The 72,089-nt window shown below is 38.9% G+C and overlaps 1 protein-coding gene across 1 annotated transcript; it reads right to left on the reverse strand.

The window, feature by feature from the left end:
• Positions 1-24,823: 24,823 nt before the first annotated feature.
• Positions 24,824-32,746, reverse strand: SOX11 (SRY-box transcription factor 11). The gene has a single exon (XM_021551124.4). It carries the CDS (start codon positions 32,547-32,549, stop codon positions 31,338-31,340), a length of 1,212 nt encoding a protein of 403 aa, XP_021406799.2. The 5' UTR covers positions 32,550-32,746; the 3' UTR covers positions 24,824-31,337.
• Between the last annotated feature and the right edge of the window lie 39,343 nt (positions 32,747-72,089).

A 72,089-nucleotide genomic window follows, 5' to 3' on the forward strand; every position in this document is an offset into this window, starting at 1 on the left:
TTGCCTTTGGTGCTGTAGTGGGTAGTACAAACCTTTAATTCTGTTGGTGGAAGAGCTCAGCTTAGGCTCCACTTGAGGCACTTGGAGGGAAGGCCCATGTGACATGAAAAATGCAGAAGAAATGCCTTTGGGGTTTGAATGATTACTGAAGAAAAAAGAATATTACCATCTTACCAAATTTCCTCCTCTTAGTATGCTCAGCTGCTAGTCAAAATGGAATATTCTGTAAAATATTTAAACTGCTTCCTTTCGGTTGAAGGAGTGAAGCTTAACTAATAATGCATTAATTAAGAGACAGGAATGGCATGACAATAACTTAAGGAAATAGCATGTATTTTTAGAAAAGGTCAGTATAACTAAGGCAATGGCATATCTTAGAGTTTAGGAAGATAAATTTATGCAAATATTGACTGTAATCTTTTTATAAACCATGAAGTATATATTAAGTTATTTTGCCTACAAATTTGTAAGCATTTTTTTCAAGCCAAGTCTCCCTAGTGTACTTTGACTGATAGGATTCCCTGCTTGTTCTACTTGCTCATGAAAAGTTAACAGTGCTAGTGCATAATGTTTATTTTTTAAAATAGAAGAGTATCAAGGAAGCAAAAGCTTTGGAAGGCTCTGAAGCTAGAAAAATAAATTACAGTGATACAAGAAATGTCATATATATATAAATACACACAGTATCAAAAAGAGGACTAATTATAGTACATTTCTTTTTCAGAACAGCAAATTATTCACCAGCTTCAATGTGATGTTGCAAAGGTACAAAAGATACATATGTATTACAAGTGCATCTGTGTGTTCATAGAGTGCAGGGTACAAAAGCTATTGCTTCAGACACCATCCAGATATGCAGTGGTGACATTGCCTTCTCCCAGAGGTAAATGCAACTCCCTTGTGAATGAGAGGAAGTCAGGACTGCCTAGCAAGTGCTCTGTCAGAGGCCGTCCAGTAAATGTGCCACTTTGAAGGTCACCTAAGCCTCTTTGCTCACTATATCTGTTTCATATTTGTATCTCTGCTATCTCTGCTGTCTGCTCAGATGGGTGGTTAACAGTCTGTGAGTCCTGGGAGTGAAGGCTTGCTGTAAAAAAAAGCCAAAAACAAACAAGTGTTAAAGGTACATTACTAATATGTGTTAGATATCAACAACTTATTTAGGAGTGAGTTCTGAGTCCATGTCCTCTGTGTTAGGAAATTGGTGTTCCTTCACAGCTGGAGCTAATACCTTTGGCAGAGCAGCAGCAAACTGAGTGGACATGAAATACTCAGGCACTCTTTCTGGTCATCTTTCTCCGGGACAAAAACCTGTTGAGAAGATAATGTGGCAAAGTCTACCCTGCTTCTCTCCCTGGTCCATAGGGAACATTGACATATCTTCCATGTCAACTGGGCAACCCTTCTGAAGATCTGATCCGAAATTTGTATTTGATCTCCATGATTATTCCATCTGATTTCTGAAAATAGTGGTCACACACAATATTAGTCAAGATGGGAGGAGAGAGGGGCTTTAACTGTCAAATGAAAACTTATATTTGAAACCGCTCAAAATTGTTTCTGCATTTTAAGCAACTCCATTTTACCTTGGTCATCCTTAGAATCAAAGCTGCTTTCCAGGAATTCTCTGCTTTACCAACAATGACATCCCACTTTTAATCAAATTCCAAGGTCAAAACTAAAGTAGAACCAAGCTTCAACAAGCATTAATTAAATATTATGAATTTATTTAAATTTGATATAGATCTACTAAATGAAATAGAAAAAAAATTCTCATTTCTGTTTTAGCAGTAGGAGAAAAACTAAGACAATATGGGATTTAGCAGTGTTCATTTGAGAGAATGAAATATATGCTCATTTCTCTGAGCTTTTATGCATTTTTCATTGCTCTGTTGGACTTTAATAGGGATTTTCTTTCCTTGCCACTTGTACTGGACAGTAATATGCAGCATATAACCTCATTCAGTAAGCCAATGATTCATTACAATTAAGATTTATTTTACAATTACATTAGATCAGATGATGAATTTTAGCTTCTTGTATATTTTCTTCATTTGGAATAGCTCTTCACTTCTTAGCTCTGCTATGCAGGAGGATTCCACAAAAACTGGTCTCCAGTTTCATGCAGATTAACCACAATGAAAGAGCCTCCCTGACAGGCACTGCCCCTCTACCCTATTCAGAAAGTCATTTTCTCTTTCTGTTGTAACACACCCATAGAGAGGGGTCTAAGCCACAATCATGAATTCAAACCCTCCCTAGTTTGGGGTGATCTTGGATCCAAACCAAGATTTGCAGCTGGGACCCATCTGTAGTTATAATACAATATCAAATAAGTCTGCAGTGGTGTAAATTGGCACAGATTCACAGACTTCAAAGGAAGCGTGCCAGTTTGCAGGAGCAGAGTATGGATAATCCTACGGCTGTGAAGAAAGCAATAAAAGGGCTTAGGGAAATCAAAGTAGATAGAATAATTATGAAAAATCCAGATCAAACTGAAAAAAAAAAAAGCCTTGAAAGTTAGAAATATAGTGTTATGCAGAGGTACATACAAGTTTGAGATACATTACAAGGATACTCAGCCTTGTCTGCCATTGTTTGTGTTACATTTTATGTCCTCAGGAAGCAAAGAACCCAACATTTGTCATACTGAACTTCTCACAAAATTACTGCTTTAACCATTATCTTTCTTTGAGTAAGACAAAAATGGTCCAAAGCTTTGAGAATCTATCAATAGTATTCCCTCTCCAGATAATAATTTATTCACTGTTTAATTCTCAGAGGTGGAATGCAGTCTGACCCACTCCTGACATAGGGCACCACAACACTCAGCAATTCTCATCCTTCAAGCAGTTTTGAAAATATTAACTAAATACCTAAAAAATTCTTATAAAGAAGATGGATTGTCATATCCACATTTTTGTAGTCACTGATCCTGAACAAGGTGAAATAACTTGAATGAATACAAAGCAACAAAAAGACTCCCATCAGGGATGGAACTCAGATGTTTTGTCTTACCTCTTCTGACATCACTCAAATATTATTTTCTTATTGGAAATGGAGATATTTAATTATTTGATCTTAACATCCTGCATTTAGATTTAGAACATTAAAAATATTTACCAGGATTTTATGATTCTTTTACACCAGAACTCAGTCTAAAAGGTCTAAAGGAGACTGTGCATAATTTTCACTCATGGTATTTTGACATATTGTCTCTCATGTGTTGTTTGAAAGGAATAGGCAGGCCACGGGTCTCTCATTTATCTCTTACAACATTCTTGCATAAAAGTACTTTATTTCTGCAGGAGTTCCTTAGTAAAATTCATTAATATAAATTAAGTTACTTCATTATAAACAAGCCACTGTATTTTAAACAGTCTTATTAAAGTCCTGTAAAACATTTTAATTGTATCTTAAATATTTTTTCATGTTTTGTGAATTTTAATTTCAATAGAAAATAAGGATAAATAAATAAATTTTTAAAAAACATAAAGGCCAGAGTCCTTTGGAGTCCCATTAAAACAGCAAGCAAGGGGCATAGAGTGCAAATATAAGAAGTAGCTATATTAAGTCTGACAGGTTCTTTTTTTCTCAAGTGTCTTTTTAGAGCTCTGTTGAAATGGAGCTCTCTTATTTCCTCAGTTAAATGCTGCCAGCTTGGTTCTTCCCATTACTTTTGTCTTGTAAATTCCATCTGGCTGCCATTCTCCTGCCTGGACCATTGCATGGGCTCTGCTGCACAGCAAAGTTCACATGCAGCAGGGACACCTCGAAAAAGACTCTTGCCTGCTGCTTCACAGCATCAGCCCCAAAGCACAGCTCCCACACATCATTTCTTTCAGGATGATACAGCCACCACATGAATGCAGCAGCATTTTGGAAATAAAACTGTGTGAACAGCAAGGTGCTTGTGCTCAGGTGCCTGCATGCTCGTGGCTGAGAGGAGGAGCTGTCTAGAGACTTATTTAGACTTGGATTAAGGTTTCACCCGATCACTGCACAGCAATATTTAGAAGACAATTGCCACCAGGAGGACACAGAGCTGTATGCTGGTAAGCATCAGTGAAAGCAGGCAAATAAACATTATGCACAACTCAATTATAACCTTTCCCTTGTCATAGAACTGCCAGTTGATCTAATTAAGCAGAGACAATGGAAATACAAAGCTGGCACCATAGACCTATGACAATATATACCATAGCCTATGTGTCATCTCCTCTGCCTTTATAAAGGCTTGATCTGAACCATAAAAGCCTTAAAAAGGACTAGTTTGGGCAAAAAGTAAGATAGCATTTTATGTTTCTTTAAATGTCAGTTTCCTTTGAATAAAATAAATTTTTAAAAAATCATAAATGATGCATTCCTATGCTATATATGATTCAAGAAAAATAAAAAAGCTTCTGTTGAACTATTGAACTGTGTCCCAAACACTCCTTGAAATATGGAGATTACTTCATCTGTTCACTCCTCTTAAGTATATCCATCTGGCAGCAAAGACAACCTCTGTGCACCTGCTCAAAACGTAGCCTTTTAGGTTACTCTTTGCATTCTACTTTCCTGGGTATGTGTCTGAGCAGTGTGCAATGCATGCATGGGCATGGAAAAGGGCTCCAGGCAGCAGCCCTGTGACATAAGTCTGCCCTCAACAAGTAAGAAAAATAAGCATTTCTTTATTTGTGGCTTAAAGCAAACTTTAAGGGCACAGCCCATGGGGGCAAGGCTAGCTAGAGAAAGGTGAAATGGGTTTCTTCCCTTGTTGTATACCATTCAGCAAGGGCTGGATACACACACACACACACACACACATACACAGAAAAAAAGGACTGTAGAGATTAATAACCCATAGCTGGAACGATTTTAGGTGCTAAATTTTAGGTTCTAAAAATTCTGGTTAGAAATACAGGCTCTTTAGATTTCCAAAAAGACTTGGATATCCACTTATTCCTTTATCTTCCATTAGAAGTGCAGACCCTTAAATTCTCATATAATTCTGCCTGCAAATATGTGAGCAAAGTACACACACCAGAGTAGAATCTATTCTAGAAGCAGAACTCTCACTATGCTCCATTGAGGCTGTTCCAGTGGGAGCATCCCCAGTTCTAAAGGTTGTCTAGGTGAATTTATTTGAATGATTCTTTGTAGCTGGGCCTCGGTGCAGTGATAAGCATGTAAGAAACTGTTAGGTGAAAGGGGTGGTTTGTGAGAACATGATCCTGCAGAAAATAGGACTGCCCAATTGAAGGAAATTAGTAATTCTGGAAGACTGCTGGATTCACTGAGATCATAATCACAAAATAATTCCAATCTTTTTGGTAAATTATGTAGTTAAAGAAGAAGTGGTGCAATATGAATGTTGTATTAAGGAAGAGAAAAGAGTGATGTGACTGCAGGACTTGTTAGCCACCCAACTGATAGGCAGGGCTTAAAAAAACAAGCATTGAGAAAGAAAGGAAAAAATTAAATTCTATATGGATACATAAAGATAAGTGATAGATAATTGCTAGATAAATAGCTATATACATTTAGATTGAAATATCTGCTAATTTGAGGTATGTATTCTGCCTTTGAAAAGACAACTTTCTTAGAAAACTCTTACATGTAACAGCTACTTCTTGATCTGGGTTAAGCATGTGACACTGTAATCTACTGTGTGATACTATGAGACTTTTTAGCTAAACTGGAGAAAATAGGGATCATAACAGGACAAGGGCATAAAAGAGGACTAGCCAACTTTTAGTGCTGAGATAAGAAATAAGCGTAGGGTATAAAGTATTTTACATCAGGGAGGTTCCTACTCCTCTTCCCAGGCATGGATTCTTAGTGCTGATGTAGTGTGCATTTTTTAATGCACTTGGTAAAAAAATATTTGGTGTGGTACTGATATGTCCTAGAGATACAGGGTTGGGAGGGAATATGACTCTAAAGGATGGCTGGGATGGAGCACACAGGAAGAGCTGCATGACGTTGTAGGCTGGAGTAATTGAAATTCAATACTGCAAAATGCAAGGTCATGCACTTACGGACTAATAACAAAAGCCTCTGCTACAGGCTAAGAGCTCATTTGTTAGAAATGACTGAGGAAGAGAAAAACCTGGGCATATTAACAAGTCACGGGATAACTATTAACTATTGAGGTAATGTACTTGCAAAAAACCAGTGCTGAGAGGAGCAGTATTTCTAGCGTGGATAAGGAAGCAGGTTCATGCAGTAGAAACCAGCTCCAGCTCAAAGACAGGGCCAATATTAAAAAAAAACAGTAGCACACATAACTTTAGGTTAAAATTCAAATATGTTTGAAATCAGTAGAGCAGTGAAGTGGTCAAACAGTTTCTGTCAGTAGCAGGATCTACTGAGATGGAAATTGACCAAATAATGAAAAAACTTATGTAATACGTATATATAAGGTCATTTGTAATATGAGGAACTAGACCTGATAGCCCAGCAAGCCTATTCCAGCTTTCAGCTCAGAAGGATTTCTTTATTCCTTTTTCTGCCCTCATGAGACCTGCAGTAGCTGGTTCCCTTCCTGTGCTCCCCAGAAGGGCTCACTGAGAAGCAGTGTTGGTGTACCATGATGTAGAGCTCCATGGCTCCGTGCCCAGCGCTCTCCCAGGACAAACCCACGAGTTGTCTCTGGTGGCTGTAGCCAGGAGGCTCAGTGCCACAGAGGCACAGACTCTGCTGTGACAGGGAGGGAAAGGTGCTAATGCAGGAGGAATCCTCTGCATGTGGGGTGCAGTTGGAAGAGATTTCCCCCGCAGCTGGAAAAAAAAATACTCTCTTTCACAAACTGCTTGCAAAGGTGTGAATCAGACCTGCTGGCTACTTTACATATATACATAGTTTCCAAGTAATTTATAGCATCAAAGTAATTATAACTGTATGTTAATAGGGTTTTGGTCCCTGACCAAATTATTTTCAGAACACTTTAGTGCTGCTTTCAGTTTCCATTCCTTCTTCATATTTACCACTATAGATATATATTTTCCTTTTACCACAAACAGCTAATTTGAAAAGTTGTTAGTATATAAGATTGGATATGCTGCTAAATATATTTATTTATTTGCAAAGCAATAAGTATTCATTGGATATAAGTATGCAGAAGTAATAGACTTGAATAACTAATGAATTTTCTTGCGATTAAATGTATAAAGAAGTACTGTTCAAAGTAGGAGACTTAAAATCATGATGTGAAGATTTACAAACACCAGCAAAATAAACGTGATTCCTCTGGTACAGGGGAAGGTTAGATGTTAGGCATTGTGAAACATGAATGTACTGACAAGCAGTTCAGCGGGAAGTTTGGTTTATATGTCTCCAAAGGCAGTTTGTTAGGAAGTGACAGGGAGGGATTAGTGAAAGGATATGAAATGTTTTAGCTGTAAGTCACTGGTTCAAATCCTCTCTAAGGCAGAAGTGAATAAGGACCTAAAGCAATGGAATTGATGGAGTTGGTGCTGTGGCTGATCTTAAAGTTATGTATGTGCTTAACAGCTTTGTTGGACAGAGGCTGGAAAGTCAATGTTATTTGCTGGTCCATGTGAAATAAGTTGATGTCCCTGATTCAATCCCACTAAGTCAGCACCAAAGGATTAAACAGCAATGAAGTGCTTTTGCACATCTGGTGCTTCTCCCACTGGAGCATGGCTGAGTGACAGGCAGGGGAAAGCCATACCTGCCTTGGGTAGAGAGGATTTTAGTCTCTAGAACTGTAAATCTGGCACCTGTCACAAGCACTAAAGCTCACATTACATAGGACAAACCTGGGCCTTTGTTTTTTCTTAAATGTTTTCACAGCTACATCTAATCAATATAGCTTTCTCTTTGTTCTAGGAAGAAGCAGTAATTAACTTTCTGTTTAACACAAGCACCCTCCCAAGCTGCCATAGAATTCTGAAGAAGATAAACAGTTGTGCCTAAACTAATCAGTGTCTTTTGCCAAACTCATACAATTATTGAGAGTACAAAAAAAAAAATAAAATCAATGCTTCATATCTTCATTTTATTACAGGGAAACGTTAAGGCAGTCACAGAAAATCCAGAGAGACCCTGGTCAAGCATTCATCAAGGTAACACTTTCAGGATTACATGGGTGGAAATAGGTACTCATTGTAGGATTAAACAGCAATGTCACAGTTTTGTGATTTGCCTCTGGAGAAGGAAAGGAGATCAAGAGCTTTTATCGTGTTCAGGTGTAAGCCACAGGAAATTAGGCTTGCTTTATAGACCATGATTTCCTGACTACACAAGCATAACAATAATTAGAAATCTTGCAGAGGAGATTATATACTGCAAATGCAGTTGTTTACCTTTAGGTTCCTATGGTGAGATGAGTTTTCCAATACCATTAGTTATACTGTATATTCCCATTAGCTGAAACAAGAAGAAAAATGTCTACAAATTATGAAACTTCTAAGCTGTATGGCTCATGAAGTCAAGTAGATGTCATAGGGCAATTAAAAAAAATAAATTACAATAGAGAAGATGACAAAATCATGAAGGAATGTAATTTTATGGCTATGACATTGGTATCTATCGGCATGTGATCCATGTATCTGTATGTCACTTCTACCTATATTTCATTTTCTGTAGCTTTTTGATTGAAAAGTTCATGCATATAAGAGCCAGTGTAACATCTCAAACTCCTGCTGTCCTTGGAAGACAAATCCAGAGAAATTTGAAAAAAACCCAAAAACACAACGTAAAGAAGATAAATATGCAAAATTATATTGGTTTATAAAAAGACTGGGTATATAATGGATTCTAAGGTGATGTTGTCTGACTTTGAAACAACTGAAAAGCTTTTTAATGACAAATAGAAATATTATTTAGAGGTGAAGACAATCTACCTTGAGATCTTGTGCTACTCATTCACAGATAAGTGAAGAGTAGAAATGCCAAAGACGCATTTCCTTTTTAAATGGAAGCTACCAAAAGTTTATTGATGACCATAATGTTCATTTGCTGTACCTACCACACATGGGTGTTATCAGATTTTTAACCACCATGTGATATTGTGTTTAGAAAATACAGAAAATCTCATTACTGCAACACATCATGTCCAACACACTTAAGACAGCCTGTCAGCTTCCCAAGTGTTGCATTGCAAGCTTGTTTTAGTTCAGCTGAGCCATTAGATTGTTTCAGAAACACATTCTGTATATTATTTAGACACATGCCAAGAGCAATAAGACACTTAAGCATAACTGACAGCTGCCTTATCATTCAATGAATGGCAAGGTGTATGTCAGAGACAGACAGTCTTCAACAAACAGAAGCCATTGTACACAGTAATGATAAGATTTCCAGAGAATAAATGGTACACTTGTATTAAAATTTCATCTGATTAATCAGTGAATTTGAATTGAGAAGGTAAGATCTAATAGCTTCCCTTTCTTTGATTAATATTGTGTTAGTTATTTATCAGGCCTTTGTTTGATATTTCACAATACAGATCTCATTGCTCACTATATTTTTCTTGGTTTTAATACTAATATATATATAAGATGGGATTAATTTCACCTTATTTAATGATGTAATATCTAGATATCCACTCCTGTCACCTCAGAGTTCATTATCTGTCTCTGGAGGACAATTCAAACTCTCTGCTTTAGGTACCATTTTCTCAGGTGAAGCAACCTGAATGATGCACTTTGCTAAAGTGAGATGACTGCTACCCATAGGGACAACCCTTTCATCCTTTAAGGGTGAAGATGAGATGACCTCTAGAAAAAGAACTCATTTAAACTCAGGCTTATAGAATAAGGATAAAATAAATACTGGTGCCTTCCAAACCACTGAGAATTTTAGTACCATCCTCACTGGAGCCAGAAGCTCACCCTGAGCCTTGGTATGAAAGGCCACCACACACTGCCATCTTCCTGTTAGCAACATCAGAGGTGAAGAGAACTGTGACTATTGTATCCATTACATTATCATGGAATCAAATTTTGGATCCCTTTTTTTGGCAACAAACAACAAGAATAAATATGGAATTTGGATTGCATGGTGGAATTAGCAGTGCTAAGGACTGAGACCCCCCCTGAGCCTAATTGCTTTCATGTGCAGTGCATCTACAGACAAAGATACATTACTGATATTTAAAACTACCCAGAAAAATATCCTGAACACTGCATTACTGGAAGACAATTGGAGAAAAGCACAAACTCTTACAATGGGAGTTAGTCAATGACATAAAATTCCATGCTGGATTTGATTTAGACGTCAGTTGTGGGGGGTGGTGGTATGGTGAAGAGTGAAAATTAAGCCTCATGAACTTATAATTGAGATATGTAAATTAATATGTCCTGTATGTTGAAATTACATTTTTAGTTTTCTTTTGATAGCTACAAAAGCAGTTTTGTGTGCTGCTCAAGTCATAAAATTATTTTCACATTGGTCAATACTGCAAGGTGAGAGGATCAGAATTACTCTGGTGTATGTACCTATTCCATCTGCTGGAAGGAGATCTCTTTCAGTAACAAGTTAAAAGAATTAATCTGATTTTAATCTAGGAATACTAAAATGATCTATGCAATATTGTCGTAGTGTAGATAGTAATCTTCAGGGGACTAACAGTAAGCAGCAGCCAGGTCAACTTTTTAACAGTTGCAAACAGATCCACAGTGGTACTTTCTTTGTGACTTGAATTCCCAGAGGAGATTTTCAACTGTCATGGGAACAAGGAGATATTGCACATTCAGGACTTGTTTTCCTGAGTAGCCTTGAGTGGAAGCTTCCAAAGTCGTATGAACAGGACCCTCTCGTTTTGGCTCTGCTCTATGGCATGCTCAGCACCTAGAAAAAGATATTTACTCTTATGTATATGGAAATCATTCCTTTATGAAGAAAATTGTACATCAGATTCATTTTGTGAAAATTAACGTGAAAATCTTAAAATTAGTATTTAAAAATTCTCTCTCTTTCACTTGTGTCAGGAGTTTTGTACCAGCAGTTCTGTGGCTTAGGAAAAAAAGCACAACCATTGTTACCAAGTTAGTTAACCTGAGGTCTAAAGCATAATCATTGTCCTACATGTGGTTAATTGATATTTGTTTAAATTATTTTAATGAATTTTTATTCAGGTACAGGATATCAAATTCTGAATAGATGAATTCTCAGCTAAGAGAGAAGGACAGGAAAGGAAGGAAAAAAGGAAGGAAAGGTTATCCTCTTGTCATCACTATTAGTAGGATTATTCACTAGACAAAATTTGGTATCTTATAATTTGTTTTATTCAGAAAGAGAAATAAATTATGAAGAAAATAACAGTTAAAAAAGCTGTACATAGTCTGTTTCCTCAAGCATGACAAATCTGAACACAAATTTCACCGTTCACAGCCATCATGGTTTTTAGACAGTTTTCTGCTTAAAAAACCTTATCCTACATCCTATCACTGCAAGCATGGCCCTAGAGCCACAGAACAGTCATGCTTCCAGCTGAGCCAACTCTCTTCCCTTCCTCTGTCTGGGCACTTCTCTTGGTTTCTCAAAATCCAAACACACCTATTCAGGTAAGGATGATCCTTGAGCCACCTTACATTTGTCTACAGATTGAACAGTGTTTTGTGTTTATGTTTTGTTGTTTGATATTTCTATTGCTTCAGCTTCCTTCTCCTTTAACAGAGGTTAATGACTTTTCAAAGTTATCTTTAATGAAAGGTAGTGGTTAAGCCTAATAGTTCCACTGAATTTTAATCAAAGTTATAAGAATGTTTTAAGACTTTCTGAAAGTAAGTTTAAAGTTTTACAGGGCTATTAAATGTTAACCTGGCCTTTGACAGTAATAGTGTGGTTTCATCAACTCACACTGAAAAGAATTAAGGAAGCTAGAGTGCAGAATGGACTTCCCATTCCCACTCCCATCCACCAGTACTCCATTTGGGTTTTAAATACTACATACATATTACTGTGAGATCACTGGAAACCACAGGGAATCCTACTAGCAATCTTACTGACCTCCATCACCTCTTCCCCTGCTCTAAAAAAAATTGGCAGCAAATGTTTCTCTGTCTTTCTGATAAGCTTGACAGGTTCATTACTGCTCTTTAGTTTGCTAAGGCTCAGAATAAAAGTAATCATATACAATTCTTAAGCAGACATTCAATTTCATTCATACCTCTTGATAGTACTGTGTTAACATACATACCATTGCACAAATATGCTAGCCGTTTTTAAACTTGAACAGTTGAAATTAAAACGACGAGAGATGTATTTGGACATGTTTTATGACAGTAGAGAATGCTCTCCTAGAATAGCTCTTTGTCAAATCCAGCTTTTAATAGAAGTGGTTGTAGAGCTCCCTTCATCTAGTAGGCTGACAGGTCTGGTGTTAAGTTTCATCCTGTCATGCTTACTTATAATCCTTGTGCCAAAATAAACCATTCCTTTCAGTCATGGTATTTCCGGTTCACAAATAATTATGATGTTACCATACCCATCTTAAGTCTCATTTGGTCAATTGAAAAACATACAGAATTCTTTCCCTCTTTCCTTGTAAAGCAACTTTCCCAGTGTCTTTTCCCTCTACATTATAGAATCCTGAATTATTTACAATTAATCAGTATTATTCCAATATTAATTTTCCCCCAGGTTTTACACAGTTTTTATTAATGCACTGAGGATTGTTTATATGAGGAAAATGTGTACAGTACAAACCATCACAGAAAAGAACTAAATTTTATCTTAGCTAAATAATTTATCCCAGAATACAGAGATAAGCCCTGTTTCTTGAGTAAGATACAAGAAAAATGTTTGTCTGCCCAAGTCAGCAATTCCCAGACTAGGTCACAGCTGTGAGCAATTAAGGTTAGTGGGTTCAGAAGCCCCACAGATATGTGGCAGTCAGTAGGGAGGGTGGTGGGTCAGGGAAAAAAAAAAAGGGTTTTAGGTTTGAGGTAACCTATGCCTACCTGCCTTCCAGAACTCCAAGGAGCACTGCCACTACTTCTGAAGGTCCTCAGTTCCCCATCAAACACCAGCCTGAGTTCAAAGAGCTGAGTCTGGTCCAGCTCATTTCTGGTATCTGTATTGCTTGGAGAACAGAAAGAATATGAGGATCACATCAATCTTCTTCAACTTCTCACATGCCTTCATCCATTCTTTTCCAACACTTTTCCTCAGACATTTCCTTTCCACTGAAGGACAGGTTACTGATTATTTAGGAGCAACCTACTTGGTGCCTGCTCTATCAGATTCAGAGAAGGGACAACAGGATAAATAAATGTGTGACACATGGGAAGGACATTAAGTCTCAGTGTGCCTCATTCTAGTTGTTTCTATGTATACAGAAAAAAATCTGCAGGGCATTTATATCACTTTTCATGATATCCCTTGGGGAACAAGCTCTGTTAACTATGTTAATTTTTTTGCCTGTATAATGGTTTTTCCAAGTCCTGCCCGAGCAAGTGGTAAGGTGCATTCTCTTTTATTTTTCTATCCTTATGATTCACATGAGCCCTGAAATCTATCAAAACCTGACTTGTTTTAATTTTCTTTGAAAATTAACAGGGATCATCTATAGGAAGGATCCTTTGACTTTGGAGAAATTGAGCTCCTGTCCCTGTATAGGGCTATCACAGCCTTACATGAGTTCACATAACCTGGATTTCTCTAGCAAGACCACATGTAGGGCAAACACGGAAAGGGCAAACTCCTTATCTTCATCCTTCTCCTTCTACCAGACTCTTTCTCCAAATGTTCTGATTCCTGACTGTACAGGAATGTTATTTTAGAACCACTAAAGCTTCTGTTTAGTTATTCATGCTTTAAAAATACTAGTACATTTTAAGTGGAATCAGGCTGGAGCAGGCTGAAGAAGAGTCAAAAACTCCAAGAATCTCTTTTGTCTTTCTTCAGCCCTTGTCTCCAGTTTTGCTACAATCCTAGCCTATGTCTTTGTTCTTCTCATGCTGACTCTTGCAACTTTGCTTTGTTGTTATACATGCATTTCATCTTGTATTTAAATAAATTATATTATTATCCTGACTTTTTATAATATAATAGTTCACTTCCTAGTCATATGTCAGATTCATGCTTCTTTTCACTACTTTTAAATTTACATGCAAGCCTGCCTCATATACATCCTTCTGTTCAGCTCTAGCTATGCATAAGAAGGAAAGAAAAACTGGCACATTTTAAGTGAAATTAAGAGCACCTGGAAAAGGCCAGATGAGAAGAATCAAATAATATAACAAATAATAGAACCACATATTTTTTTAAGTAAGAAAATACCTCTAAAATCATGGATGCCAACCATTACCAGGCACTGCCACATCTACCACCAAACCATGTCCCTAAGTGCCACATCCATAGTCTTTTTAATACTTCCAGGGATGGCGACTCCATCACTTCCCTGGGCAGCCTGTTCCAGGGCTTGACAACTCTTTTGATGAAGAAATTTTTCCTAATACCCAACCTAGATTTCCCATGGCACAACTTGAGGCCATTTCCTCTTCTACCACTTTTTACCTGCAGAAGGTGATCTCTACCTGGCTACAACCTCCTTTCAGGTGTCTCGAGCCTCCACTTCTCCACAGTAAATAATTCCAGCTTCCTCAGTCACCTCACGTGACTTGTGCTCCAGGTCCTTCACTGCCTCTGTGCCCATCTCTGGACTCACTCCAGCACCTCAATGCCTTTCTTGCAGTGAGTGGCTCAGAACTGGACACAGGACTCAAAGCATGGTCTCACCAGTGCTGGGTACAGGAGGATAATTCCTGCGCTGGTGCTGCTGACCACACCACTGCTGATTCAGGCCAGGATGCCACTGACCTTCTTGGCCACCTGAGCTCACACTGGCTTGTTTTCAGCTGCTGTCACCAGCACCCCCACCCAGATCCTTTTGCACCAGGCATCTTTCCGGGCACTCTGCCCCAGCCTGTCATTGCAAGGATTTGTTGGGAGCCAAAGGCAGGACTCGGCACTTGGCCTTGTTGAACTTGACACCACTGGCCTCAGCCCATTGATCCAGCCTGTCCACATCCCTCTGCAGAGCCTTCCTGGCCTCGGGCAGATCAATGCTTCTGTCCTGTGTGGTGTCACTTGGAACTCACTGAGGATGAACTCAATCCCCCTGTCCAGACGACTGATAAAGAAATTGGTATCTTCACAATCCAAAGGATGCCATTTCTTTGCCAGGGAGATCTGTGCTTCCCATGAGCATTGCCTAGCGCAACAGATATCAGTTAAACCTTGACAAGTATTTCAATTTAAACATTTCATTGTGAAAAGAACTATTGGTTTTTAAAATAAAGCTTTTGTTCTGATTCTATGTTCTTATTTATCTAGATGCTTTAACAATTTTTTTTTTCTCTTTCCCCAATTTTTTTTCCCTCTGGGAAAAAGAGCAAATGAAAGTGGTCTGGGATGTTTTCACACTTTTTGAATTTTGTTTCTGACACTTTGTAACTTTTCAAAACTTCCTCAATTTTGGAAGAAGTAAAGATCAAACAAGTAAAATGAAACTCTGTAACTTTGCCACTTTATAAATTTTAAAAAAGCGGAAAAGGTATTTAAAATGTAACAGAAAGACAGAATTACAGAGTTTCAGTTTTCTATTGCTTTACACTTTTCCAGAGCTAAAAAGGTTTTTTAAATCTACAGAGGTACAAAAAAAGGAAAATGTTAAAAATAAGGAATAGGGAATAGAGGTCATAGTTTGTAATGCACATTTTATAGAATGGGGAAACTGAGGAAAAAACATAGGATAATGAAAAAATAAAAGTCAGATCTGAAGCTATGCAAAGAAAATTGCATAATTTGGTATAATATAAAATAAATTATTCACTTATTATTCATGCGTTTTCTTAATAAATGCATTCTCCCTTATGACTAGGATCTGTGGATCAACTCAAAAGCATTCTACAAGGTCCCAGTTTAAAAAAATGCATATCCATATTTATCTGTACATGTACCAGGTTGCAGTGTCTGGCACTTGGTTGGAGGCTGTAAATAGCAGTGAAGCTCATTTGTGAAGGAGACAGAGCATTCTCAGAGGTCTCTGCTGTGAACTTACTTCCCCAGGCACTAAATTTAAACAGGAATCCCATCACCCTCTACCCCAGGAGGAAGACACATTTCTTTGATGCTGCCATGATTTATACAAATAACTGTAGGACAGTAAATATTGCTGTGCGTATTTTTGCTTTGTCTGCCTCCATGAATCTTGTGCTGAGTGCTCATGATCCAGCTCCAGCAGCAGAGAGATGGATCTGTCCCAGGCAGGTCTCCAAAGGTCCAAGAGCTGCAGCCTCAGAAAGGTGCAAGGGACAGATCTCTCATAGAAAAGCAATTTTTCTATGAAGAAACTATACAAATTATGTAACTTAATGCTAAACATAGTGATCCAATTGATGTAGGGCCCCTCTCCTGTAACCTTTCTGAATTACCAGAGAACCTAGACATTTGCTCTCCATGGTGATCACTTAACCACAGCTGGGCAGGTTGTGTAGCCATCCCTTCCGGTGCTGAGGGAATGTTCTGTCCCAGCACAGGATTTTAACCACCTGCAGTGTTAGGCAGTGATGAGCTTTCTTCCACCAAAAGCACTTCACTTCAACAGGGATCTAGGTGTGTGTAGATACTCTGAGTAACACCTGAAATCTGGAAAATCCAAGAGATGCAGGCATCTAAATCTCCAAATCTTCAAATAATTTTTGAGACTTGCATCAGGGGACTTTTCATGGGGCAGGAAGGTTCCCTGGGGCTCCCTCTGTGACCTGGGAGCTTGGGAATGGTGGCCCTGGGTCCTTCCTAGACTGCTGGAGCACAGCCACACACAGCCTCTGTGCACTGGTCCTTACAGCCCATGCTATCCCATGTCTCCTGGAACTGGAGGAGTGTTTCCATCTTGCTCGTGAAAACAAACCCAAAACCATAGTCACATAATGGTTCTATAAAAATGACAAGAAAGTGACTGTGTAGAGTTGGATTTATTCAAATTCATTCTGTACACATTAACTGTAAATATAAAGAAACAAATACAAATGGGGGGCACAGGCTGTGCGTTTGTTTTTCAGATGACAATGCTTATTTTATTTACCTGTGAAACTGGAAAGACCATAGGAGATGATTCAGATTATTGGGTAAATAATGCATGTTTAAGAATATGACCCTGACTGTCCCTTTTGCTGGTTCTTCATTTTGTTGAATGATTTATTTATAGCATGTCTGTGAATCCAGTCCCTTCTGTGGGTGATGTCATCTTTCTCATGTATTACACATGCTGCACCCCAGGGGAAAAGGCAGCAACATGATTCCACATTTACTCTTTCTCCTTCCTCTTAGTACATATACTTTATATGCATATTTGTTTCAAATGTCACTAAAGCATCTCTTTAAAAATATACATTTATAGAAAGAGAGGAAAAAATTACAGATACCTGTTCAAGTTCATTTTCTCTGTTACTGAGGTCTCAGATAGCAGGCAAACTATTCGGTTGTCATTCACTTAAGCTTCGCTTGTAAAGAATTCCCATAGTACTTTACATGTCTGATGGCTAACACTTAGCTTTGGAGAGATTAATGAAGCCAAGGTGAAATGGTGATAGCAAAAAGGCTGGAAAAGATAAACAAGTTCAACACCCACTCCCAACAAAAAAAACAAACAAACAAACAACAAAAAAAACCACAATGAAGCAAAAAAAAACAACCCCAACCTGCTGCTATTTTCCTAAATGAAAAAAAAAAAGTTCTTAAATATTGGTATTTTCTCAGTAAGAGGTTATTTTTAAGGTTATTGTATTTACATTTGTTTGTATTTATTACATATATGAAATATGCAAATCTTTAAATCACATCAAAAATATACTGGAAAGGAGGATGAGAAAAACCGATTAGAATAATTTTCTGTATTTTGGAGGAAACCTATTTCTGTGCACTGCACTGGGAAATCCATCCCACACATCAACTTCCCAGCTGAGCACAATATAAGCAGCTCTCAGGAGGCAATGAAAATTTCCAGTCCCTGACAACCTTTATGAGCTGGGATTTGGTGGCTGCCCTTTAGTAAAAAGCTGTGGCTCCCCTTGAAGAAAACATTTCTATTCTATTGCTACCCTGTCAGTCCTTACCAGATACTCCCTCTGTTTAAAAGCTTGTCAAAACTTACAATGGAATCAAACTTCTTTTTTTCTGCAACTGTAATATTCAAGTCATCTTATATAGATATAACTAAGTGCCTGATTTAAACCACAATCCATATAAATTAAATTTAAAATAAATTTTATAATAATGTATTTATACATGGTATTTTGAGTACTTGCTTTATGTTTCACACAAAAGACAAAAATTCTGAATTCTGGGAATCTTTTCTCAAAAAGCCTTTTTGCTATATATCGTCTCCAATATCCCAGTTCTTTTACATGCAAAAAGGACATTAATATGAATGAGAGTGATTTGTACGGCAAGGAGACTCAGAATCAAGATGCATTAAAAGGTTCTTAGAGGAGGATTTTAGATAGAGGGAAAAAATCAGGGAATTATTCAGTTCATATGCATTTGACTAGTCTATCCTAATATAAAGCATACAGTGTGTAGTTTCTGACTTTTAATGCAAAACTACCAGTGGCTGTTGGACCAAGTAGTGAGTATCTCTTTTAAATCATCTGTACCTGAAAATACTTAAGATAAAATTGATGAGTGTTTTATTTCTTATATATTCATAATGTTATAGATATGTGTATATATATATGTGTGTGTATAGATACACTTCAAATTTTATAGAGTAAAAATATATCTGGCCAAAAAATTTATGTATCATCACTGAGGAAAATAGTGAGCTAGGCTTCAGGTAAATATATAAGGTTCTGTCTGGAAAGACTGAATCCATTAGTGAACTGAACTAATAGGTCAAGAAAAGTAATAGCCAAATAAATATTTTATTAACATTTCGTGAAACTTGCTAATGGTTAAGGCTACTAATCCTGCACTAGTGGGAATCTTTATTCAATATCAGGTCATTATTCAATACATATTGTCTCCAGTTTCATACAAAGTGACTTTCTGAGCGTGACTAGAGAAAGGTATTTTCACATTAATTGAATACTCTAGGAAACAATGGATGAAATCTGCTGCTGTTCTAATATCTTTCTGGTTAAATGATTGGAGCTGTATGAAGATACATCAAAAAAAGTCAATTTTATTTGCAATAGGTTTTTCATAACTGAATTTTCTCTTGAAAGCGTAAGTTATGAAAAGGCTGGTGTCTGGCAGTAGGAACATTCCTTAGCTCAGGATCCCATTTTCCACAAGTGCAGTGTGGAGAGCAGCCCTCCAAGCACCCCCAGTCAGTTAGGAGAGGAGTTGTTCGTGAATGCCAGCATGGATGTGGGATTGGCATGGATATGGAATTGCATGTCCCTACCCTCATAATTTGTGATCCAAGTTTCACTGTTTCCTTTTTGTCTTTCCCTTGGAGTCAAGTCTCTCACCATGAGAAACTGGTGGAGATGGGAGTTGCCACGTGCCCCGAGCGAAGCCAGGGGTTGCACAAGGCAGGCACAGGACATCCTGCTGATGTGCTCTGGGAACACAGGTTTCTCAGAAATTGTTTGACTAGGACAGATCCTGATGGATCAAGCAGCAGAGGCAGCTTCTCAGTGTTCAGGGCACACTGGAAATTAGCCTGTTGAGGCAGCCCTCTTATACTGATGCTAAAAACCAGAAAATACAGAAATCAGTGGGCAGCTCATGACAACTGTCCTGACTTTCTCTTTTAATTTTTTTAGTTTTCTTCCTGTTGTTTCCAAGGCAAATCTACTCTATACTGTTTTTCCTGCCTGTGTCTAAGTTCATACTCAGATGGTATTTATTCTGTCAAAACTACCATTAACACCAGTGGAACATTTTTCATTAAGAAACCAGTGAACATCAGAAAAAACTTGAGATCTGTTGCAGTGCAGACGCACCATTTTGATTCAATACCAGTAAAACAATCCAAATGAGTCTGAGATTTCTATCATCCTTTATGCTTATCTAACTTTAGTTCAATCCCTTATCATTAGCATTTGAAAAAAGGAGTAAAAATGCAAAAACTTTCAAATTTGAAGACAGCACTTTTTATGATTCAGTAATCACTGAGGTTAGACTGTAACACTGATGTACTGACCAAGGGAGCATTCCTTTCTCAGGACACTAAATCAATTTTACTAATTTATGTTAATATTTCAGCAGGGAAAATACTTAATGATTCTCTCTTATCTAGTCCAGATGGATTGATTTCTTTTCCTAAGAGTGCAGTTTATGAAAATATTGTCTAAACTAACTGTGAAGTGCTAGAAGAACATAAACTGCATGATTCTTATGTATAATTTAAAAAGCAATTTCAAGACTCCAGTTCTATAGCTGTTCAACATATAAAATTCTCACTCAGCTCTGAAGTTGGAGGAGATTCAATAGAAGTGATTTTACAATTGATTTCAGTAGGTGTTTTGACTACAAGGGAAGAACAAAATTGGCCAACAATATTTGTAAAGTGATTTTGGATTCTTGGGAGTGAAGGCACTACAGTGTCTTGTCATTTTTATGAGCTGGAGCACTCATCCTACCTGAAATTCTCTATCCTGTGTTTTAAAGAAATTCCATCCATAGTCTCATTCTTTGCTCCCCTGTTAAGAATGAGCACCCATGCACACAGGAATGCCACAGATGTAGAACTGACACTGTATATAATGAGAAGTAGTATATGTCAGTAATAGAGCAGAAGAGGTTTTAGGGCAAATTCCTTCTTGCCTTGCCTTTAACCTCGTGATTTTTGCATTCCAGTCATACACAGTGGTGACAGCTTCTCTCTGGGACTATTCCATAGATTGAGGTTTAGGTATTCTCCAAAATTATAGGGGATTTATGGTCAAAATCCTCCAGAAATAGGGTTTGTAACCTGTAGCTGTAGTAAATTAAACCAAGGTCTGTTCCCTAGCTTAGAAGCCAGCTGGCATGATCTGCCCACATCTATGCTATTAAACTCTCTTTCCAAAACAGTGTGTCTGAATCCAAACTGCCTATTGGGAATGATCTTTGGCCCATGTTAATTTCCAAATTGTTCCAGTGATTTTTTGGAAGAGTGCTAGCATTCACCAGCCAAAACCATGTCAGGGATTTTGTCTTCTAGCAATTTAACAATACAGACAGCTGATTTCCAGTGCCTGGACTATATGCTGACTCTGCTTCAATTTTTCAGTCTAGATGCTCTTTCTATCTATTCCTGGTGCTTTCTATTTCCTGAGCACATGCTCTACCTACAGGATAACATGTCAATGGAAAGTGTTTGTGATCTGTCATCAGAATAAAACTATTAACTCCTTAAGCCCTTGAGTGGACAGAGATATGTAATGTGGAATCCTGAGCTAGATGCTGGGGACACCAAACATGCCATTTTTCATGAAGCTGCAGGCAGCTGCTCACCCAGCACAAAGGGTGAGTTCAGAAATCTACCTTGGAAGTCCAGCTGATGCCAGGTGTCTAACTTCTAGGTTCTGTACTACTTGGGACACTTGCTTTCATGGCAGTATACGTACTTAAAAGGATTTCAGTAAAGTTGCAGTTTTTCCTTAACTTTGCATGACTGATACAGCAGCTTTGGTAATGTTTGGTTAATTGCATTTGTGCATGAAAGACTGTGATACCCATCCATATTTATATCTGTTCATTTATGTAAAAAAATACATGCTCAGGAAAAGGCTAGTGGGAGAATATGTGTGCAAGGGATTGATATGGGGAAAGCAAAAATAAATATTTTTGAAAAACTACTGCCATAGTTGCTCAAATGTTTTTAGCATTATTGTAAATATTTTCCATTTGTATATGACTTTGTATATATCTTTGCTTGTCTTCCAAATCATTTGTGGAAACATGGTATTTTACATCTGACTGACTAATATAGTAGAAATATACAAAAATGTCTACTCACAAAAAGCTCTTTGGGGCTGCAAAAGTCTCAGGTCATCACAGCTACACCAGGATTCATGTTTCAAACAGGCTGGGGGAGGTAGGGATGCTATTTTTGCTGTATTTTCCCTTTTACAGACAATAACACTTCACAATTCTGTTTGTGGAACAATTCACACCAGCTTCAAGCAAAATGAGGACGGATAGGTTTAGCAGTTTAAGTAGGTGGTTTTCAGAAATCTAGTTTAATTCAATGAATGTTTTGCAGCACTATTGGCTTTGATAACCCACAACTGATGAATGACTACAAATAGATGAGGAAAACAAAATTGTTTTCATGTTATGGCTGCCCATACCCCAAAAAAGAGATTGTACTAGAAGTTTCCAGTTTCCAAAGGCAAAAACAGGTGGACATTTCTCACTGATTTTCTACCCTTTTTCTACTCTTGAAAAAGAGTGCTACTGTAGAGGAGCAGTTTTCTTCTGATTCCTGAAGAGTATGAGCACTAAAACTCAAAGAACAAGGTGAATGAAATTAGGTGAATGAAAGAAAGGCAGGCTTTAAAGAGATTTTGGGAACATTATTACAATAAGATTACACAGACAAAATAAGTCTCATCAAGTAAAGCCTAGGCTCAAGTGTAAGCTACTTTACCGACACAAAATCAAAGTTCTTATAGTACTGACTTGAGAAAGCAATCTCAAGATTAATTTGTTGCATATTTATTTATGCATATTTGGAGAAAGAAAAAGCCCACATAGCTGTACATGTGAAATGCCAAAATGTCACATTAATATCAAGTTCAGCAGGAAAATTATAACTGAGATCTAGATTTTCTTTTTCACTATGCCTTTCTTGAACTATCTTGTTCTTGTGTACAGATTAATCCTGCTTCATTCCCTGTGTACACTTCAGTATTTGTTAACACTATATTTTGAGAAAGTATGACTTGTATTTTAAATATATATGTGAGTCAGTTTTGCTTAAAGATGATCATCATCTACAAATTGAATTGTCAGAGTTGTAAAAAAACTGATCCATCACAGATACGCAAAAATCAGAGTAATGCCAATAAATGTAATGTGGATTTCAGGGGAAAGAGCCAAGATGTTTTTATTCTGACTGTTGTAAGAATTATTTCTAGAGCTGGAGATATTTTTTGAGGGTGGTTTGCTTGTTTGGTTTTGTATGATTTCACTCTGGTTTGGTTTTGCTATACATTTGGGTGGGGGGTTTTGGGGATTTTTCTAATAGGCTATAAAAAGGCTGTCTTAAAACTTTCAAAACGCCAGGGACAACACTTTAAGACCAACAAATGAAAACATCATGAAATTCTCAGGACTTAAAGGATTTTAATGGACATTACATTTTAGCCATTTAGAGTGGTGCAGCCAGCAAGCAATTTTAATGAAACTCCAAATACATATGTATGTGTCTGTGTTTGTAATAATGCAAATGTGTCTAAGTATCTGTGTGGGTCTACATTACCTACAGTCCATGTTTTCACACATTTCTTCTAGGGTTAGAGCTAACATTCAAACTTGAGAATATTGTATTCAAACTGAAATACCAAGTTTGTTTTTTTTGTCCCAAACATGTACTTCTATCCTTTCTTCCATAATAAACTGAGCCAACACCCAGGCTGCTCAATACCTCTGCCATGATAGTTTTAAGATGTGATGACTTGTGGTCACCAATCCAAAAACACTTTCAAATACTAGATATGAAAAATTCACAATAAGTCATGGAGAAATTCCCTCTGGCATTAAGAACTGACATAGAACTGAAGCCTGACTTTCCAAAGCAGTAATAACTGTTCTTACTCAGGAGAAAGCAAAGAGAAGACTTCAGCTAGACACATTTGAGACTGCATGGAGGTGACCTTAATCTGCTCTCAAAGATTTAAAACCTCCATAGGAAATAAAACAAACAAACAACCTCCACCTCCCAACCCCTGAACAAAAAACCCCAAAGTATCATGGAATACTCTCAGAGCATTGTTTCAATGTCTTCTAAAATACCTTAAAATGCTTTTTGAAACTTCTTTGATATGTACAGAAAGAATAGTGGTATGGTGGCTGTATATAAAGATTTTATTTCATTGATTTACAATGATCAGCTTAAACTTCCTATGTTTACTATGACAAGTCACATTCAAACCCTTATTTCACATCAGTTACACATCTCCATTCACACAAAAACATACAGACTCCTGAAATGATACAGATTGCTTTCAGTGTTCTTAATAGGCCTGATAAGTTAAGCAGAAATTGCTTGTCATCCAAGAATTGCTTTTTGAAGAAATGAGCAATTTGCTAACTGTTGGGATAAGGAAGGAACAGGAAAATGGGAAGAGCTTTGCTCACGAGTCATACAAAATTATCTGGAATTTTTTTATGTATTGAGTTGACTTTCCCCAGGTGTAAAGGTTTCTATCAACTACAGCTGAAGTTGATTAGAATTTTTCTATTATTTTCTGGGTATTAAGGGTAACCAACAACCTCCACCCCCTGCCCCTCCCCCTCCCAGCAGAAAGGAAGGAATTATCAGTTGATATTTTCAACCCTGTGTAAAAGCTTGTGGAAATACAGACATTAAATACAATGGAGAGATGTGTCTTGTAAATTTCCTGGGATATGGGCATATGTCTACTGGCAGGAGCACTAGGAGGTTAATTTCTGCAATAGATGGCTTGTATTAATTACAAATTTTGAATTTCTAACAATATAACTCCATCATTTCTATAAAACAATATTTAATATACAACAAACTTTCACCACATAAACACATTAAAAACACCTTTTTATAGTTTCAAGGATTGATTACAAGTTTGTCATAAAAACATTTTCATAACTAGAATCTTAATACAGAATGATTTTTTCTATGCCAAAATACATTTAGATGGTAAATTGTAGAAAAAGATACAGAGAGAAATGGGGTTTGCTGGCATGTAATCCATTTTATTTCATTCTTTCATGGTCAACTTTAAAGCAAAGTTAAAAATGTTTGTCATAAAATATTTATTGTTTTATCCAGAGTCTTAACCAGAAAAGAAGAAGGAAGATAATTGACTTATTCTGCATTTCAGTGTCTCTCAGGCGTGCCCAGAACAGCACTTAATACACACTACCTGGATCATAACTACCTGTCAAGGGTTTTTTTGAAAGATATAACATTCCCATTAACTTTCAGCTTTAGGCGCCCATAGAATGAGGAGTGGATTCACTGTCATAGCTGAATTGCATTTACCAAATGCAACACCAGAAAAAGAAAAATCCACATAAAACCACATAGGAAGATTGATCACACATTTTTATTAGAGTCTTTTGAACAATTGCATTATGTTGTTCCTTTATTTAAAAACTCTTGCAAAAAAAGACATTGGAGTGGACTGGTTTCAACCCTGAGCATTAACACTGCATATCAAGTACTGTAGTAAAGAAGCTGGTTAAGTTTGTAGCACTAGCACAAGTCACTGATATTAATCCTCTAGGTGATCAGATTTTTACAAAAAAAATACATAGTTTTCAATAAATAATGCTTAATTTTACAACTTTGATACAGCAATGTCATACACTGTTTGACACATACTAAACTCTGCATGCTATATAGTCTACTAGAAGACAAAACTTTGCCATGCATTTTCTTTTTCTAGTGCTAGAAAACACTTTGTCCTCCAGTGCATTGCCTCAAGCAGCCTTACCATCTTCCTTCTCTCACAGCAATAGGCCGTGCACTGGCATGCAAAAACCTCAAGAAAAGGTTTCCCCCCCAACATCACTCAGACTTCTAAACAAAAGTACTTTTCAGCTTTTCCCCCCAAGACCTGGAGTGGCTATGAAAACTAATTTCATGTGGCCTTGAAAAGTCTTTGAAATTACATATTTTAAAAGTGTCATGCTTGAAAAACTGCTCTAAAACATTCAATTTCCCCCACCTGTGGCCATCATGCAACATCATTGAAATGTTGTAACCATCAAAAGTCCCACACTGGAAAACAGGCCTCCATTTTTAAACAGCCCACCAAAAAACAAAAAGGAAATAAGAAAAAAAGTATCACAGCATTTATGTAAAGACTCCAAAACGCCAACATATGTACAAGAGCAAAACCAGATACAAATTGTAAATGAACTAACAATGGCATATAACTCTTCTCCCTGGCTTTGCCAGGAGTTGAGGCAAATTGGTTTTGGAGATAAGCAGGACGATGGAAATGAAAACAAATTGTGACAATGGGAGTTCCCGGATTAATCATTATTACTTGATCAAATTTCTTCAAGCAGTAAATCAATGACTTGATTTTACTGGAAGTGTGAATTACCAAAATCTAAATCCTTATTCAATAATTCTAAATCAAACCTGCTTCTGAACTTTCAAGTCTTAGAATTTTGGCACCCTTGCACTTTTTCATCCTGCAAGATTGCACTTCACAGAAAATCCAGACGTAACTAACCACAAAAGAAGAAATTTGATTAATTAATAAGGATTGAAACCTCCATTCTCACACTTCCAGGTTGTTGTTCATCATTGAAAACCATTCACCCCTTCTTATCCATATTGCTTTAGGGGTTTCCTTGTATCTACAGAAGTCATTCCTTTTAAATTGCTGTCAATCACAATTTTTTCTAACAGTTTTTAAAATATTCCTATCTTTGCACTGGCATAAGTATTGGGTTTTCTAAGAGAATCTCACCCCAAAGAAGGTATTACTTTTATACATGAAATATTATGAACTTTTGCTTCCCTTTTTGTAAGTCATTCTACATTTTCTGCACATTTGTGCTTTATATTGAATATAAAAATAGGTCTTTAAAACTCTATTTACTTTAAACTCACTAAAAAACTACTTGCATGTGAAATTCTCTTACAAATTCACTGCATCCATGTAGAGAAGATAAAACTAATTAGGCAGTTAATTGGTATAGGTAGTGTGCAAAAAAATTAAAAAAAAACAATCACAGCCTTGGATGTGAGTGAGGGGAAAGGAAATTAAACAATACAACTGTATAGTAGGGGAAATGTAAGGCAACTCATTGTATTAAGTTTTTGTTGTTTATTTTTTCCTGGCCATTCTTACAAATGAAGGTTAGGAGGAGCTAAGACACCTATCCTGCCAGCAGCCCTTGAGGCAAAAACTCCCATTAAGCTCAATGAGAATTTTTTTTTTTTAACCAGAGCAGGTTTAAGGCCTTACTAGGCAACAATTGTGAAGATGTAAAACAGAATTCATGAACTGTTTTGATCAAACACCTAAAACTGATATGGCCCTGACTTTGACCCCAACCAGTTTTCCCCTGGTGTAACAGAGTTGCACTTTCCTCAAAAAGGCAGAAGGGAAGGATCATACTGCACGCATGCAAATCACATTCAATAGACTTGAAGTTTCATCTGAATGTCAGTGAATGCCTAAAGAGCATGTAGCACTTAAAGGATGCTTGGAATGAGCTTTTCTACCATATTGGTAAAAGACTGCACTTAAAGAAAATATTTCTTGATTGTGGTTATTTTAAAAGGAAGGATAAAACAGTAAAAACATCAAAAGTGGGGGGGGGGGGGGGGGTGGGGGGTGGAGGGGAGGGGGAAGCCAGCAAAAAATGTTCACCTTAAAGATAAAAAGAATCAGCATGTTTGATTAGGTTTTACATTGAGCTGACATCCTCAGTGTTAGTAAGGAAATTGTCTTTCGACATAGAAAAGCTCATTTTCCTCCTTCCTATCACTGAGTCCTATTACACACTGAGTAGTATTGTACAAAGACAAATGCAAGGAATGTGAGGGAAAAGGCCATAGGAGATCCCAGGCCTGCAACAGGACTGCTCTAGCACATCAACAAAGATTCCTACGTACACAAAAAAAAAAAAAAAGGAAAGAGAAAGAGAAGTTATGAATATTATTAATGACAAAATAAAAAAGAGTAGCTTAGCAGATGCTATTTTTCATTACTAGAAGATTGTTTTTTACTCTCACTGAGATCAGCAGGATCTTAGGCATTCAACAGCATCAAACTTCAGCCCTAACTATGCAGTGGCCTAAACAGAACACTACCTAGTTTTCTCCCTTGAACAAGATGCAATAAAAAACTCTAAAATAAAAGCAACTCAAGTGTTTGGCCAAAAAAATTATCTCCCTGCACCATATACCTTCACTCAAAATATTCCTCTGATATAGTACAGTATAATTCCCATTTAGAAGAAAGAAAAGATACACTTTTGAGTGGGTATTATATTTTTGACTAAAGTAGACCTGTTGCTCTTTTAAAATACGCCTGACTGCTCTTTAATTGGATCATTTAAATCAGCTATCCTTGAGTAACATTTTAAATGGCAATTTTAAAAACAGCTTCCAAAAATATATGCAAGTCAAAACTTTTGTAGGCTGAGACACAGACCTTATTACAATGCTAACTAAATGCAGCCTGTATTCGACCATAATCATTCATAACTCATTGAACATCTGTAAAGCACAAATGTTTAATGACACTGCCTATTATCACTTTAATAAACAAGGATGCATATCAGAAGAAAGGGACTGAAAGAACAAGTCACCCTACCCTCATGATAGCTTGAAGAATTACTAAGAGAATTTTGGCTCAGTTTTAAGACTTAGAACCTGATCAACTTACTCCATCACCCTAGCCCAAAACAAGATTTTTTGATAGCAGGATAGTGAATGGCTAGGCTAGAGCACTTCAGTGTAACTATTTTCTTTCAGTCTTTTGCCTTAGAAGAGATAAATGTCATTTGTTTTCAATCTGATTTCTAAGTTATTACATGGAGAACACACTAATCATTTGAGACCAAAAACTGAAAATTCAAGAAACTCTGTTTTATTGAGGACTATCCATTGCCAAGGATACCTTGTATATTGTAATTAAGTTTGTTTTAAAACACAGTTTCTCATAAAGAATTATCACAATGCAAGACATAAATTTGAGTTCCCAGATATGCTATATCTCTTTTCTGATAGCAAAGATTTAGGCCAAACAACTTTTATTTAGAATCATGAGTGTTTTATTATTATTATTATTAGAAAGAGATCAGATTATATTAATCATTTTACTACCAGTTTAACTAACCTAAAGTAAGATATCTCACCACTTAAATGCCTAAGAGTTGTCTTTGATTAAACATAACATGCATGCAGGTTTTAATGTTATGTTTTATTATGCCTTACAAATGCGTATGCAGGATTTTCATTTCAGCAAGTCTGAAAGCCTGTAGCAGTGGTTGCCACCAAAATACCAGCACAGTGAATTGTCCCTGTAAACAGCTGGATCGTTAATTAGCGGAGGAAAAAAAAAAGTAGTAATAATTTACCAATGCCTATCAGATAAAAAAGTAAACTTCTTGAGAAACAAACTTCCACCTCGTGAGTCTGTTTATTGCCATCAGCAGCTATTTCAGAGCTCACAACTGAAATCCGATGGCTCATAAAATCCAAAAAAAAAAAAAAAAAAAAAAGCACACTGACAAAGTCTGTTTACCTACAGCCGAAGCTCGTACCCCCTTCCCCTGCCCTGCCTGCCCGGAGCAGCGGGCGGCTCTCCGGAGAGGATCTCCGGCGGGCCGAGCGCTGCCCGGGGCGGAGGAGATGCAGCACCGCTACCCTCAGCATCTCCACCTCGAGCCTGGCCCGGGTTATCCATCCGAAACGGGAGAGGGGGAGGAAAAAGCCCAGCGGGGAGAAGACCGGAGCATGCAGAGCGGGGAGCGTCGCCTTTCCCAGCGCCGGGAGCGGGCAGCCGGGCCCGCCGCGCCCCCCGCCCGGGAGCGGCGGGGACGGCGGCAGAGCCCGCAGCGCCCGGGACAGCCAGCCGGAGCGGCCCGGGGAAGCAGCAAGCAAACCCCGGCCCCGCGGAGCAAAGCCGGTGGGAAAAAGGCGTCGAGAGGGAGGAAAAAAAAAAAAAAAAAAAAGGAAAAGAAGCAGTCCTGACTCTCCTCCCCCCCTAGCTCTGATCGTGCACACAGCCTACAGCTACCGCTCCTCCGCGGGCGAGGGGTGACAACACGGCATCTCCACGTTACTGCTACAGACACTAATTGCGATACGAGTTTCTATCAGTTCCAGCTGATTTATTAAAATTGTAAAGATACAGACTTTCAGCATTAAAAAAAAAAAAAAAAAACAGGCTATGATGTTGACAGTGCACAAGTCTGCTTTTGCCATCATTTGCTACAAAATATGCAGATGGTCTGTACTTTAGATTATATTGCACAACATGAGAAACTTTTTAAACTATGTGCCTTTTTTCTTTTTTTTTTTTTTGCTAAAATCGAGAATCCAGTTTCATACCTTCCATCTGGGGCCCCATCCACATATCACAGCGTATGAGATACATAAAATCCTACTATAGTACAGTACATATACAATCTTTTAAACTAAGATAACAGCTCTGAGGTCTATATCACCATTTTCAATAAATCTTTACCTACAAATATTGAACAAATCTGAACTATAGCTGTACAAAAAAAGTGTTTGTTTCTTTTTTTTTAAACCACAAGGCCTTTAGATGCAAGGATTATTTTTTAAAATTTTAATCCTTTTAAAACCAGGACGTAACGTACCAACAAACTTGCATGCTAAAAACAGAGAAAAACAAAGAAAATAAAAGGGAAGAAGTGCCTGAAAAGTCTTACTGAAAAAACACAGCAAGAATGTTCCCTTTTCACTGTACAAAAATACGCCTGAAAATATATTAATTTTTAAAAAAGACTGAGGTCTGTTATGTATCAAAAATGTTTCAATACCTTTTTGTACTGAGGTCTAGGCTGTCTGGTATTCAATCAAGGAGGTATAAGGGAACAAGTTACAAAAAAAAAAGTTGGCAAGTAGAAATCACATTTGTAAAACCATAAACAATTTGATCTGAAAAGTAAACTCTGATCTTAAGTCAGTTCAGTTATTTGTAAGCGTTTGTACAGTCTGCATTTTTTCAAGCTCCCTGCAGCTTTGTTAAGAATCGGATGCATAGAAGACATCAGTTTTCTCCCTCCAAAAAAAGTTGCAATGGTCCCTTTCGGAAAAAAAAAAAAAAAAATCATAGCAGTTCATTAAGATCTCTCACGGGAAAAAAAAAAAAATCCACAAACCCCCTTGAGTAACAGTTGTGCTGCCAAAAGACTTCTTTGCAGACCATCTTCCAGACTTCAATCAGAGACTGACAAGCTTCAAACAGCGCCTTCTGTATCATTTTTCCCCCAGTCCCATTTGCCTTTGCTGTTGTTGTTGTGATCACCAACATAATAAAAATTAAAAAACATTAAAAATTAAAAAACAAAAATAAAATCACAACTCCCGGGCTCGGAACTAACTTCGAGATTTTTTTTTTTTAAAGAAAACAAGACTTTTTTTTTTTTAATCATTATCATGATCATCATCATCATCATCGCTGGCGTCGCGCCGCTCCAGCTCCGCCGCTCTCGCCGCCCGCCCTGGCCGCCGCCCCCGCTCAGTACGTGAACACCAAGTCGGAGAAGTTCGCTTCCAGCCAGTCGCCCGCGATCATCTCGCTCAGCTCCGGGGTACAGTAGTCGGGGAATTCGAAGTGGGAGCCGAGGCTGCCCTCGCTGAAGGAGTCCAGGTCCTTGTCCACCAGCGAGAGGGAGAGGTTGCCGGCGGCGGCGCCCGCCCCCAGCTCGGCGGCGGCGTGGCCGTGCTGGGAGAAGTTGAGGCTGAGGTCGAAGAGCAGGTCGTCCGCCTCCTCGCTGCCGGCCGACGAGGTGGAGATGGACCGGGAGGAGGCCGGGGAGAGGCCGGGCGGCTGCTGCGGCGGCGGCGGGCCCTGCTTGGTGATGTTCTTGAAGCTGTAGTAGAGTCTGCTGCCGCCGCCCGCCGCCGCGGCGCCGCCCCGCACCTCCTCGTACAGGCTGGCCCCCTCGGTGGACTCCGCCGAGGAGCTCAAGGTGGGGCTGGCCGGCACTTTGGCCACGTTGTACCGCCGCAGCTGCTGCGGCCCCGGCTCCTCATCCTCGTCCTCGTCCTCCGCCTCCTGCTTGATCCGCAGCTGCAGCTCGTCCTCGTCGTCCTCCTCATCCTCCTCCTCGTCCATGAAGACGCACTTGACCGTCTTACTGGTCACTTTCAGGGTGCCGAAGACGTACTCGTCTCCCGCGTAGTCCCCGTGGTGGGCGGTTTTGGCTCCCGGCTTGGGAGGCGAGGAGCCGGAGGAGGCTTTCAGCTTGCTGCACTTCTTGCTGGAGCTCTTGGCGCTCTTGCTGCCGCCGCTGCTGGCGGGCGCGTTTTTCTCGGGACTTTGGCTGGCGTTGGGCTTGGCCGACGGGTCCATTTTGGGCTTTTTCCTGGGACGGTACTTGTAGTCGGGGTAATCAGCCATGTGCTTGAGCCGCAGCCTCTCCGCCTCCCGGATGAAAGGGATCTTCTCGCTGTCCTTCAGCATTTTCCACCGCTTGCCCAGGCGCTTGGAGATCTCCGCGTTGTGCATGTCCGGGGACTGCTCCATGATTTTTCTCCGCTCGATCTTGGACCACACCATGAACGCGTTCATCGGTCTCTTTATGTGCCCCGACGCCGTTTTGCACCAGTCCGGGTCGCTCTCGTCTAAAGCGACGGGGCTGCAAGCCATGAACTCGCCCTCTTCGGTGTCCATCGCTTCCCGGGGCAGGTTGCTCTCCGTCTCCGTACTCTCCGCCTGCTGCACCATGGTGGGCTCTCGCCGAGGCGCCGCTCCCCTCCGAGCCAACAAAGCCGCTCCGCCGCCGCCCCCTCCCACCGCCGCACCTTGCCCCTGCTGCGAGCTGCTGTGCGCGCGGCGCAGCGAGGCGGAGCCGCGGGGCCGGGCGGGCGCTGTGGCTGTGCCGCCCGCACCGCAGCGCCGGCGGTGGGGCCGGGCCGGGCCGGGTCGGGCGCGGCGGGGCTGGTGCGCTGGGCGCGCGCTGTGCCCGTCCCCGGCCTCGCGCCGCCGCCCGCCCTGCGCGCGCTGCCCGTCCTGCGAAACTCCCGGCTCCGCGCCGCGCGCGTTATCAGCGCCTCATATGGGTGACATCACCGCCGCCGCCGGCCAATGGCGCCGCTCGGCGCCGCCCGCCGCCGCGCCCCCTCGCCGGCGCTGACACACCCCCGCGCGGGGAGGAGGCGCCGCCGCCGGCGCTCCCGGCTCTCGGCGGACCGGGCCCGGCCCGGCCCGGCCCGGCCCTCCGCCCGGGGGTCGGCAGCGCCGCCGTGGGGGGTTCGCCCGCCGGCCCCGCCGCCGGGGTCGTAGCGGTGCGGGGCGGCGCGGGACGGGGCGGGGCGGCGGCGGCTCTCCCGCGTCTCTCTTCCTCGGAGGCCGCGGAGCCCCGCGCGGTTCGGGCGGGCGGCAGGGGGCGCTGGCGCTCCGCGGGCGGCGCGGGCGCAGCTCCGGGAGCGGAGCCGCCCCGGGCGGGCGCGGGCACCGCGCGGGCATGGCGCCCTCCGCGCCCCGCACATGGCCTCTCCTCCTCCGCGGCCGCCTGCTCCCCTGGACCCCGGCGCGCCTCGGTCCCTGTCCTCCCAGGGCTGGTTTCGGTGTGTGGTCGGTAAAGAACGGGGCCGGGAGAACGCACGGTAGAGCCTGGTGCGCTCCCGGTTCCATGCGGATGCACGCGGTGCCTCGGTGGCCCCGGCCTGCTGGTCGGCGGTAACCGGGGTGGGAGAGGTCCCCTTCTCCCCCGGGGAGGCCAGCGCTGTCCGCGGGAGGGACGTGAGAATCGTCGCACCCACCTGGAGGCACTTACCGCGTGGTGTAGGCAGAGGATAAAGGGACCTTCCCCGAAGTAGAGCGTGAAAATATACAGAAAGCATCGAACAGTGACGATTTTCTATTTGTTTGCATGCTTGTTTTCTGGGAAGCACCAAGTTATTCAGGACCCTGTAGTGGATACACCTATGCGAATAATCCCATGTTTGATTTTATCACAGAATGTCTGAAATCCAAAGGTTGACAGTGTGCTACGCACCTGTGGTCATTTTAATTGCAAAAATATGGTGGAAATTAGTTCATATACTGTTTTATGGGTTCCTTTGTGCTTCTCCACCTACCGTTTGCAGTTATTAGAAAAGGAAAAGTTTAGTAAGTTTTGTGATGGTTGCTGGCTGTATACGGACATAATGGCAGTGACAGGAGCACAGCCTCTCCTCTGCCCGAGCACATCCTATGAACTGGTGCTAACGGGGCAGTAGGTCCCCATGTACGTCATCCTCTAATTATCCCAGTGGTTCATTTTCCTCAGACTACAGCAAAATTACTGTTTGGATGATGTGACTCTGATATCATAGGGCTGCAGAGTGGCTAGTGCTGTTACAGGAACAAAACCAAAAAAACCGAAAATGTCACACACCTCTTTTAGCTGTATGGATAGGTTAGGGCTGCCTCGTCTCAGCTGTGCTTGTCAGGAGTCAGGTGGAGCTTGAAGGTTATATTTGAGGGAGACACATAGTGTTATGTCACTTTCCTTGCCCGACCCCAGCTCGGTGTACAGAATAGGGGGAAGGAAAAGGGCATAGCTGAAGAAGGTTCAGTTACTTCATTGTAAAGATGGGTTTTGAAAAATAAGTAGTGCTCTGCCTCTCCATGACTGCCCAGCCATGACTTCTGCTCTAAGGCTTGTTCCTACCTCTCTCCCTCTGACTGCACTTCGTGGTACAATCTAGCTCCATAATAATGTCTATCCTTTAAGACACAGGGGATAAGATGGAAAATTTGACTGGCAGGCTTCTCAACCTGTCATAAAACGTTAAAATTTAGAGAAACCACATGAGAAGAGGGTGCAGTACCTCTGGGAGGGAGTGCCCGAGTTCCTGTCGCAGCTGTGGTCAGCTGTGGTCTCTCTGGGGAGGGCTGTTGGCAGGACAGGGCATTCCTTCCAAGAGGACTGAGTTTGGCACTTCCAGCTCCATCTGGGTGAGGATTTGCTCAGGCTGGGCACACTATAGAGCCTTCTGTTTCAGGAGGATTTTGTAAAAATGGAGAGTATGTTTCTTGTAATGATGACATGGACGGGAGTCTCGGGAGTGTGCAGGTGCCTGACTGCCTCGGGGGAAGGTAGCTTTGATACTGCTGGGACCTGTACTAGGTTGACAGCAGAATACCAATGTCTCACCTAACCCTATTTCTTAGTGTTCTTCTCTAAGTACCAGTAGTCAGATACCTACTGAGAGATTCTGCAGTCTTTGCATGCATTTTAAATCCAGATAAAAATAATCGTGTGATTTTGCAAAATGAAAAATGTCAAAATGTTTTAATTTGTTGGCATTTATGGGAGATTTCATTATGTCATATAGTTGCATGAAATTCAAGGTGATGAAATAAGAATTGAGTATTATCTGAGAAGTGAATAAAATCAATGAATTTTCACAAAGTACTGCTATTTTTTTTTCCAAATAATTTTACAAAAGCCATAAACTATTTTGGAAACTTTTCACTCAATTGCAATGGAAGGCATATAATCCATATTGATAGGACTGAGACTCAATACACCAGGGTGACAGAATCTGACATTTTACACATCAAGATCAGGAGAGATCATTTTTAGTAAAGCTTTGGTGTAATTTTAAACCACTGTCATTACACCATACTTTTGGATATTTCCACTCTTTCATGTGCATCCCTGTGAAGATGTGTAGTAATACTATGGACATCACTTAATTTTCATAAATCCCATTTTTCTATTTATGTGTTATATCTCATTTTCTGAGTGTCTTGGCAGCATTTCAATTTTTCCTCAAAAGTGATCTGTTAAATACAAACAGCATTACTGTTTTCTCATGCTTATTCATGATATGTTGTGGTTGGTTTTTGTTGTACTTTAAGGGTAGCACTGGGAAGATAATGAAGCTGAAAATAGATGACAAATGATAGGCACACTCTATAAAACAAAAAAAAATCTCGAGGATTTTAGAAATCTGATTAAACATGTACATGAATAAGTAGATATTACTGTTAAAATTAAATAATTTTATGTTCTAAAAGCAGTTCAATAATTGTATGTGTGCATGTATATTCCTACTAGAATGCAGCAGTTAGAGCTAACAGCCCACTACTCGTTCTTTTGAAATTCAAATGAATAATCGTCTTCCCATTATCTAGGTCAATAGGAGGCTGGGCTACCCCAGAAAGTGGGAAAAAAAAAACCCAGGTAAAACAGGATTCTCTGAAGAGCTTAATGCTTTTCTCCTTGGATGGAGTCCATTTTTGTGGGTCTGCATCTGCACTGGGTTTCCCAATACTCTAGCTCAGAGGGTGTGTTATTCTGAGTGACCTGAAGCATGAGAATGGCAGTGGAAGCACAGAGATGTCCTCGGCAAGAAGCTGGTGAGGTGCCTCCAAAGGGCTGAAGCCAGCAAGAAACTCTCCATGCAGGAGTACGGGTCCTTTGAGCATGGCCCAGAGCACCTATATGTACCCCATCAGTGCTTACAAAGGTGAAGTGAGGCATGTTTCTAAGAGACTGACCTTACACAGTCCTTACAAGACCTTGACTACCAAACAGGAATTAAATATGAGCAAAAAAAGGTTTGTTGTTGAAGAAATAGTGTTTTAGAAAAGTGGAGGATATTCCCTTTCCTTACAGTGCCTGCTCTCTGTGTTAAATTTCAGTAAACTGAAAGCCAAGATTTTTACTGTGCTAAATCTGATGATAAATAGTACTATGAGTACAGTGTTCTTTTGGCTATTTATTTCTTGCTTGTTCTGAATTGTGCTGCAGATTTTTGCCTGGAGAGCCCAAAATGACTTTGCCTGGGGAATGTGTGGGAAAGCCGGAGTTACGCACCTTCTGCAAGGTGTGGGAAGTGGTTTCAGTCACAAGCTGTGGATTCAGAATGGAAGAAGAAAGAATTACAGTGTCAAGAGGGTTTTGTTTAATAGAAAAAATATAATGAATTCTGAACGGAGGGGTCACACCCAAGCTTATTTCACAGATGCATTTCCTAGAGATCTTCTCTGGAATAAACATAAATTCCTTGAGTCTTGCATTCATGAGGAAAAAAAATAAGCTGTGGTCTTACTTCATGTTAGCTAACACAGGGTAAATAGTGAAAAGGCACACAGGCTGTGCTTTTTAAGATTTGGTAAATCTTCTCTGCCTTAGTGTTTTTATGTTAAGCTGCTAATTCACATGGAAAAGCCAACTTCTTTGTCATTGCTAGGAAAATGGCATCCTCTCCTTTCTTTTCAGCATGGTATCCGTGCTCTAGGATTGTGTAAGGCTGGTTTACAAAAAGTCTTTGTTTTGAAAATGAAAGTGCCCAAAGCTGACAGGTGTCACAACCCAACTAAAGCTGAAGAGGTAAAGTGGACTCATTTAACTGCAAAAAGAGTAGTCATTTGAGAGGATAAACTAGTTTAACCATAATGTATAAAAAATATACATCCAGTATGAAACTAAATGCAGACAAAGGTATCCAGATGCACTTCACCTTGATTTTGTTTGCACAAAATCTTTTGTCAGAAGTATGTGCATCAGATACCACTCTTGTGAGGGCAGTCTGAGGGTGGTTTTCTGGCTTCTCAGCACAAAGTGTGGCATCTTCTCAGGCAGTGTGGTCTTCTGCTGCTGGAGGGATCCAGCTGGAGCCCAGAGAACTTGGTAGTGGGAGCAGGAGCAGCTCCTCCTAACTCACCTCCTGTATGTGTTCCACTTACTCATCGTCCAGTGCCCAGCTCTGCTCCTGGCCACCCAGCAGAGCTGTGACACAGGTACTGATTTTGATCTGCCTGCTGCCTGTAGGTAGTCCTAGAAACATTGCTTACTGTTTGTTAACACATGATCAGCAAAGACATCTAGAGACAAAGTGATTGTGTACATGGGGTGAAATAATCCAGGACTTAAAACTGGAGCAGAAAGAAACCCTATTCTCGCAGTTCTGCTGCATCCTGGAGTATGCTGTTGCTCCAGCACCCTCCCCTAAGGCATTGTTGGATGGCAGTGCTGTCTCCCTGGGGTAATGTAGAGGGGCCATTTCTTCTCAGCCTCAGCATATGATCTGACACAACAAGGTGTTTTAAGACACCAAGATACATCACTTACTGATTTTTTCTAATATTTTAACTGGAAAGTGCATCTTATTAAAAAAATCCAAATATACTATTTAATTAAATAAATTATTCCAAATATATTAAAAATTTCCAAATATATTTGAGCAACATGTACATTCAAAATCATTTCATGCTCTAAGAAACAGCATAAAAACAGTGTTGGGATGTTCCAGGTGCATTGTGCCCTTCTCAGATTTTTGTTTTCGAGACAAATACTTTTCTTCTTGGTTGTGAGATTAAAACCTGGCTCTGTGAGTCAGGCAGGGTCCCTTCCATCCCATAGATCATTGTAGTACTGGTAGGTTTGCTTGGGAGATAATTTCCTCAGCCACTTGTGTGTAACCCTATTGATTTGAACGTCTGCCCCAAGCAACACCTGTGCAAATTCACGGATGGCACTGGGATTGCACAGATGCCATGGAGGGCATATTCTGGCATATAGGACATTTATTACTGGTGGTGATGCATGAGATGGAAGGGGTCCAGGACTCAGGCTGAGTTTGTGCAGCTGGCAGCTCGAAATTTACTTGCAAACTGAGCTCATTGGGTAGAAAAACCAGTGTGATAATGAATCCAGAGCCCCCTGTGCCATTTTTACCAAATCACTTTAGGGCAGAAGAACAATTTAGAAGAGATGTGTCTCTTATTAAAAGTGTCTGAAAATCATGCTTGAAAAAACATGGAGAGAATCCCATAAGAGATTATATTGCAGATATTTGATATCAGAAATTACTGTTTCTAGGCTTATTTAAATGGAAATGTTTACTTGTTTCTGCTGAAAAATTGATGTAAGTAAGTTTAATATGTGAATTTAAAACAATCTATCTTAATATTAATTATTCAGCCACCAGTTATATGCAATTAAATGGAAAATACTTATTTTTAACATGTTTTATTTTGATGGATATGAAATCTTCCACAAAAATCAGAACAATTCAAAGTGACAGTTTATTCATAATGCTATACGCTTCTATTGCTGGCCTATAGACATTGAACTCCATAGTGTTTAACAGGTCTCTTAGGAAAAAGTGTTTTACCCTGAACCAATTATAGATCCTTTCTGGCTAAACTGCAGAGCCAGTGTGCTTAATATGGGTAATTTGATGTTGTAAAGTATTTGTCAGTACCCTAGGGTAGTCTCTTAGGGCACACAGGTTTCACTGTGTAATATTTCACACTTGTGTGCCAGTTAACCTGCTTAGTTGCAGAATATTTACAAGTCATATAGGATTTATTACATCATATATTTAATTTATACAATATGCCTAAAGCTTCTCTTCATGAAGTCTAGAGTGATAATCATACTTATTGTAATAGATTTGCTTACTATTTTGGACGGGAGAGGGGAAGGAAGTCTTTTTGGTCCATCAGGCTCTTTAGAATGTAGAAATTTAGCAAGGATGTGACAAAAATACGCAACGATGTATTTATTAGGCATCACACCAGTATAACCATTGGTGATACAAAGCATGTGTACAGTTGAATAGACACGGATACAGAGATTTATCATTTAGCTTTTCCTTCCTCCTAAAGAGCAGTGGAGGGCTGCAGCTGGCCTAGCCCTCGTTGCCAGCCAAATAACATTGGAACCTATAAAACGGACACAGGGTGTTTTCTTTGGGTCTGCTATCATGAAGGAGGCAGCAACATGACCTCCTTAGAAAGACTCTCAGCAGGAAAGACACTTAGCAAATCTCATGTCCCATGTGCTCACTGGATTTGGATCTGCTCATCGCTGCCCATTGGATACGCCATTATAGAGTAAGTGAAAAGCCATCTGAGGCATATGCTTGAGAGATCTTAATTTACAGGACTCACACAGTGAGCAGGATTCTGCAAAAATCTGCAGGGGTTTGGCTTAGAAGGGCCTTGCCCTAAGTGCCACCTAGGACCCATGGCATTTCCGAATCGGAAAATTGAGCACGCCCAAGGGAATTGCCATAATGTGACCTGTCCTCAGATGAGCAGGGAGTCCTGCAGCAGGGCCCAGCTCAGAGATCTGAGCTGTGCTCTCCCACGTGTGCTGGATGTGTGCCTGGACTCAAGCCTCTGCGCTCGGTGGTGTGTGCTGCCTGCACGGGGCAGCTCCTTCCCACCGAGCTTTGAGCTCCTTGGCGCAGGCAGGAGCCGCTCGGAGCATTGAGTCAGCCCATCTCCAGTGACTGTGCTCCCATCTGGGCCACTTCTGCCCAGCTTTGGCAGAGCTCAGCCTGGAGAAGCTGGGATGGGCTTTTCGGGCTACCCTGACTTCTCCCTCCAGAGAGTTCTTGCTGGTAATCCTGAGCCTGGGCTTGTGCAGGCAAAATCCAAGAGAAAGAAGTGCAACAGCTGTACAGTGGAAATGGAAATTAGAGCTTCATTATTGAACAAAGAAGCAAACCACATAATATTCCTATTGGTTGTATAAATTTAGAGAAGAAAAGGTTATATGAAGTTCTTTATAATGCTCTTTATGTCCTTGTTTTGTTATGGCTGTGTAAATCTTTCTATTGCCATTGTTTTAAAAATAAATAAATTTAATAAATGTTTCATTGCTCATTTTTTTCAAATGGAAAACAAACAAACAAACAAACCTTCTAGTTATAAATAATATCAGCAGTCAAAAGAAATCATACAGTAGTTAAACAATGAAGGCACATAGAAATGCTGTTTATTTTATTTCTACGCAAAGCCCCACTGAGTTCACAGGAATTAATTAAATATGCTGAATGTGACTCTGGGCAAGTAGCACTTCAGTAAATACTGGGTTTAATTTTCTGCTTTTATTAATTTGTTATAAATTTGGTTATTAATCTATTAGAAATGTTCCGTATAATGTCCTAGTATGCATATACTAGCACATTACTAATTACTATGAAAATCATTTTATGTTCTTTCATTTCCTAAAAGAATATTACTAAATATTCACCAAAACCAGGTAACTGAAAAAACCCAAGCACACTGTTCCTCCTAATAGCCTTTGCTTTGTAGTGAAAATGAGAAACATCTATTTATTCTATCCACAATTTCTTATTTATGTATATGCTGGGAGATTTGAGGTGCATACAAAACCCTGTCTGTGCAAATCGCTTAAGGATGGAGAACAAATTAATTTGGGGAAGATTGTTCACCTTAAACCAAAAGCCCAAACTCTCTGTCCTCCTCCTGCCTCCTTCCCTTACATTGCAAACTGTGCACTGTTAATATGAGCACCGCCAAGATATTCAATAACATTAGAGGCTTGAAGGTTTCCTGATGCTTTATTACACAATGATGAAAATATCATAACGCCTCTAACTTCATCAAATCAGGCATTTCACTACAGCATCTTGCTAGTATAGAAAACTGATTGTCTTGTGTCAGCATGGCCCGAATCCAGTTCTTGCATACAAGACATGGTTACTAATGATCTTTGTAAGTCAGATGAAATTTGGTCTTATTTTTTCTGTTTTGCTGTACTAGAAATTGTTAAGACAGAGCAGCAAATAGAGTTTATCATACAGTTTGTTTGACAAAGTGGTCAGTCAATAATAAACCAAAAATTAATAATTAATTATACTTGCTATTTGCACAGCAGTTGATATTTTGTGACAATGTGAAGTCCGAGGTAAGAAATTATTATTGGCAATTTATAGAAGGGAGCTGCAGTTTAGGGGTTCTCCCTACACCATCAGTACTTGTCAGAAAAGGATGGTACTGCTTTGCCTGGAAGGCCCTGGCTATGTGACCCAGGGGAATAGCTGTGCTGCCAGCTAAGTAGTGTGTAGAGAGAACCATTTATTAAGCACAGACTTGCCCCACATAGCGAGTACATGCCCAAACCCTTTATTCAGGTATAAACAGTCCAGTATATGCCTCACCTTACAGGGTTAATTCACAATAAAGAATCCTATCCCTTAAGAATAAGATTAACAGAGGTCTGTTCAACCCTTTCTGCAGTACTGTGCATCTTCTTTCTCCTTCACTTCCCGAACTTCAAGGAAGCAAGTGGGTGGCTAACTAGCTACACACAAGTTCAGAGTGCTCTCCAAGCTCTTCATTTGGCAATTTACAGATAAACAAAACAAATCAGGAAAGGAAGGTCTGAACTAGTGCTAAGATAATTTATCTAAGGCTACACAATGAGCCTGGCAGGACAGGAATAGCCCTGGAATTCTCCCCATTAGAGTCTTGTGGACTCTTCACCGCAGTCCTGAGACTAAATGAATAAGTATGCTGAGGAGTCACGTTTGAAAAGACAGCTTGTACCATTCAATTGCTCCCATTTGGGGACAGGGTAAAGATCAAAACTGGAGCCAGCCCACAGAGAGAAATTTATGTGAAAATGAAGCATGGGGTTTTTTATATGTGAACAGTTTTCTCTTGAAATAGATAATTATTTGGGAGAACCATCTTCAATTCTCCAGCAGGGAAAAAAAAAAAAATACTGTCATGTTGTTCCATTTCTGTGTTATTCTGGTAATGTATTTTAGTGACTGTATGCATTTCTGATTATTCGCAAGTGCTTCACAGAGAGATTGAATTTACATTTTATCTAGACACTAGTCTTACCCAGAGAGATCTTTTTCATTTCAATACTAGTTTGAAAATCCATTATTTGGTGTTCATTGTATGCAGGTTTTTATTTCCAGCAAGATTGCTGTGGCAGAAAAAATACAGACAAACTTAATGTCAAACTTTACTAAGTATGAGTTTTCTTGCAACATAGAAAAAGCCTTTCTATATGTTTCCCTGGGCAATAAGCTTGGAAAACGTGGGCCTGATTCTTGTTTCCTTTTGGAAGACAGTTTAGCATCCTCACCTCCCACTTGGAATCTGCCTCTCTCCCACCTGGGCCCTTCTGGCTTTCAGAATGGAAAATATTGTTTCCCTCAAGAAACAAAATAATTTTGTATTTAAATCTAGGTTTCTGGAACAACTGGAAGTGCTGGTCCTGAATCTCCTACCAATGTAATCTCAGTGATAGGAGCTGCTTTATCAAAATTGATCTTTATTGGTTTCTTCAACTAATACTCCAGGGTTAAAGTTGTTTCAAATACCTTTTCTTCCTGCAAAAAATTTAGCATTAGTCAGTTCTGGTGGCCATGAGGAAAAACCAGTTCTGACTACTCTCTTAAATCATCAAGTCCAAGTCAGGTAATCACCAGTGCACTGTTTCTCTCAGGAACCCAAAATACTTATCCATGACCTGATGCCTCTGTCTGGCACTCTGCCTAGCACAGGGGTTCTTTGGTCCAGATCCAGGGTCCTTTGTTGTTCCCAAAGTGACAGTACTTGTAGTCACTGTGAATTTTGAAAAACTATCCAGACAAAACTGGAACTGCTGGTTGAAATGCTGCTCATGAAGAGTGCTACAAAAACTTCTGATTTAGAAATGTTGCATGAGAGCATAGATATTTCATTTTGAAAGAAAGTAATATAACTTTCTGTCAACTGTTCTATTTGAAACAAACTTTTAAATTAAATGAACAAGAAATGTGAATTTTAAGTTTATTGAGATTTTTCTCATGTGTAACAGTAATTTTTCACTGCTGTTGAAAGCAATGCATTTTCAGTGACAGTATGATTTTGGCAAAATCAATATTTCTGAATTTTGCTTTAAGAAGAAATTGTCAATCATTTATATGGTACAGCACTATTAATTGGTGGTTAATTGTACAATAATCCAGATCATTTTGGAGACCATCTTGTGTTGCTATTAAACATTTTAGTGGTGAGCTGAGGAAGAATGAGAGGCGAATCAGGAGCTGATGCAATTGGCAAAGGGGCTGAGGAGAAAAGGTGCAACATGGAAAGAAGGAGGAAAATGCAGAGGTCAAAATGTGCAAAAATAGGAGTTAAGTGTCATAGTCCACTGAAAAATACTGAAATCTTATAGCGAGGCACTGAGCAGGTAAATCACATTGGTAACATTTACTGTATATAGATTGTTCTCTCTAATCATTGTGCCAGTTTTCCTGCTAACACTGGCAAGATGACCTCTGTAGACTTGAGGGAATGTAGGAAGCACAGAGCTGGACCATGCTTGTAATTCCCAGGGGAATGCAGTCCTTTCTTCACCTTGGGGTTTGACACTTAAAGGCTGGAAAGCAGAGGAGGGAAAATACCTGAGGCACAGCAATAGATGTGAGCTGCTGCTGGTCCCATCTTACCTCTCCTCTTTGTACAAAAGGTTTCTGAACGGTAATGCAAAAAGCTTGTTCAAAATGTGTAAAACCCATAGAGGGTCTGAGCTACTGTTACTTGGTCCCTTTGGAAGGCATAGGCATTATGCAGGGCTTCACAGTATTTCACTGCAATCTTCAGCTTCATCTGGTAGAGAAATGCTTAAGGAAATAGCTACATGAAAATGAGGTCTTAGGGTAGCTCCAATGTCACCCACAGGTGCAAGATAAGGTCAGCAATTGCTCTTGCTTTTTAAGTGAAGATATTCTGCTGCTCAAATGTAAAGTTAAATTGTGAATGCTTCAACACAGGCCATAATTACCTTTATTTACGAAAAGACAATGCACTGTTTTGAAATACATTTTTTCCAGCTTGCTATTTTCTCATGTACTGTCAAAAAAAAAAAAAAAATGTCCCTTTATCCTTCCAGTCCTTCTGTTTTTCCTGGTTGTGGGCATTTGCTGACAAGGCAATGAAATCTATCACTCTTGTTTTCCAGAAATGCCCCCCTGCCCCCACTTCGCTTTGCTCTTGACAACAGCAGCACAGAAGAGTGCAGCCTTAAAACAAAATTTTCTACAGTGTGTCATGTTGCTGCTGAAATTTAATGATATTCAGGCCTAGGAGAAAAGAGCAGCTGCCCTCCAGGTGGTGTTCCATAAATGCTCCCCAGAACCCAGCAGGAAGCTGTATAAGTTCAATTCAGTGAAGCAAATTCAATCATTTGCCCCTTTGTAAATGGAGCATAAGCAAAAAAAAAAATACTTTGAAGGAACCATAACACAACAACTACACATACCTAAAAACTTAGAAACACATTTTTTTTGCTTACATTACTGTACTTCAGATAAGCTTAATAGGAACTTACCTATCCAGCAATAATTTCCCTTTGCAGCACTGTCAAAAGGAATTCCCATAAATATCCAATTCTTGTTTCATTCACAATTCAAAAATTAGTGGTGACTAAATTGCTGTAAGTTTAAGTCTTCATAATGCTTTTTTTACAAACACTGTACAGCTTTCCCAAGGAATTATCTTTAATTAGTGGAGCATCATTTGATTAACTATGAAAACTGTTGTCAATTTACAGTTCAGGTTGTTATTATTTCATTATAGATTGTACCTACAAATTAGAACTACAGGAGTAAATTTTTGAAGCCACATCTCCTTTTAATACTAGTTGTGTTAGTGCCTAATATTTGCAATTATACATCACAGCCACCATCCCAATTTTCAACTGGCTTTATTAATACAATATTCAAAATTACATGCAACCATCCTGTTATGGCAGTCTGCCAGGTCTATTTTCTAGATGTAAATAAATGACAATATTTTTACTCTGAAATATTTTTGTATGTTTGAAATTTACCTTGTGAACAACTTGAAAGTGAATGTTTTTCCTGTAATTTGCTGAACATTTGGCCTGATCTGCTTTTTATCTGAAATAGGTAGGATATATTTTGGAAAGTGATAAAAGACATTTTCTGCCCTCATGCAACTAAATATCTAAAAATAATAAGCAGCATGGATTTGAAAATAGTATTTTGACAAATGATTAATGCATTACCTCTTCTGGCACTTTGAGGGAAAAAATTACAGAGCTAAAACTGTGTACTGGAAACCTTTGAATTGCCCAGTGCATTTTCTGCTGGTAATGTTTTAGAAGAGCTTTCATACTGAATGTATATATGGAGAGGAAGCAGCTGGATATATTCACCTGATATCAAACTAATGATCCACTTTTGATGAGTGCTTTTAGAAAGGAAGAAGGTCTGGTTGCATCTCATGAAAGGCTGTTCAAGGTCTCAAAATCTGGTTTTGGTATTTCTGAGTGGCACTGCATTAAGATGGCAAACCACAAAATCTCTAGTCCAGTTCTTGAAGCTGAGTTTTCTTTATGGACTATTATGCTGTCACAACTCTACTTTTATAAGGTGCCTAAGTACAAATTTATACAACCATAAAATTTCTAAAGAAGCTATAAATGTCTAAGGGATAAATACGATTGTTATCACAAAAGTATGCATACTAGAGTATGTGTTTTAGAATATATGCTCACTTGCCTTTACCAAATCAATAGTCATCTATTTTCACACCTTTTTTCTAATGCAGCACTCTTTTGCAATAACAATTACTCTGCCAGCCAAGTGACCAAATTCAGGCTATCACAGGGTGCATGCAGATTGCCATGTCACTTGGAGCTCCAGGTCTCTCTCAGGCCCAGGCTCCTCCAGCATCCCCAGGGACACCAACCTAACAAAGGCAGGAGGATGAGCTGTTCCTTCAGAATGAGCTTCCCCTTATCACCATCTCAAGCCAAGCCTTCATAATCCACATTCCCATTTGGCTTGAGTCACAAGGTGATGGCATCGTCTGGCACTCTTGCCTTAGTTCTTTTGCAGTATTGACGAAATGTTCATCTGTGGTTGTAGAAACCTTGCTTCACTTAATGGAAAGGGAATTATGACCATTAGTCTGAATTTCCTTATCATCTTTTTTTCCTTCAACTTGTTTTCTGTTTGAATGTTGAATATGTATATGGGTGGGTTTTTTTTTAACTTTGCAACAGGTTTCTGTTGCAAAGCACCCAGAAAACTGCCAAATGAGAATGTTATCCAGCCTGAAATTGCTTCTGTAGCTGCTGGATCATAGGGTTTCCTGTACCTTTGCTGCCAGGAAAGAGCCCTGTTTCTCAAAAGAATATTTCTGATATTGTCACAGAAGTCACAAGTTTTGTAAAATAAACAGAAATTATTTATCCAATTAGCTGAGAGCACTAAGAACAACTATTTGAGCATTAAAGCTATGAACTAATAACTTTGATACAAAATTCATGATCATTGGACCAAATACTCTTCTCTCGCAAGTTGTCTTCTTAGAAGATGAAGAGCACTTACAAGGAGCAGGAATAAATATTTGATAGGATCTGTACCTTTTTGCTTATGAAATTGAAGCTATCAAAACCCCCACTAAAAAAACAGTGCTGCAATTTATGATCTACTCCCCTAAACTTTCCATCTTTATTGCATAAAGTCATAGAGATATGTCCAGTTTGAGTCTTCTCCTAGTGGAAAGTGGAAGAAGACGGAATTGTTTACTGTAATTATCAATGTAATCTGAATACAAGCTCTGGCTCTGTCTGTGGAGCTGTATTAGTTTCTGCAGAACTGTTCTTAATTTAAAACATTTCTCAGGATAATACAGTGATTTGAATATTTTGAGGACATTTTTGGGAAAGCATATGCTCAAAACAGGGGTAGACCCTGCTAGAGGCATTGGAAAGTAGCTGTCTTTTGGAAGTGTCTTTCAGTGTTTTAAAATTCTAAAAACTAACATGAAAAGTGGAATTGTCAAGCAATATTATATTCTGAACCAAATATTGGAAAAATGTTAGCTTTTGAGGAATTTGTGTTTGAGCCAGGAAGCATTTCACTTATCTTCAATTTTTTTTTTTTTTCTTATATGGCACTCCTGACTGATATGTATATCAGTGATATGTTCAGTCACTGGGATAGGTGAGTATTTATTTTTTATATTCTTTGTGTGACTAAAGCTGTAGTTGTATATCTGTGGGTACAATACACAGGGGTTTTGTTTAATTTTTTAAAAACACTTACAATATTTAGTAGACTTTAATAGAAAGGGTTTTAGTAACTGTTTCTCTCCTCTCACAAAATCATTTATTCTATTACTCCCAGTGCTGATGCAGGATATGGAGACTGTGTGTGAAAAGCAAGTGACTATTTACATCAACACCTTTACAAGCACTCTTTAAGGCAGAATGCAGAGCTAAGTGTGCCTCTCTCTTTTCACCTCGTGCACCCAACACTGGCCGACTCAACTTTACCTGCAATCAGAGTGCCCAACCCTCCACATCGTGATGGGTCATGGTTATTTCCTTCCACATGAACCTGAAGGGTACTTCTAGTAACTAAACCATATTTTTTCCCAGTGAATTTCATCAGTGAATTTGTATGTTTATTAGTTTATTTACTATTTTATGCTGTTTATTTATTTTATTATTTATTTTGTTTTTGTTTTGTTTTGTTTCTCAAATAAACCTACTTTTTTCCCCAGTGATTTGTTGCTGTTTGACATTCAAAAGAGAATTAATAAGCCTATCCTATTTTCTTGTTTTTTTGCTGCAAATATTTCTCTGTTTTTCTTACTATTTATTAAAAGGTTGCATGAAGCCAACTATATTACACTAAATAATAGCTCTAAATAATTGATATGTTAAAAACATGTCACCCAAAATACTCACAAAATTCCAAGCAAAGAAACATCATATCATTTGTCTGAAACAACATAATTTTGATGTAGCATGTCTGAACACCTCTGTTGATTTTAGAAATTATTCTTATACCTGTTTATGTTTGCTGATATTCTCTTCCCAGCAGTCAGGCTTTCCTGACTATAGATGATTACTACTTAATCTACAGTTTTTTGAATGAAGTATCAAGCCATAAACAGAGAAAAATCTCATTGTACTTGGGAAATGAACAGTGCAGAGATCCATTTGCCTTTTTGCAACACTTTATTCTATAATCCTTTGCATCCTTTGTTGCACCTAGCAAATCCAAATGCCATTCCATGATTTTTAATATGTCCTTTTTTCTCCATTTGATTTAAATTGAACTTATGGAGGAGGGTGCAGATCCTAGGCCGAGAGGACAGTAGGAAGAGAGGATGAAGTGCTAGTCCCTCTGCAAGCAGTGGCAAATGCTCATTACACAAACAGGATCCGGAGTAGGAGCAGAGAACACATAAGCGTGGTAGTACCATCTCCTGAGATGCCCACAAACGTGTGCTGCTCCCATGAGAGCTCACTGCAGTCCTCAGGATGCCTGAGAGCTTCTTCAGCTCTGAAATCTGAGCAGCTGCTGAGCGCCTGCTCCTCCACCACCTGCCTCGGCTGGTGCTTCTCCTGGGCCACAGGCTGCTTGTCCTGGCCACTATGGGCTGCCAGACCTGGGTTTTCTGCCATGTCCCTGACGGTAGCTGGTCTGACTAATTTAGAAGAACACATAAAGACACACAAGCCCAGAGACTCAAATATATATCCCCCTTTTTAAAAACAGTGGTTTTGTTTAACAGTGGCTTTTGTTTTAATATCCTTTAGCACCAGATCTCTAAATACAGAGAATAATTACACTCCCAAACCTTTCTTTCAAGGAGAATTACAAATTGTGCAGCTCATTTCCAGTGCTAATGCAGAGACAGTGCACAGGCTCATTTTCACTGGTGACCTAAAAGGCACATACCAAAGAATTCCAGAATTTTAGGTGTGTGAATTTTTATTTTATTAAATATGACACCATGATTTAATACATAGAGAAAGAAAATCTCCAACACTGAATTTTCCCATAAAAACATTAGCAAACAATCAGAGTGTATGCTCTCTGTCTTTAGAAAGAGTTCCTGAAGCCAGTATGACATGTCTTAGATAGATAAATTATGATAGATAGAAAATTATTTGCAATTAGAGACATTTTAGATATATCTAAGCACTTATTACATAAAATTTATATCTAGACTTAGTATTTTTCTAAGTGTTATCTGTAGCAGGTTTTTGAACATCCCGGTTATAAATGCCTGAAATCAGGGTTCATAATATAGAATTGTTTGTAAGTCTTTACTTATAGCAGCAGCAGAAGATGCTGCAGTACTGAACACTATCCTCTAAGCTGTTCTCATTCTGGTATTCCAATCATTCATACCAATTTTTATCATGAGCCCTTTAGTGCAATGCAATGTACAGTGTCTCTGCCACACAATTGACACACACATTTTTCACATGTCTGTGTGTGAGCAGAGCTCTGTCACTGAAAGAATTTTATCAGCTCTGGAGTAAAAGACATCAGGCTGGGAGGGAAGGGATTTAGGTACGTAGCTCTTGTTGATAATGAGAGCTTCACTGTTACTAAATGTTTACTAAAGATAAGAACTAAATATATTTGTGGCATGAACTTCAGATAATCATTTACCTACTCTTTGAGTAGGTAAGCAAAACAAACACTTGGCTCTATCATTTTCAGTAGTGAACAAAGCAATAATTTTCAGAGAAAGAAAGAAAAAAAAGAGCAACCTTGACTCTGCTTAGGCTATGCTAAGTGGTGATATTTAGAGAGGGGCTAAAGCAGGGGCAGGGCAGCGCCACACTTCCTCTGGGATATTTGAAAAAAGACTGCACAAAATGCCTGTGATGACAGAGATTGCTCCTTTGTGTGTTCTAGACATGCTTTGGGATGGGTGGGGAAGGGGTCCCATTACTTCTTTTTTCTTGCCAATCCTTTTCCTGAGTGTGTTTTCTTGGAGCTGCCAAATTCTGACTGCTTGCTTTGCTCAGCTGGGCTCTCAAATCCTTTTTTAATTCTGTGCATTCATCACAAACATATGCTACCTTAACACAAGCATTATTTATCTATTTCTGACACTACCTGAAACAGTCTGGTAACAAATACTGCAATCCTTGGTCACTGCATTTCTAGGGAATGCCCCAGCAGCTGGAAAGCCCCCAGGTCTCAGGTTCCCTCACAGGTGGGTGAATATCAGACATGAGAGCCTTGTGCAGACAGAAGGCTAATTTATTGTTGCCATAACACTATCCATGCTGCTGTTCACAGCTGGGCTTGGAGGCACCCCACCTGGCTGTTTGAGTTGCTCACAGCCTGACCCAACTCATCAAGGATTACTCTGATGGGGTGCCTGTGAATACCAATGTGTGTGTGTGTCTGTCTGTCTGTCTTTTCCTTTGTGCCATGCCAGAATCTGAATTAGAGGAAACTGTAAAGTCTAGTTTCTAAATTTAGTTTAGTCCTTACAGCGGCTCTGAATTGTGGTACAACAACAGACAATGAACTTCTCTGCCACTGGGGAACCTTACCTTCTCACTGGCTCTAGAGGGTCTTCCTCTGCATCCAGTGAAGAGAGCTGCTGGGGTCTCATGCCGGGCAGCCTTATTTACTCAAACATTTACCTGATTACTCACATGACAGTGATAAGGAGGGTATTTGTTGGCAAACAGGTGTAACTCATCAATAATGGTAGCAGAAGGTCATTTGATGACATGCTTGGACACACTGTGTGTTTGTTTAGTTTTAAAAGTACTCATCTGTCAGGGGAAGGGCAGTTAAAGATGCACACTGCATAAATCAGAAGAAGGCTGCTTTAGCAATACTAAAATCCAACAGAAATGTTTCAGTGCTCATACAGTCAGTCGCCTTCATCACTTACCAGCTATGTTTGTTCGGTGTGGAAATGGGCTTTTCTGCACTGCTGGCAGGTCAGTGCAAGTGTGGCTCCTTGGGCAGGGTATGTGGTGGTGGGGACAGACACCCAGCTGCTGCTGTGGGCAGCACCAAAAGCCAGCAGAGCTGGGAGGTGCTGGGGTGAAGGCCGTGACCCACTGGAGCTGGCCAACACCTCAGAGCTGGGCTGGGTTCAAACCTGAAGTTGTTTCTGTGGGTAAATGGTTTAGAATGTATTTCTCTATATGGTATGAAAAAGACAATTCATTATGGATGGTGGTGTTCTATCAGCTGTTCCAAAATCATGGCTCCATACCTGGCGTAAATTGGATGATCTATAATGAGAACAAACACTCCAGACTTTTATACTCTTTTCAGATAAGTTGTATTTGGTCTAATTCAAAAGTTACATATGATTGCAATGGACTGAGAAACTCTCCCTCCACAGAAAGTGCCACGTTTCTTCTTGCTGTAGTACAATATCCCTCCCATTTTCATTCTATGGCCAAAAAGCATGACAGCTTTGCCATGTATGACATTCTTGCCATACATACTGACAATCAATCCCCATCCTGATTCTGTAGGCAGCTGCATATTTAGGATGCTCTTTCTGTTAAATGCCATTGCACACCTACTCTTCCACATCAGTTTTATGTGAAATCTGTTAAGATTCTGAAATATCCTTTAGAGACCAAGCTGGCATTTGTAGATACAAAGACGCTATTGCAAGGGTAATGTTTGTTTTAATCTTGCCTTTCTTTTTAATGAGCAACTGAGCCCTTCAGGTTGAATACTAGAGATTCTTCTTACTTTGTCCAAACATCATTCTCCCAAAGAGTGAATATATATTACTGTGAGGCTATGATGAAGGTAATGCAATAGTAACACTGATTTATTTACAATATAGACATGTGTGTATGTTTATATATGTGTATATATGTAAAGGAAAACATTTTGATGTCAGTATTGCTTAAAATGCAAAAATAAGCAATTGAAAAGAATGTGTTCTTGTGAAAGACAAGGAAGAAAAACAAAAAAAGCACATCAAGTTACATTTTTGGCCAGTATCTATTTTTAGCATTTCCTACTATGGTTTGTTATGTTACTTGTTCTACAGTGGGAACAAAAAGAAATTACTTTACTGTGTGATTATCTTGGAAGGATGGAAGTATGTGAATTTTAAGGATGGTAAGTCAGTCAAGATGCAGTCATGTTTAGTATTTGATTTTAAAGACCCTATTTTAGTATTTCTTCCTCCATAGGTTTCCATCTCCTCTTCTTCTGCACAACTCCAGTTCTAGAGAGATGTAATCCTGCTATAACTAATAATATTAAATTTTCATGGAAAAAAGCAGAGTTTAAGACAGAAATTCAGTATACACAAATTAAAATAGGTTATAATTTGAATGTGTCATAACAGAACCTTGCAGAAAATATTTAACTGTATGTGCTGCCTTCTCTAAAAGGAAGATACCTTTTTGCTTTAATAATTCTTTTTTAAAATTAGTTTTTTGAAAGTAGCTCTCAAGCTTCCTATCAAAGGTAAATTTGCAGTGAAAAAAATCTGACTGTTTTTCATTTGTATCTTTCAAGCTTTTAACTGTGTATTTAAGAAGACCTCTTCAGAGAATGCAATTATATAAACATGCATACATGTATACATACATATTGTTGGAGAGAGAAAGAAATAGGGAGGCAGCATCAGTAAATGATCCCATTTGGATATGTCAAGAAAGTCATATTATTTTCTTATTTGTGCAGTCCAAAAAAAGTGTTCAGAATAATTAACAGAGCTACAGAGAGAAGTTCACTGTTGATTCATAATGTGGTGATCCAGCAGCTCTCTTTTCTCACTGGGGAAGTCACAGAATTGTTGCCATTGATTCCCCCATGGCATTGAGGATGGGAAGCCAAACCTCTGGATGCCAGTGTCAATATAGAGGTTTGACACAGCTGTTTTGGCTGAGGGAGACCAACAGCCAAAGGAAAGGAAAAGGTTTCAAGGTGGAATCAGAATTAGTGTGTTTAAGTGTTTAATCTTTCCTTCTTGTGCATTTTGTCATCAAATTGTGTAAACTCTTCCTAATCTCATGTCTTTGAATGTCTCTCCTTCATCTTGATTTGGACAACAATATTAAACCAGAAAATTTAAAAGTTCATAGACTACCTTGCCAGGTGTTTATATTTTTTTTCTCACAATTGTACCAATTACCTGGATTTAAATTATTGGCACCATGTTTTTAATGTGAAAGCAAATATACAACATTAAGTAGGGTAATTATCATACTTCTGACAAATTTGCCCCTTTTTTGCTCAGTCCTTGCATATGCATGTTTTGTCCACCTTGCAGCAACAGAAGGTTTGTCAGAGTCATGATGAAACCAGGAAATGACAGAAAATTATGGAAATCTGAGAGGAAAAAAGATTAACAGGAAGCTACAAAAGATAAGAACCCCAAAAAGGATTGTAGTGATATGCATTGATATTGTAATTTGAGCCACACTAAAGAAACTGCTTGGATTTTTTGTAATTTTCTAGTCATTTTGCTTGGATAAAATTTAAAGAGTAAAATCAGAACCTTTCATATAACTCTGAAGTACTGTTCAAATTCTCTTGAATTCTCTCATCTTGAGCTGCAATTAGAAATTAATCATGACAGTGAAGACATCCTAGTTGATGACTGCACAGTCAATACAAAATTCTTTCTATATGGGGGCATGCAATTGCCTCTAGCCCAAACGAACCTGAGAGATTCTGTTTCCAAGTTCATTCAAGTTCATGAAGCTCACCAGTATCACAGCTAAGGAGAAAACCATATCAGCCACCAAATGTCTGTGCACAGACCCAGAGTGTTTGCTGTGAAGAATCATTTGTGATGTCTGAGTTGATTCTATTTGAAGTGTTTGCTATAATTTCCACTGTTTAGCAAATATAATGGCTGGAATAGACTGCTTTATTTACAATGTGCAGGGATTACATTTTTGTTTCCCTTGAGACTTAATTTAAGGGTTTGGTTTTCCCTCAGTTCTCCATTTACTCATGTTTTAAACAGCAAACAGAAGAACCATTCTGTTGATTCATGAAATTTATAATCTTGAATTAAAATCTTCTCCTCTTCACTGCTTTGTTCAGAGTAACCAGCAGGACCTTAAAGAGCAGGAATGATTTCAGGATTGCTGTCCTGCTGTTGTTGGCATGGAAAATACCAGAGAGTTAATTCACTTGGTCCCACCTTGCTAACACAAGGCTCTCTAGCAACAGATCACTCTCTGAGGAGACTGTTTTCTCACCCTTGGATGGCACAGATATGAGATAAAAACAAGAGGAAACATAAATTACAATTGCAATTCCCTTGACTCAGTTACTCGCAGAAGACATTATTTACTTACTGGAACTTGTTTTCATTTATTGATTTTGTGTTTGAGCAAAATTCCATCTTGAAAGATTTGGTGACTGGCATCTTTCCCAAACAAATCCAGTGCTGCTCACCAGAGTGCACATTTCATCCCTTTCTGGTACCAGCTCTACACTGAAAAAGATCTCTGAGGAACCATGTCATTTTTGTCTTGGTTAAAGGTAAATCTCACTGCTGTGCAAGGAGGGCCCACTCATCAAAACTAGAATTCAATGACACTTAAAGGTACAGTCTTCTACGAAGGATAAACTTCACCTCAGGTTCTTTTATTTTTATTCCATTGAGGGAACCAACAGAGATGATGAATCGTGCCACAAATTTTTTTTCAGATGTAGTTTTAAACACAGTTCCAAATTTCTTTTGCAGTTACTGTATGTATCAATACAAAAGTGTGTAATGAAAAGGATGATAAAACAAATTTGGAGGAAAATATTGAAATTATGAATTAGCAAAGCAGTGTTCCAGCACATGAGAAAAAAAAAACTGATTTGCAAAGGTTCAAGACTATCTATTTTTTCTTTCTCAGGTGAATGTATCTCAGGTTAATACATCTCAGTTTCCAATTTAAAAAAATCTAACTTTTACATCAGAAGATTCCTGGTACTCATAAGAAAGATTCTCTTGCCCTGTAGATATTAGTCCAAAACTACCTAAAAAATGAAAGAGTCAACCACAATGCAATCTACACTCATCAGCATGACTTACAGCAGCTCTGCATTAAAAAATGTTTCTGCAAGAAAAAATGTTAAATTTCAATCTGTATTAGACCTTTTCTCTCTATATCTTATTTCTGTAACATTTTGGGAAATATTTTAGACATAAAAGCAGTTTCTCAAGCTCTTCCTAAGTAGAAAAGCTGTTCTGGAGAACAGCATAGCAATAGATTATACTATGATTGCATCTTTCATCTGATGAATTTAAAGTGAAAGTCTAATAACTAATGCTTATATTGCTCTTTCGAAACAAGCTGTATTTATTAAAACCACATCACTCACTACAAGAATCTGAAACAGGTAAGTTCAGCTATATAACAGTACACAGAAACAAAGCTCAGTATCTTAAAATAAGGAAGAAAAATGGATAACATAAAATTGAAACTTAAGGAGTAATTTACAATAGCGGAATATAATTACATGAGCTAGTCTCACTGAAAAATTGGCATCAACACCAATTCTTGGGATATGTCATGGAATATTTAACAACAAGTTGCTATCCCAGAAGAAACAATACCAGGACAAATATCTAGTCTTATGTTTCTTTTAAAAAGTTGTAAAAATGTAAATGGGGAGCTATGATATTGATTAAGGCTATAAGATATATTTAACCCATTTGTGTACAGTATTTGGAACTCGTTTCACTGTCACTAAATTTGTCTCTGCAAGGAAGTGAATCAGGATAGCTCTAGTGGAATAAATGAGTTAACAGTAGTTAAATTGGAATAACTGCTTTCATGGTCAGTGTATTTTGAAATACAGATTCTCTTATTCTGGAATAATTGTAACATTTACAACATTCACCAAGTGATTAAAAAAAACAAAAAAACCAACAACACAAAACAACACAAAAAATGACCCTGTAATACAAAATTGATTGTTCACAGATGAAACAGCAAAAAACCTATTTCAAATAGATATTGTTGCACAAAGTGTTGCACAAGAGCTATTCTGGCCAGTGCTGTTATTTGAAAGAAGTCTCAAAAATATGCTTCAGAACAGGCAATACAAATTCTGCATCTAGTGTAGCTGTGTAAACTACATTGACTCTCAGGATTTAAATAAATGGCCACATCAGCTTCACTTTTCTGAGGTTCTGTACCAGAAAGCCAGTTTAATGTTTTATCTGGTCTAATGCAAAATATCACACCTATATACAGCCCTTTTAAGACCACTGGTCTTACACCATGACAGCTACAGCAAATTATTACTAGAAGGTTAAATACAGAAGGGTTTAACTAATCATGAAAATTGTCATGTTCTTGACTGTCCTTCAGAGTATACTTTAATCTAGAATGACAATTCATTGTAAGAACAATAATTCCTAGTCTGAAAATCTTTTCCTCAAAAAAGTCAATAATCACAGAAATAAATATAAAGAAGTGAGGTTGATAAATATCTCTTCTATTTAGGTACCAGGAAAATTTTCCACATCTTGTACAAAGTTCTAAAAGTGTAACTCCAAGGCAAATAATTGCTAATAATTTTAATAGACTTTATTTTTTTTTTTCTTCCTATAGAAACTCTTACCTGGCCTATGAGCAGTTTTAGATGCACACATATCTTAAAAACTTGACTGTGAAGTTATGCCAATCTACTGAAAAAGCCACTCCTTGTGTGCAGCTCTGACTGTCCTGCAGGCCAGAGTGGAAGGTGGCAGAGGCTGGTGAGCCCGGGTGTGCAGTGACTGCAGGATGAGAGGTGTACGTGGAACTGTCAGCATTCAGTCACTTGGCTACACACACCCTACTTAAATCTTCCTGCTGCTAAAACAGAAATTCTCTGCTTTCCTATTTTTAGTGCAGAAGCACAATCCCTTATTTTGCTTACCCTGATAGTCAGTTTAGATGTGTGCTGTGTTAGGGTGCAATTGCTTTACTCAGATATTATAGAAAACCATTGTTAGCATTTTCACTTATGGAAAAAAGCTCTGGATCTTTTTTTAGTCACAAGTAACCAGTTTTATATCTCATGGAGGTGATAGTTCCAGCAGTACACTGACTCTTGCTAGGTGCTCCAAATTGACTCCATAAACCTTGTTTTCCTCAAGCTCTGACCAGTCCTTTTCATGTTCTGAAGAAATTTACAGTCATTATAATGCAATTTGGAATTACACCAAAACAGAAAGGCTGACTGACAGATTTCCTTTTAGTTATTTAGGTCTCTTGGTACATAAAGACCTGGATGCTCTTGGCAGCTTCAGGAAGAAAACTGTGCAAGCAACCCAAAGACAATGCTTGCAGTATTGGAGTGTGGGAAACAGGTGATGGATACTCAGCTGAAATGGTTCAAGGCAAATATTAACATGATACCAGTATAAATGTGCAATTGTCTCATAATGGAATATATTAAATTTCTATAATCTCATTTATAATTAATCATCACAAAGCTTCTAGGAGTACATAATCAACAAAACTCCATTGGAAAGTGATGGATTTGTTGAGGCAAGAAAATAATGCTTCAGCAGAAAGTGCTTGAATTCTGAAAACATCTTTCCATTATTTCAGAGATTCATTGTATAAATGTACCTATTTAAATAGATACTGAGGGATTTTTAATAGTTAGTAGAAAGAAGCAGATGATTCTAGGATATTATTCATCAAATACTAATATTTTTGTGCTAAGGTAAACATCTAAGATACGTTGGAAGTTTTTTTTTCAGTAAGTGACTCTCTCTCTTGAGTATGGCATTGTGTTTATGTACCAAGGTTTGGGTAGCATGAAGGCATCATCACTAAAGCTCAGCAGAAAGTTAAATTCTCTGTAAATAATGATGTTAAATAACATGACTCTCACCTGTTGTGCTTACCAACTTTGTAAGTTAGGAGAAGTGGAACAGTCCACCTCTTATCCACCTGCAAAGGAGGCAGGCACAACTGGAATTCAAATATTTTAGGAACTTTTCCTAACTGAATGAGAACAGATCTGGCCCATCTTGTTGACTGAGGAATCTACCAGAGCTCTTAGCTGCTGCACACTATAGAAAGAATGGAGCCACTCATTTGGTCATCCTATGATCACAGGAATTTCAGGATGAATTTTTCTTCACACAATCTCAAAACAAAATCTTTTGGAAAGCTTACCTCACCTTCATGTATGTGTTTAAATAGAAAGTAAAAGAAATAAATTTTAACTTCTATGCATTCATTGACTTGTTTGCTTCTTCTGTGTAGCTATTTCCCCATAATGAAGTAACTACGTTTGCCTCAAGACTACTGTTAGATTATTTTAAATTCCATTTTCAATTTTCTGTTAAAACATTAATACTTTGGAATTGTCCACTTTAAATTATTTTCTCAATTAATATTGATATGTTAATACCTTTATTAAATAGTTCATAATGCTTGCTATTAATAAAAAATATCAGAATATATTTTTGCAGGGGTTTTTTTTGTTTGTTTTTTGGTATTGAGTGTATTAATATCAAACATGCCAACCATTTTTTGAGAAAGGCTCAAACTGGTTTTGGTTTTTTTCCCCATTTTTTTGTGTTCTCTTTGAAGAACACAAAATTGGACATCTACACTTCTTGCTTTCTTGCAGCTGAGTATAAAGTGAAGAATGAAACAAAAAAGCAATTGAAAATAACCTTTCAGTATTCTGTTAACTTTCAGAAAGGCCAATTTTCAGGGCTTTGTTTTGTTGTGCTTTTTGTGGTTTTTTTTCTTTTCCATAACTTTTTTTAAGCAAAGGAAGCTTGTGAACAGCTGAGATGGTTAAAGGAAATAAAACAGATGTGAGGTGGGAGAATCTATCTTCAACTTAACAAGACAGGGTTGAATACAGTTTCTCAATAGTAACCTAAGGAAAATATAAAAGGGGAAATGTTTATGATAATTTAAACCTCTTCTAACTCAATGTCGTGAAAAAGAGCAAATTCATCAGGGAAGAACAGCTCCATGGAGGTCAGTTGTTCAGTGCTCTGCTGCAGAAGAGCCCATTACGTTGACGCAAGCACAGTTTTGCTGACTGTGGCAAAACACCACTCAGTTCAGAGCATTACTGATGAGGACAGGTTTAAATTTAGCTTTAGAGACCTCACAAGGATTATTAAGAGGGTGATGCTTCTGGGCATTTTCTAGCTCATTGCTGGCCATTTTGCACAACTTCCTGTTCTCTCTTGCAGAGGGCAAGTGTCTCTTCACAGGTTGTTACTTTTTGTCTGGCTTATTTGGAGAAAAGATGATCAAAAAACAAACAAACCACTACCAACTTCTTTGCTTTGGGGAGGTTTCTGGAAAATCTGCTATCTTTACTACTTATAATTCTCTGGAGTGGCATTGCATTGCTGGAGAAATGCTTGGGAAAAACTCACCCAAGAGTGATGAACTACAGGATGGAAAACTGCTGTGGGGTCTGTTGAAAACAACAAAACAAACTTGTATGTTTTAACTTAATTATCTGCTGAACGCTCGTCTTAGTCTGGTTATTAATGGTATTCAGAACATAATTGCAATCTTGATTGATTCACTGTTTTCCCCTTTGCAGGTCATAGTAAGCACTAACACATTTTTATAATAATCATCTGCAATTAGTGAAGTGAATGAGATTTTGAGTGTTGTCTGTTATAGCTGTCTATTTTCATACACCTATTCATAGAGTTTAGTTACTGTGAAAAGCAAGAAAATATAATTAGAGCTATTTTGGTTAATGGAAAGCAGAAACAGCCTTATAGCAAAAAAGGCCAAGTACATTTATCTACCAGGTGAAAGTCATTGCATATCTTAAAGGGTGGATATTTTTAAGCACAGGGATTCCTACTGGTCTTAAATGTTGGGGACAAAGGTTAATGTGTGTATTTTGCTTTGTGATTTTTAAAAGTTAGATAGGTAACTATTCTGAAAAAATTGTTGCTTGTTCTGAACATTCTTTAAGGTAAAACCATTTTTGAAAATAAATATTTTGAAAGCAAATGCTGCAGAAAAGAATTGTGGAAACTTTAGTGGATAATTGTCGTTTGAAAGACCACTCCTAAGAAAAAGAGAAAATTGGTGTATCTAAATTGTTGATTGCCTCTAACATCACATTGTTAGAAGACATTTATTTTCAAATTCTGTCTCCCTAGGAGACAACATTGGCTGAGGCACAGATCCTGGAGTTATGGAGTAAGGCATATAACACCTGAGTCATTTTGAGTGAGTTCTGCATCAGTGCCCCTCAGGGAAGGACTGTTGTAATCACTGTTTCAGTATTTTGGCATCTCTGCTCTACAGAGGGGATTGTAGCTCTTTCTCCTGCTCATGTGACATCTTCCCCACATTGGGATAGGCTTCTCCCAGAAGAAATAATTTTCCACTTTTAGCCAGATGCATGAGTACTGCTCCTGGATGGATCTGAAAAATCCAAAGGAAAAAAGAAGGCTGGAAGTTTATGGTAAAAGTAGGGAAAGAAATGGGCATTGATGTCCTGATCTTGGAAAGCTATGAATGATTCCTTTTAGGTACTGAATACACCTAATTTACTGGAAAATCTTCATAAATAGTTAAATATCCATTTCAGTGTTTTCTCAAAGTTGACATTAATTAAAATTTAAATTATAATATTGCAATAATTGCAATATTTCTCATTTGCAAATAGGAAACTGAGGGCCTGCAAGAATCAAAACTGGATGTACATAAGAGTACAAGTATAAACCCTACACCTCTGTGCACATCTGCCTAATAAAAACCTCTCCCAAATCTACTTGCTCACAGATTGTAAAGGGTACAGCAATCTCCTGTGAGGTTGAGGGACACGGGGTTCTCCTGCAGGGCCAAGAGCAGTCTTGTTGCTATGGGCTTAAACTGCTTCTTTTCTGCTACTTTACTATACAGCCATTGCACATAAAGATAAAATATGATTGAAAAGAGTGCCTTTGACCTACATATGTTCAACATTTGCCTATACTTAAAAGTGCATGGACAATCAGATGGAAGAAGGCTATAAAATCCCTTCCCATGTAAAACCATAGAAAATCATAAATAAATACCAAGAAAATAAAAGTCCAACAGTTTTGTGGGTGGTTTTTTGGTGTGTGTGGTTTTTTTTTTTTTTTCTTCTTTCTTTCTTTGGATTTTTTTTGGTTGGTATTTGTTTCATCGTCAGGCTTGGATTGTGTCCATATAAAGTTATCAGGATTATCACCTCTGCGGAAGCGCCAAAACACTTTTCATTTTAAGCCTGTTTTATATAAAGCTGTTATATTTTCCACTAATTATGAGAAATTCCACCTCTGCTAACATGAAGATATGATTAATAGACGTGAAATATATAATGCAAGCAAAGAAACACAGTAAGTCCCCCAAACTGGATTTAGTATCAGTATAATTTAACACTGGCTGTGTAAAAATCAGCTTTCATTTAGTCTTTTCTCACATTTGCATGTTCTTATTTTTTTAGATTAACTTATAATTAACTTTTCAGACTTTCATATTTTATTACCTCAAAGGTGTTTCAAGCTTTTCTGAAGTTTCATTTATGTTTGGAAAAAAAGTGTCACTCTGCCTTCCACCATTGTGTGTTGTCTCAATAGTGGGGAATTACACTTATGCTCCGTTGCAGAGGTGGCTCTGAACAGCATAAAGCCTTTACAGGGAAGCTGTACGTCCATGCCCAGTGAAGTGTTAAGGCTTGAAGCCTCTATTATTAGGTTCACAAGTCCCTGCTACCTAAACCAATACTATAGGATTCCACAAGTCTGCCAAAGTGGCCTTTGCTCTTTATTAAATTAATTAAATTTAATAATTTTTTTCCAGATGGGATGCACCCAAGAGTAATGAGGCAGATGTCAAAAGAATTCACCAAGCCACTTTTACTCACATTCCAGCAGTCCTGGTTAATGGAAGAAGTCCCATTTGACTGGAAATTTAAAAATATAATGCTCATCTACAAGAAGGGTTGGAAGGATGATCTGTGGAATTACCAGCCCATCAGCCTGATCTCAGTACCAGGAAAGTCATGGAGCAGATCTTTCTGAGTACCACCTCACAGCACATGCAAGGATCAGGCCGACCCAACATATGTTTACAAAAGGCAGGTCCTGCTTGATTAATGTGATCTCCTTCTATGACAAAGTGACCTCTCTGTTGGTGAGGGAAAGGCTGTGGCTGTTCTCTGTCTAGATTTCAATAAAGTGTTTGACACCATCTTCCACAGCATTCTCCTGGAGAAGCTGGCAGCCCATGGCTTGCACAGGTGCTCCCTTTGCTGGAATAAATCTGTCTGGCCAGGCCCAGAGAGTGCTGGTGAATGGTGCCACACCCAGCTGGGGGCTGGTCACCAGTGGGGATCCCCAAGGCTCAGCACTGGCGCCAGGCCTGTTTAATATCTTTATCAAAGTTCTGGACAAGAGGATCAAGGGCACCCTCAATGAGTTTACTCATAACACCAAGTTGGATGAGAGTCTTGATCTGCTGGAGGGAAGGAAGGCTCTGCACAGGAATCTGGACAAGCTGGATCAATGGGCCAAAGGTATGAGGTACAACAAGGGCAAGTGCTGGGTCCTGCACTTGGATCACAACAACCCCTGGCAATGCTACAGGCTGGGGCAGAACAACTAAAAAATGGCTCAGCAGAAAGTGGCTTTGGGGTGCTGGTCAACAACCATCTGAACATGAGCCAGCTGTGCCCAGGTGGCCAAGAAGGCCAATGGCATCCTGGCCTGTATCAGCAATAGTGTGACCAGCAGGACCAGGGAGGTGATTGTCCCCTGCACCAGTGAGGTCATATCTTGAGTCCTGTGCTCAGTTCTGGGCCCTTCACTTCAAAAATTACTGAAGTACTGGAGAGCATCCAGAGAAGGGAAATTAAGCTGGTGAAGGGTCTGGAGCTCAAGTCCTGTAAGGGAACTGAGGTTGTTTAGTCTGAAGAAAAGGAGGTTCAGGGGGGCCTCATTGCTCTCTACAATTGCCTGAAAGAAGGTTGTAGTGAGGTGGGGGTTTGTCTCTTCTGTCATGTATGAACTGAAAGCATGAGAGGAAATTACCTGAAATTCCACCAGGGGAGGTTCAGATAATATATTGACAAAAAAATTCACTGAAAAAGGGGCTAGGAATGGGAATAAGTTGCCCAGTGATGTGTTGAATTCACCATCTCTGGAAGTGTTTAAGAGGTGTCTGGATGTGGGACTTGGGTATAGGCTTTAGGTGTTTGTTGATGGTTGGATTGGATAATCTGGAATGTCACTTCCAACCTTGATGATTCTGTGGGTCTATAATAGATTAATCAAGTTACTTCATGCAAACTGGAATCCAGTTTTTTCAAATGTTTGTATGCAAGCACTGTAGCATTTTGATCCAACATTTTTGAATCTGAGAGTTTCTTGACTGTTTTCTCTTTGAATGAAGATTTTCATCTTCTTATGAATATTTGCTGTCTAAATGAAAACCTTGTGATCCATACAGAAACATATCTTTAAAAGCTTAAGCATTATGTTAATTTCTTTGCTGTAATACAGGGGATAATTTACCTCTGAGATTATACTGCTAGTCTCTAGACCATTATCCTTCCACACAGAGTTAAGGCCTCTGTTGCTGGATTTCCCACTAGAATCTCAGAAAAGCATCGCTCTTTGTATGGCTGCATTGCCAGTAAAGGTGGGCATTGTTTCACACATGTACAGGTATCCAGAGAAAGAGGAGGTGAGCTAAGAGGAAATGACAGGGTTTGATGCTGGATTAGGTTGTCATTAGGACAATTAGCTGTAACATTATCAAGTCCCCACTGCTGTAAATATAGCCATGAAGAAAAACCCTGCTGAATTCCTGTTATTACCAAAAAGGCAGGTATAAAATTTAAATTATAAGAAGGTAAGGCTTTTTGCATTTAACCATAACAAAGTCTCCATAGGCTAAAACCAATGATGATTTGAAATAAATAAAGAAATAAATGTCTACACCAATTTTTTTGGTTTTTTTTTTAGAATTCAAGACAAAAAGAGTAAATTGAAAATAAAAATTCCCATGACCATGTACTTATCTTTATGTAATTTAGATGAATTCCTGTAGACACAAGTGAGCAATTTCTAGCATACACCAGGAGGTCACCACACAGCATTTCTGGTAGTACCAGATGACAGACATGATAATGTCTAATGACAGACATTCTAATAATTAGCTTTTTCTGTGTCTTTGCAAAGCCATCTTTGTAGATTCATAAAATCCTTTCCTTGTTCATCTCCTATTTCCATCATTAGCATTTCAATCAACTGTACCTTTTATTGAAAGCCAAACTGAGAATGTGGGGAATTAAGATTTTTAATGTCTTTTAATAGGAAAAAAAAAAAGTTTTCTGAATGACTGTGAGATGTCTGTTGCCTTTTGTTGTTGTTGCTATAATTGAAATTGCACAGTATGGCACAGTGATGTATGGTTTTTTATGTTTTTTTTTTAATCAAGTCTAATGCAATCAGTCGTAACAAGATCAACACCAAACAGCATTAAGAATTCAAGTAGAAGAAAAGTGAAATGTGGAAGGTGAAATGGGCAAGAGTCTGAGATTTTAGGAGAAGCACTCAGGTATATTTGAAGAGAAAAATCACAGTCTGCCTTTTCATACCTTACCAGCCAGTACACATACATCCTTGCTGCCACAGGACTCTGCCTTGAGGCATCTCCTGCCTCTGGTACTCCGGACACGGTGCTTGGAGGCCGTGGCTGCACGATCTGATGTCTGCCACAGGCCAAGTCTGAGGCTGCTGGCACATACTAACCAGAGGGTTGCAGTTTCAAGTGCTTAATGGCAAGAGCCAAAATGCCAGAACTTTCCATTTGGACAGGTTTCATATTTTGTGGGCCTACTATGCACTGTTTTTCTATTCCAAATGAGATGTGTTAAAGTGAGGGAGATGAAGAAGAGTGTGGATGTAATGAGAGTAAGTATAAATAAATAAATAAATAAATAAATGTAAACATGCTGTCAAATTATAAGTTATTTCAATTCTCTTTTTCATGAAAACTCCAGCTAATTTATTTAAAATTTAATTTATTTAAATTAGCATAAATAACTATACTGCCCTCAACAGGGGGCTTGGAAGGTAGGTCAAGGTGGATTTTCTGGTAAGAGAACAGTTCTAAAATACTTAGTGGAACAAATTTCCCAGAAAATGAATTATAATGCTTTAATATTCCCATTAGGCAACTGAAATATGATAGAGAATGGACTATGGCACATTTATTAGAGATCTGTGACCCATGTACAAGTTTCATGCACTCCTAATTCAAATGTATATTTCTCCAAAGAAAATTTTGGATTATTTAAAATAAGTAATTAAAATCTTTCAGTAAAACGAAATGCAGAATCTTGATTTAATCAGCGAATGAACTTGTGATAGCTGCATGTACAAAATATACAATATATTATCTGAAGAAGCTGTGGAGAATCTTTGAATTTATTTAATAATTGCAGGATTGATGTTTAATTTTTAAATAGCAATAGGAATAGCAATCTTTCTCATCTCTGATAAAAGGTGGCTGACTGAAGGGTTTAAGAATGTGGAATGTATAGTGAAATGGTAAAATAAATGTGTGTATCTCTCTCCCTTTTTGGCTTGTAATAACTATACAAAGAATACGATGAGTGGTAAATAAAATGAAGTATGCGGTCTTTAAGAAGCATGTGGAATTCATTGCCACAGGAGGCTGTAAAGTGGTTGTAAGGTGGTTGTATTTAAAAGAGGATTATTTTACAAGCAATAACACTGAGCTAAATTGTATGGAGCAATGGAGCAGCATTCTTCACAAGACCCCTGAGGCTGGCTCAGCATTTTCAGCTCTGGCAGCAGAGCATTTCATGCCAGTGGAGGGAAGCCAAAGTGGATGCAGAGATGACACAACAAAAAGCTAACCAAAAGGCAAGTAAAAGCCAAGAGGACTGGAGACATAGGAATAGAGCATAATAAAACTACAACTTGTCCAAATTCAGCAGGGCTTCTGTTTGTATGCATCTCTTCTCCCCATGTTTTCCTGTTAACTGACTCAGAGCTGCAGCGGCACAGGGCCAATGGGAAATTAAGCCCAGGAGCCAAGGTGGAAGCCAGTCTGGCTGCTTCTCATCATGGTGACTCAGCTTTGGACTGGGAACTTTTTCTTCATTTGCAATTTTGAATTGACTGACACTTTACTGTGCAGGTATCCATGCACTGGAACAGTTTTCCCAGAGAAGTAATGGAATCTCCCTTCTTCCTCTGACACATTCCCTCCCTTCCTCACTGACACATTCAAGAACTGCCTGCATCTAATCCTGTGCAAGGATAACCCTGCTTGACCAGGAATCCCAGGACCCACTGGAATCCCTTCCACCCTTACCCTTTCTCACATTTGGCTGAAAATGAGGTGAAAGTGGCCACTTGGGGGATGGGGTGTGGGAGGGCAGCTTGGAGAAGGCATGTATTCTGAAGGAGGAAACTTTGCAGACACTAACACAGAGGTTCATCTGGGGCAGAAAAGCTCACTGCTAAAAAGCCTTTCAAAAATTAGACTTCCTCTCCTCTGGGAATATTTGTCTGTACTTTTCTCAGCAGGTTGCTGCTTCATTTTCATCCATCACCTCCCTCTCTTAGGGCTTAGGGGCGATAAATCTCTATTTTGGCCCTTCTTCTGTGTCTCAGCCCCATGTCTTCTTACAACCTGTTTGGTCACCCTTATTCTTCCCAGCTGGCTTCACATACTTAGTGAGCAAAATTTGTCTAGGGAAGGAACAGGACAAAATCCTAAATCCTAAATGGAAAATTAATTATGAAGTCAGTAAGCAGGACGAGAGACAGTCAGATAAGAGATTTGAAGTCTAGAATGGCGTAGGCAAGTATTTTGCTTAGTAAATTAGCAGCAGTGTTTCCTTCATGTTTGATTGCCAAAACAACTGTCGTAATTGTAACTGGAAGCAGGATCCCATCCTCAAGTAAACTATGAACTGTTGGCTAAGAGTTGCAGCAATTTCCATGTGTCTTGTTTCCCCATAAGGTTAAAGTTAATAACTAAGCATACCATCTAGGAGAATGCTAATTTTCTTCCATTATGAAAAGTAGTGTTGCGAGCCCTTACTTTGTTGGCATTATGGGCTTAGGGAAATAAACCTTCAATCAGCTTCATTGTATGGTCAGTTAGCTAAATCAGCATGCCCATTTCTAACATTTGCTGCTATAAAGATTTCTCCAGGTATCTTATTATTAAAAACATGATAGTAAGTTGTTGTGTTAGATTGCCAGTGGAAAATCTGGTTTTGGTAAATATTCATCTCAAGGTTAATTTTTTTTTGAACAAGAGTAACTTTACATACTCACATTGCTTTTAAGAAATTTGGGAGATAGCAGGTTAAAATTCATATGGAGAAAGTTGCATATGCCTTATTCCCACTTACAAAAAAAAACTGGAGCTATTTTAATGTTTGGCATATGGAGTTATTGTAGCTCACTGAAAAAAAACCCAACCACTCAGCCCTGTGTTAGATACCAGATCTCTCTTACTATTACGTAATGCAGGGAAATATATATACAGAGTACAGTTATTTTAAATACAAAGTTTAGCAAGAATTATTGTAGCTTATATGGAAATGGAAAGTCTGAGAAGTTTTACAAGTTTCAAAGTGCTGTGGCTGATGCAAAAGTTCCATTTATTGTGGGTATATTTGCAGCTGGAGTTCTGCAGGAACTGGAAGAGACAGAAAACAGTGAAAATGCAGACTGAGTATGTAAAAATATAGGCAAACTCTTTGTGCTCTTCCGTGGCACTGATATGTAAGGCTAATAACAGCAACTTCACTCCATTCTTTTCCTGTCCTTAACTAAAAACAGATCCAGATGTTTCAGGAACGTCATGACAAGGAAGCAGGAAAAGGAAGGGTGAGTTTGGACTAAGGGTGTGCTGGGTCAAACTGCTGAGCTCCGTGGGGAGATATTGACTTGGGCTCAGGTGGGCTGGTGGATGTTTGCTCATTTTGCCAGGCCATTTGTGCTGGTTGTGCTGGACTGTGATGATATAATGGCACACATGGCACTGTGGAGCCCCATGTTGTTTCTGGTCCATACGAGAAACATCTTCGTAAATTTGAAGCAGTTCTGCATTTTGAATGCAGATGGTAACATGAAAATCCTGTACTCAAGAGCTGATATTATAACACTTCACATTGTCCCAAGATGTTTCATGCCAGAGGTGAATATCTTTACACAGAGAGTGGGGCGCCAACATATGGCAGGTACCAGTGTGTTGGGAACTGTGCCCTTGACACTGTTCAAGTGTTCACAAAAACAGCAGCAGAAGCTGAAATCTTCTATCACCCTTTTTGAGGCTTTTGCTCTATAAGTTTTTCAAATGTGTATATCCCATGGTCCAGAAGTTGGATTATTTGCTAAAACCCATGGTCCCTTGTCAGCCCTCACTTCATAAAGATAATCTCTTAATTTTGTCACAAAATGGACTCAGCTATGGTTAATTTAGGCCACCAAACAACTCCTTTTTAAGACAGCTGCAAGCCCTTTTGGGTCATATATTTTGCAATGATATTTCCTCCGTTTGCAAAAGGCTTGTCTTCAGTCAATCTATTTTCCCTACTGATAACAGTGGCTCTGTTCACAGTTAACCCATGGATGATATCAGTAAGTTTTTGAAAGGGGAAATGAACAAGTAAAAGCAAATCAATGGAAGAAAATTAAAAACACAACAGCAGTTGTAGAGCAACACACATCACCCAGTCTTGCATAAGCCTTGCATTGGCTTTTGTTCTCCTTTTTGTAGATTTTATAACTCACTATAAAAAAAGTCTAGTGGAAAATATTTTTATTTTAACTACAAAAGTCCAGTGGCTGAATTTTCTGAAGAGGAATAAGGCTTTTCTCAAATGACATCAGCAACCATTATTTGAAATTACCATCTTCCACTCTGTTCTCATTCTGCACTGACTCATGAAAGTTTTTCAGAGAAATACTGTATATTTAGCTATTATGTGTGCACGTAAAATCAATTCCATAAATCTAAATGCAGACCCTTTTATTATATTTTTCCTTTCCCCAAGCTGTAGTCTCATTTGTTTCCTCCTTCCTGATAATTTTCTTTTAACACATAGTTTCTGCATTTCTTTTTGTTTATTATCTTTCCCTTTGTGCTTTCTTTTCCTTGGAAAGGTGTTTTGCTTTATTTTGATTTTTACAGGATATTACATTTTCTTTTTTTGATTAGTTTCCCCTCCTCCCCACCATTACCTTGCCCTTTAATCACTTCCCTTTATGTTGCTATTAGTGATATAACCTTGGCCATTTCTCTATAAGCTGGAGACAGCATGTCTCTATTAGGCATCAGCTTGTCAGGTGCATGAGCTCTGATGCCATTTCATCATAATTCACCATGGTCTGATTTATGTATTCTGTGGTCACCAAAAGTAATTTTTGGTATTTAAAGGGAATTTGGCTCCACCATGTATGTTTTTTCATAGTAAACAGTAAAAAGAAGGCTTCAAATCTTATCCATTCACTTTTGATGTAATTTAAGTAGTAGATGAGTGGGAGGCTCTTATATTAAAAGATGTTAATCACCCTTCCCTGCTGGCTTCAGTGAGAACTTGGTGTTGGATGGTGTGGCAGTGTCTGTGCTGGCGCGGGTGCTCGGGTGCTGGCCCTGGGAAGCAGCTGGCTGTGCTGGTGGATGGAGGGAAGGGTCTCTGGCACACCCTCTGCCTGTGGCAGCAGAGCCTGCTCCTGTAGGAAGGTCTGTGTATGGGCAGCCTGATTTGGAGGGCTGTAGGGGTGGATGTGGCCAGGCTGTGCTGGCCAGGTCAGAGAAAGGCTTTGCATGCCTTCGTTCTCTCAGAGGTGGAGACTGCGAGTGAGACTCTGCAGGGTCACAGCACACAGATATGAACCCTGCACACCCTGAGTGTCTCCTATGGGACATGCATGAGGAAAAGTACCCTGGGCTTCACCTGCAAGAGGTAGCATTCACATGTGACCTTTTTCCAGCTAGGCTGATTCCCAGGAAGAGCATTTCTGAACTCCCCTATTATTACTAGGACTACAGCTACTGTCTCTCACCTCTGCAGCTCTTCTCTTTGTATTTTCAATGCAAAATTATAATGCCTGGAATACTATGAGTGCTCATTCCAGCACTCGCCTTGCCAGCAATCTCTGAATTCCTTAAGCCACAACTCTTGAAACATTTCCTTGAAATGCTTCAGGGTTGGGATTTGTTCTCATGTCTTTTGTCAGGCCTCTGTGAATGTCTGTGCACCCACCTCCTCAACCTGTATCTGGGATACACGTGGTAGGCACCAAGTAGCAGATGATCAGATGCACTAGCTTCCTTAGTGGTCTATTTTTCAGTGTAAGAAAGCCAAGTTATGCTACAAATACCAGTAAAAGGTACCTGCTTCCACTAAAGGCACTGCTTAGGAGAATGGTAAGCACATGCTGAACACAAGGAAAGCTACCAAAAAAAGCAGGAAAAGTGAATTAAATATTGAACTTGTGCTCGATTCATTTTTACTTTATTTGCATTCAAGAGAGGTAAACATTAATGAAAGTGCTTATTTATCTCAGAGACTGAACCATTTATTTAACAGAGAATGGACTAGTTAGTTTGAGAATCTCAAGATCTTTTTATATGATTCTGCCTAAGAACCCTAAAAAACATAGTTTCTTCTGAAAAAAGACAAGATGTCTTCTATAGCCATGCCAGTTCAAGTCTAGCCTTATATTTTGTAATGGAAAGATTTTTTTGTGGTGCTTTTCTGACATGTATCCAGTTTGAAATCAATGTATCATATAATTTGGTTTTGGCTAATTTCCTGTATAAAGAAAAACAACCATTATTGTCATTGTAACTGGTCTTCATTAACAAATAGTCCCAGGGATGGAATATTATTTTCTGGCATCTAATGATTCATTCAAAGAGTTCTCAAACTGAGAGATTCTCTTATTTTAGAAAATTTTTCACTTAATGGAAATATGTGAATACATGTTTCCTGATCCACATTTATAAAAAGAGAAGTGACTGAATTGTATGTTCAGGGGAATCTGACTGGAGGAAAATTATATCTGTGACTTAAAATATCTTTGAATACTGTCCAAAAGAAGGGCACTTTTAACCTACTATTAACAAAAAGGTGATGATGAGTGCTGTTAATTGTTCCCTTTGCTTGTCTATTGCTTTCTCTTTATTGTTTTGACTTCTAGTCCTTGGTGTCCTTATGATTTGGTCTGAACCAAAGTTCCTTTGTCTGCTTCCAGTATATCTGTATTTTCAGGTGTATAATTAAATGCAATATTGACCTTAGTATAATTGCAAACCCAGCAGACAATATGAGAATCCCACCATTAAAATATATCATGAAATATCTTATAAAATATATTTTAAATGTTATAATATGTTCCCTCATAGTCTAGTTAAGCTCTACAGTTTTATGACAGATTTAGAGTAATTGCAGTTATTAAGTAGGAGCACTGTTAAATTATCCAGGAGAGGACCTTGACAGTTGTTGTAGATAAATGTCAAACTGAAGCAACAGATATTTTGCTCTTTGTTGATTATAATTAAGATTTTTACAAATATAAAAACTTGTATAGGTCTTCTTATAAGCAGAAGCTACGTCAGGTCATTACTATTTGTCCATTACTACTTTGAGAATCATTACCTAGATACCTGCCTTAATAATTCTCAGCAAACCATTGCAGGTGGGTTTTTGTGTCTACCTGTCAAAGTAACAT

This window comes from Lonchura striata, chromosome 3 (genome assembly GCF_050655825.1).
Source record: "Lonchura striata isolate lonStrDom1 chromosome 3, ASM5065582v1, whole genome shotgun sequence".
Lineage (NCBI taxonomy): Eukaryota > Metazoa > Chordata > Aves > Passeriformes > Estrildidae > Lonchura > Lonchura striata.

Excerpts from the sequence above, each read along its gene's own strand:
- SOX11 (XM_021551124.4), bottom strand. The coding sequence starts at position 32,549 with ATGGTGCAGCAGGCGGAGAGTACGGAGACGGAGAGCAACCTGCCCCGG.